Genomic DNA, 54,136 nt, shown 5'->3' on the forward strand with positions numbered 1-54,136 from the left:
TTGGTGTCAGAGGAGAACGGGCAGACTGGTTCCAGATCACAGAAAGGCAGAATCCCATCTCTGGGAATCCCAACGCACATCATGTCGAACCGTGAAGCAGATGGGCTACGGCAGCAGAAGACCCCACTGGGTGCCGCTCCTGTCAGCTAAGAACAGGAAAGCATGGATCCATATGGCATTGTATCAGCGGGTCAGGCTGCTGGTGGTGGCGTAATGGCGTGGGGGACATTTTCTTGGCACACTTTGGGCCCCCTTAGTACCAATTGAGCAACATTTAAATGCGATGTGCAGCCGACAAATCTGCAGCAACTGTGTGATGCCATCATGTCCATATGGAGCAAAATCTCTGAGGAATGTTTCCAGCACCTTGTAGAAAGTCTGCCACGAAGAATGAAGGCAAAAGAGGGTCCAACTCGGTACTAGCAAAGTGTACCTAATAAAGGGGCCTGTGAGTGTATAGATATAGATATATATAGATATATATTTTAATTCGGATATCTCACGCATCCAGTATCAAAATCTTGAGTGGTGGCAGGCTATCTGGGGTGATACAGGTGGAATTTGGGGGTTAGTTCGGTATAATTTATGCCTTGTTAAGGAGTGAAGTTAGTAAATCCAGAGGCCTGGTGCTATTAACCCCTTCATGCTTATCCCCTCCACACCGTCGGGGCTTTGCAAGTAGTCCTGACTGTGACAATATAATATTAGGAATATAACGGGTTTTAAGGACGGGATTAGTTATACAGGCTGGAGATCATATAATATGGGGAATATACAGGCTATAAGGACGGGATTAGTTAAACGGCCGGAGAGTATATAATATGAGGAATATACATGAATATCACGGGTTATAAGGATGGGATTAGTTATACGGGTCGGAGAGTATATCATGAGGAATATACGGGGATATAATGGGTTGTAAGGACGGGATTAGTTATATGGCCTCAGAGTATATCATATGAGGCATATACAGGGATATAACGGGTGGTAAGGATGGGATTAGTTATACGGCCGGAGAGTATATAAAATGATGAATATACAGGATATAATGGGTTATAAGGACGGGATTAGTTATGCAGGCGGGAGAGTAATATGTAATATGAGGAATATAACAGGTTATAAGGACGGGATTAGCTATACGGCTGGGGAGTATATAATATGAGGAATACACAGGAATATAACGGGTTATACAGGGAGGAGAGTATATAATATCAGGATTATAACCGGTTATAAGGACGGGATTAGTTATACGGCCAGAGAGTATATAATATGAGGAATGTACAGGGATATAACGGGTTATACGGGGAGGAGAAAATAAGAGGACTATACAGGGATATAACGGGTTATAAGGACGGGATTAGTTTTACAGGGCGGAGAGAATACAACATATAATATGAGCAATATACAGGGATATAACGGGTTATACGGGGAGGAGAGTATATAATAGGAGGGTTATAACGGGTTATAAGGACGGGATTAGTTATACGGCCGGAGAGTATATAATATGAGGAATGTACAGGGATATAACGGGTTATAAGGACGGGATTAGTTATACGGGGCGGAGAGTATATAATATGAGGAATATACAGAATATAACGAATTATAAGGACGGGATTAGTAATACGGCTGGAGAGTAATATGAGGGATATAACAGGTTATAAAGACGGGATTAGTTATACGGGGTGGAGAGTATATAACATATAATATGAGCAATATACAGGGATATAACGGGTTATAAGGACGTGATTAGGTATATGGGCCAGAGAGTATATAATATGAGGAATATACAGAATATAACGAGTTATAAGGACAGGATTAGTTATACGGCCGGAGAGTATATAATACATAATATGAGGAATATACAGGATATAACGGGTTATAAGGACGGGCAGGGGAGGGCTGGCAGCCTAAGGCCTGGGGGGCAAGTCAAGTCAAGTGGCCCTTTGCACCACCGAATCAGCCCACCATACATGTCCATCTTTTCCTGATTTTCTAACGCATATTGATGTAATAAAGCAAGACAAATGTGGTTTAACATATTTAAATTTAACACTCAAGCTACCTACAACACTAGGCCACCAAATAAATAACCAAATTAGACAGTGTTTTTCATAGTTAAACTGCATTCGAAAATTTTAATACTTAGATCACACATGTGAAGTATAAAAATAAAGCTTTTAATAAATCTTGAAGTATTAAATAGAAACAATAAATGCAATCAATGCAACTAAAACATACAACAAACCCATAAAAAAGGGGGAGATAGACATTGATGGTGGTATAACTCCCATCATTACATTGTGAGCAAGACACTGACTTGTGTACAGTATAACTCCCACCATTATAGACTGAGCCAGAGACACATGGTGGTACAGCATAATTCCCATCATCATTATACCGTGAGCCAAACACTGACAGTACAGCATAACTCCTATCATTATAGACTGAGTCAGACACAAACAGTAGTACAGCATAAATATCTAGTGAGCCAGACAAATGCAGTAGGGTTGTGCAGTGTAACTTCCAATACATACTGCTGCAATGGACTGCACTCCATAATGCAAAGCCAGCATCATGAAAGACTTGGCTGGCTGGGCATAATAAGGTCTGCAGTCAATACCAGATGAACATGGTGACTTCAAGTCCCGTTATACTCAGGCAGGAAAGTCTCCCATTATGCCAGATGAGCATCATGGGAAGTGTGGTCAAATAGCAGTAGGAAGGTATTTACTTTTTTTTAAAAATCAGCCATAAGTAATAACATAGCAATAACATAGCACAGCTGCCATCGCTATACAGAGTATAGGCCTCCCCATCACTATACATACACAGCAATGTGGACTACACTCCCCAAGATGCTCAGCCAGCATTATTGGTGAATGTTCATCATGGGAGATGTAGGTCACAGCTAACATTCACAGCTGTCACATTCCAAATATAAATTCCCTGGAAGGGCTGACTGGGGACAGAGGTGACACTGGAGAGCTGAATGTGGACAGTAATGACATGGGGGGCTGAACGGTGACAGTAATGACAAGGGGGCTGGATGGGGACAGAGGTGACATGGAGGGGCTGATTGGGGACAGAGGTGGCACTGGATAGCTGAATGGGGACAGTAATGACATGTAGGGGGTGATTGGGGACAGAGGTGGCACTGGAGAGCTGATTGGGGACAGTAATGACATGGGGGCTGAATGGGGACAGAGGTGACACTGGAGAGCTGAATGGGGACAGTAATGACATGGAGGGGGTGATTGGGGACAGAGGTGACACTGGAGAGCTGAATGTGGACAGTAATGACATGGGGGGCTGAATGGTGACAGTAATGACAAGGGGGCTGAATGGGGACAGAGGTGACATGGAGGGGCTGATTGGGGACAGAGGTGGCACTGGATAGCTGAATGGGGACAGTAATGACGCTGCTAGCCTGCTCCCATCACTATGCGGCCAATCTAATCTAAACGGCCGATGCGTGCTGCTGATGCCGCCGGGCGGAGCCAATCCGGCTTGCCATATTAAATAAAAAAAAAAATAAAGTATCGCCGGCCGGCGGCATCAGCAGCACGCATCGGCCGTTTAGATTGGATTGGCCGCATAGTGATGGGAGCAAGCTAGCAGCGTCAGGGGTGAAAGCTCCGTGCGAGGGGGCGGAGCTTTCACCCCTCATGCTGGCACTGCTCCCATCCCACTAGGCGGCCATCGCACACGGCCGGTGGGTGCTGATTCTGCCAGCCGGCCGGCGCTGCTTTCATACTTTTTTTTAAATGTAAGTAAAAAAAAAAGTATGATAGTAGCGCCGGCCGGCGGCATCAGCACCCAGCGGCCGTTTAGAATAGATTTCGGGCGGCCTGGGGGGCAATTGCCCCCCTGCCCCCGGCCCAGCCCGCCCCTGAGGACGGGATTAGTTATAACGCCGGAGAGTATATAATACATAATATGAGGAATATACAGGGATATAACAGGTTATAAGGACAGGATTAGTTATACGGGTCGGAGAGTATATAATATATAATATGAGGAATATACAGGATATAACGGGTTATAAGGACGGGATTAGTTATACGGCCGGAGAGTATATAATATGAGGAATATACAGGATATAACGGGTTATAAGGACGGGATTAGTTATACGGGGGAGAGTATATAATATATAATATGAGGAATATACAGGGATATAACGGGTTATAAGGACGGGATTAGTTATACGGGGGAGAGTATATAATACATAATATGAGGAATATACAGGGATATAACGGGTTATAAGGACAGGATTAGTTATACGGGTCGGAGAGTATATAACATATAATATGAGGGATATACAGAATGTAACAGATTTTCCCCTTTTTAAGGCATAGTTAGAAATTGCTTGGATTTGTTTTTTTTTGCTTCTTCTGGAGCAGGATTTGCTGAGTTATAATCCAATAGTAAACTCTGCGTTAACCAATCGGGTTCTGAGGGCTGTCTTTCATGGCAACACTTTAACCCCTTCAATCCCTTATGGACGTACCAGTACGTCCAGCCCTTCTTGCAGCGTCAGGAGCCCTTCTTGCCGCTGCACGGGAGATCAGGCTGTCGTTTAACAGCCTGAACTCCCCCTGACAGCAGAAGCCGGCATCGCCGGCATTCTGCTGTCTGATCTGATGTAACAGCTTCCGGCATGTAAGACGGAAAGCTGTTACATTTTAAAATGCCCGCTCATGCAATCGGACATTTCCTTCCAGGTTGCGTCACTGCTGGGGATATCCTGTCCTCCGATGAGGCACAGACGCTGCGATCTCTATAAGAAATACAAAATAAAATAAAAAAAATATATAAAAAAGATAATAAAAAAAAAAAAAACCTTACATCCCATTGCCCTAGCATAAAATCTACCCAGTATAACCCTCCTGTCCCCGTTCACAACACCCAAACCCGTTAAGCCATAAGCATAAAAATTCTACAAAAAATGTACACATTATAGTATGCTCCCTGGTGCTGGGAAAGTATGGAAAATCTATATAAATTAGGTATTTCTGAAATCAGGACACCTGAATTGATAAACTTGGAGGGGATTTTCCATCACTTTACCTAATTTTGTGAGGATTCAGAGGGAAACTTTACTCTAGCGCAAAAATGAGGTACCAAAAACCCCTGGGATTGAAGGGATTAAGAGGGAATTTCTTTGCAACGTTTTGTATATTTCTTTGTTATCAGAGAGTGATAAATAAGAAATTGTTTTTAAAACCCCTATAAATAGCATTGTAATAATTTACCTCTCACACGCACGTAACATTCATCCACAGAAAACACCGGAACCACAGAAAACATCAAAATCACCAAAAAAAAAACATCAAAAGCACAGAAAACACCCAAACCAAAGAAACCTCCAAAAACACAGAAAATACCAAAAGTACCAAATACATCAGAATTACAAAAAAAACGTCAAAAGCACTGAAAACATCCAAACCACAGAAAAACCTAAAAAAAACAAAAAACTATCGAAAGCACCAAATGTGTGCTCTATATGTAAATGAGGTGCATTTAAAAAGTAATTCAGTATATTTTGGGATATACAGCGCTGTACAATATGTGTTATTATTATTTATATATCGCCATCATACTCCGCAGCGCTGTACAATGTGTGTTATTATTATATATCGCCGTCATACTCCGCAGCGATGTACAATGTGTTATTATTATTATTTATATATCGCCATAATACTCCGCAGCGCTGTACAATGTGTTATTATTATTTATATATCGCCGTCATACTCCGCAGCGCTGTACAATGTGTTATTATTATTTATATATCGCCGTCATACTCCGCAGCGCTGTACAATGTGTGTTATTATTATTTATATATCGCCGTCATACTCCGCAGCGCTGTACAGTGTGTTATTATTATTTATATATCGCCGTCATACTCCGCAGCGCTGTACAGTGTGTGTTATTATTATTTATATATCGCCATCATACTCCGCAGCGCTGTACAATATGTGTTATTATTATTATTTATATATCGCGTCATACTCCGCAGCGCTGTACAATGTGTGTTATTATTATTATTTATATATCGCCGTCATACTCCGCAGCGCTGTACAATGTGTGTTATTATTATTTATATATCGCCGTCATACTCCGCAGCGCTGTACAATGTGTTATTGTTATTATTTACATATCGCCGTCATACTCCGCAGCGCTGTACAATGTGTGTTATTATTATTATTTATATATCGCTGTCATACTCCGCAGCGCTGTACAATGTGTATTATTATTATTTATATATCGCCGTCATACTCCGCAGCGCTGTACAATGTGTGTTATTATTTATATATCGCCATCATACTCCGCAGCGCTGTACAATGTGTGTTATTATTATTTATATATCGCCGTCATACTCCGCAGCGCTGTACAATGTGTTATTATTATTTATATATCGCCGTCATACTCCGCAGCGCTGTACAATGTTATTATTTATATATCGCCGTCATACTCCGCAGCGCTGTACAATGTGTGTTATTATTATTTATATATCGCCGTCATACTCCGCAGCGCTGTACAATGTGTGTTATTATTATTTATATATCGCCGTCATACTCCGCAGCGCTGTACAATGTGTTTTGTTATTATTATTATTTATATATCGCCATCATACTCCGCAGCGCTGTGCAATGTGTGTTATTATTATTTATATATCGCCGTCATACTCTGCAGCGCTGTACAATGTGTGTTATTATTATTTATATATCGCCGTCATACTCCGCAGCGCTGTACAATGTGTTATTATTATTATTTATATATCGCCGTCATACTCCGCAGCGCTGTACAATGTGTTATTATTATTATTTATATATCGCTGTCATACTCCGCAGCGCTGTACAATGTGTGTTATTATTATTTATATATCGCCGTCATACTCCGCAGCGCTGTACAATGTGTGTTATTATTATTTATATATCGCTGTCATACTCCGCAGCGCTGTACAATGTGTGTTATTATTATTATTTATATATTGCCGTCATACTCCGCAGCGCTGTACAATGCGTGTTATTATTATTATTTATATATCGCCGTCATACTCCGCAGCGCTGTACAATGTGTGTTATTATTATTTATATATCACCGTCATACTCCGCAGCGCTGTACAATGTGTTATTATTATTATTTATATATCGCCGTCATACTCCGCAGCGCTGTACAATGTGTTATTATTATTTATATATCGCCGTCATACTCCGCAGTGCTGTACAATGTGTGTTATTATTATTATTTATATATCGCCGACATACTCCGCAGCGCTGTACAATGTGTGTTATTATTATTATTTATATATCGCCGTCATACTCCACAGCGCTGTACAATGTGTGTTATTATTATTTATATATCGCCGTCATACTCCACAGCGCTGTACAATGTGTGTTATTATTATTTATATATCGCCCTCATACTCCACAGCGCTGTACAATGTGTGTTATTATTATTATTTATATATCACCGTCATACTCTGCAGCGCTGTACAATGTGTGTTATTATTTATATATCGCCGTCATACTCCGCAGCGCTGTACAATGTGTGTTATTATTATTTATATATCACCATCATACTCCGCAGCGCTGTACAATGTGTGTTATTATTATTTATATATCGCCGTCATACTCCGCAGCGATGTACAATGTGTTATTATCATTTATATATCGCCATCATACTCCGCAGCGCTGTATAATGTGTGTTATTATTATTTATATATCGCCGACATACTCCGCAGCGCTGTACAATGTGTTATTATTATTATTTATATATCGCCGTCATACTCCGCAGCGCTGTATAATGTGTGTTATTATTATTATTTATATATCGCTGTCATACTCCGCAGCGCTGTACAATGTGTGTTATTATTATTTATATATCGCCGTCATACTCCGCAGCGCTGTACAATGTGTAGATAGTGAGAATGGGGGAGAGGTAGATAGTAAGAAAGGGGGTAGTAAGAATATTGAAATAAATAAAGAGTGAGAATGAGTGAGAGAATGAATTAATGTGTGGATGAATTGTGTGGATGAGTGAGATAATTAATTTGTGAGAATGCATGAATGAGTATATGTGAATGATTTGTGTGAAAGAGTGAGATAATAAATGATTATGTGAATGAAAGTGTGAATTAGTGAGTCACTGTAAAAGTGGTTGTGTGCATGTGTAATGGATTTGTGGAAAGGCAAAGATGGCATAAGCAGGGTGTTTGAACCTTGGGGACCAAGATGGCACGGGCAGGGTGTTTATGGGACAAAGATGGCATAGGACAGGCTGTTTGGGGACAAAGTTGACTATGCTGGGCTGTTTGGGGACAAAGATGGCAAATCCTATGTGTGTTATCTGGATGCTGCCCAGGTTCTATGTGGGCAGTGTGGATGCCATGGCTGGCTTTGGGTTGTGCAACCAGTGATCTATGCCTGTAATTTAGTTTTTTTTCCATACCTTTAATGCTGAGTTTTTATATAATTTCAAAATTGATCTATATCTGCAAAGCTGGGTTTATGTGTTAATGTGTTTATCTATATATGCTATGCTATGTTTCCATGCATTGTGTGCAGTGTGGCAAATATTTTTTTTGATGTGGGAGTGGGGGGGAGTGATTGTATGCTAGGGAGCGGGAAATGCTTGCGTAGGGTCCAATATTTTTAATATAAAATATATTGTCAGCAGGATGTAATATTTAGATATATTGTCAGCAGGATCTAATATTAATATATATCAGCAGCAGGGGCTAATATTACTATATATCGGCAGCAGTGTGTAATATTAATATATATCAGCAGCAGGGGCTAATATTACTATATATCGGCAGCAGGGCTAATATTAATATATTAATAAATTATATACGGTCTTTACTTCAAAGTACATATTATGTAGTTAAAAATGCATGTCTAACACACACACACACACACACATATATATATACACATATCCAGTATGTCACAGAGGTGAGTCCACCCCTCACATTGTTGTAAATATGTTATTATATCTCTCATGTGATAACGCTGAAGAAATGATCTCTGCTACAATGTAACGCAGCGAGTGTACAGCCTGTATAACAGAGTAACTTTACTGCCCCTCAAATATACCCCAACACACAGCCATTAACCCCTCAAATATAACTCAACACACCGCAATTAACCCCTCAAATATAACTCAACACACAGCCATTAACCCCTCAAATATAACTCAACACACCGCAATTAATGTCTTAACACCTTGGCAACAAACATGAGTACTGCCTCTGGAAATGCATTTTAACCCCCTATATGCCACTCTGTCTCCAGAAACTACTTATACCCCCCCCTATATGCTACTCTGTCCCATGATATGCCTTTTAACCCCTATATGCCAGAGTGGCATATAGGGGTATACAGCATTTCTGGAGGCAGAGTGGCATATAGGGGGTTAAATGGCATATAATGGTGCAGAGTGGCATATAGGAGGGTGTAAGGCATATCAGGGAGGCAGAGTGGCATATAGGGGGTATAAGGCATTTTTGGGGGCAGAGTGGCAAGCCTGGGGGCAGATGTGCATAACTGGGGGGGGGCAGTTTGGCAAATAAAAACCAACATGTCTCAATCATAGCTTTTATTAAATATGAAAAAATTGTTTACATGAATGAATAAAGAAATAAAAGTTTCTTACAAGAATATCGTGAAGAATAATGTGATCGCTGTTTTGTTCCACTGAATAAAATGGAACTTTTTCATCTAAAAATGTTCGCAGTAGTGAATGTTTTGATTCCGTTCTGTGTAATGTATTTCATTTATTGGGGCCGTTTAACACTTGTGCTTTCTGGCATTTTAATACAAATAATGCGATAAAAGAATGTTTTATAGTTATTTGTGTGGTAAATCGTGTGACGCGGGTGTGTATAAGGGGTGCGTGTGGGTATAAGAGCTCGACCGCGAGATAAACTATATGGGGCCGCTCTCCAAATGTTTCCAGGGCTGCTTTTCAGTCCCAGTCTGGCCCTGCCCACCTGAATCACTGAGCGAGCGTTTGCTGCCGCAGTCAGTGTCAGTCAAGTGCCGCTAGCTCGCCACCCAGCTCCTATACCAATGCTGATCCCAGAGTGTCAGTGTCGCTCCATTTTGCCCGCCACCTGGTGCTGCTCCCCAAAAAAGTATCTGTGAGTACTTGACAAAAAATATCGGTACTTGTACTATGTCTCAAAAAAATGGTATCGGTGCAACCAGGAGAGGAGTACAAAGACAAGTGTGTCTTACCTACAGTCAGGCATGGTGGTGGGAACAGTAGCGTACCTAGCGGGGGGCGGGGGGGGCGGTCCGCACCGGGTGCCGCTCATCAGGGGGGTGCCAACCTGCCGGCACCCGGCACCCCTCCAGAGATGGACAGTAATGTCCGCCGCTGGAGGAGCAGGCTCACAAGGGAGCGGTATCGGAGGTCTTTAACAGACCACCGGCTCCCTTGAGTGATTTTAAGCCGGTTCAAGGATCTCCCTTGAACCCGGCTTAAAATCACTCAAGGGAGCCGGAGGTCTGTTAAAGACCACCGATACCGCTCCCTTGCGATCCGCGCGGCAACAGCTGTTGTGCGCCGGGGTTTGTTGTCAGATCCCGGCGCACAACACTGAAGCCGCGCCCACCACTGTTCGTGCCCTCTGAACCCCGTGCCCTCGGAAGAAGACAGAAGAACTGAAGAAGAAGAGGAGCGAAGAGCAGGAAAAGGAGCTGTAAGGAGAAAAGAGGAAAGGTAGGAAAGCATACAGTGAGAGTGGATTGGTGTATGTGTGTGGATTGGTGTATGTGTGTGGATTGGTATGTGTGTGTGGATTGGTGTATGTGTGTGGATTGATGTATGTGTGTGGATTGGTGTATGTGTGTGGATTGGTATGTGTGTGGATTGGTATGTGTGTGTGGATTGGTATGTGTGTGTGGATTGGTATATATGTGTGTGGATTGGTGTATATGTGTGGATTGGTGTATATGTGTGGATTGGTATATATGTGTGGATTGGTATATATGTGTGTGGATTGGTGTATATGTGTGGATTGGTATATATGTGTGGATTGGTATATATGTGTGTGGATTGGTGTATATGTGTGGATTGGTATATATGTTTGGATTGGTATATGTGTGTGGATTGGTATATGTGTGTGGATTGGTATATATGTGTGGATTGGTATATATGTGTGGATTGGTGTATGTGTGTGGATTGGTATGTGTGTGGATTGGTATATATGTGTGGATTGGTGTATGTGTGTGGATTGGTATGTGTGTGGATTGGTATGTGTGTGGATTGGTATATGTGTGGATTGGTGTATGTGTGTGGATTGGTATATGTGTGTGGATTGGTATATGTGTGTGGATTGGTATGTGTGTGGATTGGTATATATGTGTGGATTGGTATATGTGTGTGGATTGGTATGTGTGTGGATTGGTATATGTGTGTGGATTGGTATATATGTGTGGATTGGTATGTGTGTGGATTGGTGTATGTGTGTGGATTGGTATGTGTGTGGATTGGTATGTGTGTGGATTGGTATGTGTGTGGATTGGTATATGTGTGTGGATTGGTATATGTGTGTGGATTGGTATGTGTGTGGATTGGTATGTGTGTGGATTGGTATGTGTGTGTGGATTGGTGTATGTGTGTGGATTGATGTATATGTGTGGATTGGTATATGTGTGGATTGGTATGTGTGTGGATTGGTATGTGTGTGGATTAGTATATGTGTGTGGATTGGTGTATATGTGTGGATTGGTGTATGTGTGTGGATTGGTATATGTGTGGATTGGTATATGTGTGTGGATTGGTATATGTGTGGATTGGTATATGTGTGTGGATTGGTGTATGTGTGTGGATTGGTATGTGTGTGGATTGGTATGTGTGTGTGGATTGGTGTATGTGTGTGTGGATTGGTATATGTGTGTGGATTGGTATGTGTGTGGATTAGTATATGTGTGTGGATTGGTGTATGAGTGTGGATTGGTGTATGTGTGTGGATTGGTATGTGTGTGGATTGGTATGTGTGTGTGGATTGGTGTATGTGTGTGTGGATTGGTATATGTGTGTGGATTGGTATGTGTGTGGATTAGTATATGTGTGTGGATTGGTGTATATGTGTGGATTGGTGTATGTGTGTGGATTGGTATGTGTGTGGATTGGTATGTGTGTGGATTGGTATATATGTGTGGATTGGTGAATGTGTGTGGATTGGTGAATGTGTGTGGATTGGTATGCGTGTGGATTGGTATGCGTGTGGATTGGTATGTGTGTGGATTGTTATGTGTGGATTGGTAAATGTGTGAGAGTGATGGGTGTTATGCTGTACCATTTCCAATGTATTTTTCATGAAATAATTATGCTCTAAAGTACATCATAACTCCCATCACTCTCACACATTTACCAATCCACACTTACCATGCTGTTCCATACAGTGGCAGAGCTGGGAGACAGAGGCCTTGCACCCCCACCGCAGGACTCCTGAAAGGTAAGTGAACTTCAAAGAGGGAGAGGGTAGATAGTTAGGAGGGGTAGATAGGGAGAAGGGAGTGAGAAGGGGTAGATAGGGCAGAAGGGAGTGAGAAGGGGTAGACAGGGCAATCATACTCCTATCATGCCAAGTCTACGAGTGCCTTCTGGAATCTGGGTATGCCTGGGCATGATAGGAATGTGATTGCTGTTAACAATTATATATATATATATATTGCTATTTAATTGTTTTGTCCTATTTTGGTGTGTTACTTACTTTAAATAAAAGTGTTAGATCTTTTTATGGTGTGTGTGGGGGGGTCATATTCAGTTTCGGCCAGGTAGTTTTAAAGTGTGTGTGTGTGTGTGGGGTGCCACATACAGGATCCGCCCCGGTTGCCAAATACTCTAGGTACGCCCCTGGGTGGGAGTGTCATGGTCTGGGCCTGCAAGAGTGCTGCCGGCACTGGGGACCTCCAGTTCATTGAGGGAACCATGAATGCCAACATGTACCGTGACATACTGAAACAGAGCATGATCCTCTCCCTTCGGAGACTGGGCCGCAGGGCAGTATTCCAACATAACGACCCAAACACACCACTAAGACGACCACTGCCTCGCTAAAGAAGCTGAGGGTAAAGGTCATGGACCGGCCAAGCATCTCTCCAGACCTAAACCCTATTGAGCATCTGTGGGGCTTCCTCAACCGGAAGGTGGGGAGCGCAAGGTCTCTGACATCCACCAGCTCTGTGATGTCTTCATGGAGGAGTGAAGAGGACTCCAGTGGCAACCTGTGAAGCTCTGGTGAACTCCATGCCCAAGAGGGTTAAGGCAGTGCTGGAGAATAATGGTGGACAGACAAAACTTTGACACTTTGGACATTTCCACTTAGGGGTGTACTCACTTTTGTTGCCAAGGTGTTAGACATTAATGGCTGTGTGTTGAGTTATATTTGAGGGGTTAATGGCTGTGTGTTGAGTTATATTTGAGGGGTTAATGGCTGTGTGTTGAGTTATATTGAGGGGTTAATGGCTGTGTGTTAGGTTATATTTGAGGGGTTAATGGCTGTGTGTTGGGGTATATTTGAGGGGCAGTAAAGTTACTCTGTTATACAGGCTGTACACTCGCTGCGTTACATTGTAGCAGAGATCATTTCTTCAGCGTTATCACATGAGAGATATAATAACATATTTACAACAATGTGAGGGGTGGACTCACCTCTGTGACATACTGGATATGTGTATATATATACATATGTGTGTGTGTGTGTATATATATATGTGTGTGTGTGTGTGTCTATATATATGTGTGTGTGTGTGTGTGTATATATACCGTATTGGCTCGGATATAGGCCGCCCCCGTATATAGGCCGCACCCTAAAAGTTTGGTGCTTTTTTAAAGAAAAAGTTTTTTTTCTTTAAAAAAGCACCAAAAAAAACATGCTACCACTGTCCTCCCCCCCGAGATACGCTGCCACTGTCCTCCCTCCCCGAGATACGCTGCCACTGTCCTCCCTCCCCGAGATACGCTGCCACTGTCCTCCCTCCCCGCGATACGCTGCCGCTGTCCTCCCTCCCCGCGATACGCTGCCGGTGTCCTCCCTCCCCGCGATACGCTGCCGCTGTCCTCCCTCCCCGCGATCCGCTGCCCTCCCTCCCCGAGATCCGCTGCCCTCCCTCCCCGAGATCCGCTGCCCTCCCTCCCCGAGATCCGCTGCCCTCCCTCCCCGAGATCCGCTGCCCTCCCTCCCCGAGATCCGCTGCCCTCCCTCCCCGCGATCCGCTGCCGCTGTCCTCCCTCCCCGCGATACGCTGCCGCTGTCCTCCTCTGCCCCCCCTCCTCGACTTACCGGAGCAGACTCCCGGGTGTCTTCAGGGCCGGCGAGGGACATCTACGCAATACGCGTATGCAACTTCCGGTACCGTTACCGGAAGTTGCATTTGCGTATTGCGTAAAAGTCTCCCGCCGGCCCCGCAAGACACCCGGGAGTCTGCTCCGGTAAGTCGGGGGTGGGCAGAGGTAAAACGCTTAGATAACCTCCTGTGCCGGCACCCCCCCCCCCGTGGGAAGTGCTGGCAGGGGAGGCTGTCTGAGCGTATCGGGGAGAAGGATGCAGGTCCCCTGCACCGCTGCGGGGGATCTGTATCTTAACCCCGCTGCCTGCCCGGCGCCCGGGACTGCATGTCCCGGGCGTCGGGCGCTAGACCCCGAATATAGGCCGCACCCCCACTTTAAAAACTTAAAGTGGGGGAAAAAAGTGCGGCCTATATTCGAGCCAATACGGTATATATATGTGTGTGTGTGTGTATATATATATATATGTGTGTGTGTGTGTGTGTGTGTGTGTATATATGTGTGTGTGTATATATATATATATGTGTGTGTGTGTGTATATATATATATATGTGTGTGTGTGTGTATATATATATATATGTGTGTGTGTGTGTGTATATATATATATATGTGTGTGTGTGTGTATATATATATATGTGTGTGTGTGTGTGTGTGTATATATGTGTGTGTGTGTGTGTGTGTGTGTGTGTGTGTGTGTGTGTGTGTATGTGATCTCATGCGCTTCATAGTGTGTCCTTGAATGGCAGAAATAAAATGTGGTCACCCTAGGGCTCACTGATTTATCTATACATTACACAGGGACCGGCCCACTGATTTATCTATACATTACACAGGGGGCCGCCTCGCTGATTTATCTATACATTATACAGGGGGCTGGCTCACTGATTTAACTATACATTATACAGGGGGCCGCCTCGCTGATTTATCTATACATTATACAGGGGGCCGGTCACTGATTTATCTATACATTATACAGGGGGCCGGCTCACTGATTTAACTATACATTACACAGGGGGCCGCCTCACTGATTTATCTGTACATTATACAGGGGGCTGGCTCACTGATTTAACTATACATTACACAGGGGGCCGGCTCACTGAGCTAAGTACACATTATTAAATGGAAGTGTATTAAGTATACATTGTACAGGGGCTGGCACCTCACTGATTTAACTATACATTTTACAGGGGGGCCAGCTCACTGATTCAACTATGCATTATACAGGGGGCCGGCTCGCTGATTTATCTATACATTATACAGCGGCCAGTCGCTGATTTAACTATACATTATACAGGGGCCGGTCACTGATTTATCTATACATTATACAGGGGCCGGTCACTGATTTATCTATACATTATACAGGGGGCCGGACACTGATTTATCTATACATTATACAGGGGGGCCGGTCACTGATTTATCTATACATTATACAGGGGGCCGGTCACTGATTTATCTATACATTATACAGGGGCCGGTCACTGATTTATCTATACATTATACAGGGGCCGGTCACTGATTTATCTATACATTATACGGGGGCCGGATCACTGATTTATCTATACATTATACAGGGGGCCGGTCACTGATTTATCTATACATTATACAGCGGCCAGTCACTGATTTATCTATACATTATACAGGGGGCCGGTCACTGATTTAACTATACATTATACAGGAGGCCGGTCACTGATTTATCTATACATTATACAGGGGCCGGACACTGATTTATCTATACATTATACAGGGGCCAGTCACTGATTTATCTATACATTATACAGTATCTCACACACTGATTTATCTGTATATGATACAGGGGGCGGCTCGCTGATTTATCTATACATTATACAGGGCCCCCGTATGTATGATGTAAGGAGGCTTCTTTGCGGCTCACGTGGAGCCTGAACACACTGAAGCTTGCAGCCCACCTCCTCCGCCACGTAACATGGGAAATCTGTGTGTCGTAGAATGACCCCCAGGGGCAGGACCGGCCACGTGGCTCTCACTGGAGCGGCAGACGGATGCTGTGCGTCGCACCACTGGCGGGAAAAACAAAAATGGTGTCATCGGGCCTTAAAGTGCCAGAACCACCATCGCCGGCCCAGGGGAATTTGGGTTGTAAACACTGATGCTGATGAGAGGTGCGATGAGAGTGATGGGAGTTATACTCCACACAGAAGTGATGTCACTTAACACTGGCCAATGCATTGTTAGCTTTTCCTAAGTGGGTGGAACTTAATGCCTTTAAAAGTCACATGGTGCGGCCACGCCTGCTGTAAAGGGAGATTTTTTGCGTTGTGTTTGGCCGGAGGCTGTGGTCGCGCACAGCTGGGAAATTCACGCTCAGGTACCCGCGGGGCCCCGTCCTCTGCGGAGCCACACGTGTGTCTGGGGCGGATGCGGCCTTCGTGGTGTATTGTTGGATATTTCTGTAACTGTGAACACTTGGCGTTATGTAAGACGTGGGACACTTGGCATGTGTGGGCTCAGAGAACGATCCCAGCCCAACCTGGGGAAAACAGATGGTTCCCATTTAGCGTTTTGCCGTCACCCCCCTGCCTCCCCAGTGTCCCTGTTTAGTTTGGAAAGACCCCCTTTGGCTCCCAAATCCCTGCTGCCCCCGCCCTCTCTCCCCTTCCCTGCTGCCCCCGCCCTCTCTCCCCTGATGCCCTCTTTTCTAGGAGGTTAGAATGTTTGCTGGGTATGAGGGTATCACAGGGTTCTACAGCCCTAAAAGCCCCCATAATGTGTATAGAAACAGCCGGCTTTATAAACAAAGATTTATTAACTCTGCAGATTTGAAGAGGAAGTGAAATAAATTCTTCTCGCTGAGATGCGGAAGGACCACGGGCTCTCGCGCCACTCCTCTCCCCACTCCACTTGCCCCTGATCCCACTCTACCCACACCCCAAAGCAAAAGTGAAAAGCTGGGAGTTGTGGATTCTAGACATGTTGGTTGGCTGAGTGTGATAAGAGTTAATGGCCGCTGTAAATGATTATACGTGTAACAAGCTGTCTGTGCTGCTTCCTGCTCGTTAACCTAATGGCGCGTTTCCCCAGCAGACGGCATGTCGTCCCCAGGCCCCACCAAAGGGGATTCTGAGGCCACGACTGACAGGTAAGAGCCCCCGTCCTGTGAGTGTGAGTGGAGTCCCTGTCCTGTGAGTGTGAGTGGAGTCCCCGTCCCAGTTTTCTTATCTAACTTCTCTCGCTGTAGTTTTGTGAATATCTCTGAGTACGAAGACAGCAAAGATCAACATCAAGAGGCCTCGTATGAGGACAGCAAGAAGTCCAACAGCCTGGAGACCATAGAGCAGCATCAGGGGCCCCCAGGGCAGGAGAGGGAAAAACAATCAAATGAGGCCGAGGGCCAGGAGAGTAGCGAACAGCCTCAGGGGGGTGAGACCCAGGAGACCACCAGCCGCGAGGGCATCCAGCAAACACAAGTGTCCATGGAGGAAGAGAAATCGGAGCAACCAGTGAAGCCTCAACACGCCATGGAATGCAAGGAGCAGCCTCAGGAGTCCGCGAGCCCGGCGGCTGAGGAACCGCCTCAGGAGTCCGCGAGCCCGGCGGCTGAGGAACCGCCTCAGGAGTCCGCGAGCCTGGCGGCTGAGGAACCGCCTCAGGAGTCCGCGAGCCCGGCGGCTGAGGAACCGCCTCAGGAGTCCGGGAGCCCGGCGGCTGCGGAACTGCCTCAGGAGTCCGGGAGCCCGGCGGCTGCGGAACTGCCTCAGGAGTCCGGGAGCCCGGCGGCTGCGGAACCGCCTCAGGAGTCCGGGAGCCCGGCGGCTGCGGAACCGCCTCAGGAGTCCGGGAGCCCGGCGGCTGCGGAACCGCCTCAGGAGTCCGGGAGCCCGGCGGCTGCGGAACCGCCTCAGGAGTCCGGGAGCCCGGCGGCTGCGGAACCACCTCAGGAGGAGACCCCGGAGGCTGCCGTGCCACAGTGTGCAGAGGAGGGCGAGGGCCAACAGGAGAGTGCAGAGCAGTTGCTGGTTACCCCAGTGGGGGAGTGGATACGAGACCCATCCTGTCTGTCCCACTCACGTTTCCAGCCCGTTTCAGGTTGGTCCTCCATCTTGGCGCCTGCTGACCGGCTGTGGACTGTTCACAGAGACGGGGCTGTCCGGCTGAGACTCGACGGGCCGGATCCGGCGTCCTTCTCTCCTCTCACCGTACCCCAGCTGTTTGCCCGCTCTGTGAGGGGCCGCGGGCAGCAGGTGGCACTGTGCGTGAAGAGGGCAGATGAGTGGAAGAAGATCACTTATCTCCAGTATGAACAACAGACCCTGATGGTGGCCAAAGCACTCCTGCGGGTGAGTGTCAGCTCTTTGGGCCAGACTGCCCATGCATGGTAATTGTGTAGGTGGAACCCATTATTTAAATGATTCTATACATACCACTATGGAGCTGGCCAATCAGAAACCTCCACCCCCAGTCTTCATCGAAGAGGTGTTGGTTGCCTTTCGTGGAGTCCATCACTAGGTGTAGAATGGGGAGCGACTGCCCCGGGCGCAGACAGCGATGATGTCATTGTGACTCAATGATTTAATTCCCCCAGGAATCTGGCCCCATCTTCCACGTCGTCATGGTGGGGACTTTGGGTCAGAAGTAATAAGGAAAAAGGACACTGTCTTTAGCCGAGACCTCAGCGGTCTCTTCGGATGGCTAGTTACTACTTGGTCCCGTGGTCGATGCTGGGAAGGTGCGGCAGGGTAAAGCGTCTTGGTGGCCGTGCTGCCCGCGTGTTAATGATGTCATGTATCTTACTGTGTTCTCTAGCTGGGGTTGCAGCGTTTCCACGGCGTTCTGATTCTGGGGTCTAACGCTCCCGAATGGTTCATGGCAGAAATTGGCTCCATTCTGGCGGGGTAAGTGTCACAGGAGCCCGGTAACACCTGGGGGTCCCGATACGGCATTGGGGTGGCGCATGCCTTTAATGACCTCCCGAAATACTCTAAATCCAGACTCTCCTCTCCCTCCCCTCTAGTCTAATTACCCTTCCATCTACGTAGCGTGGGGTTACCTGCCCCTGCGACTTGTAATATTCCTATGGTATTGTGCCCAAAGCAGATAAATGGACGGTGTGGTGCGTGGCGCGCATGCTCGGTCCCGGGTTACACGCCAGCACCTGTGTAATGAAGAGCCGGTAGTAACACGTGTGTCCCGGGTTACACGCCAGCACCTGTGTAATGTAGAGCCGCTAGTAACACGTGTGTCCCGCGTCGCAGGGGTCTGGCTGTTGGCGTCGACCCGTCCTGCACTGCAGCTTTCTGCCAGAAGGTGGCGCAGAGCTGCGCGGCTCACGCGGTGTTTGTCCAGGATCACCGGCAGCTGCGGAAGATCCTCCAGGTGAGCGGCAGGGAAGGAGACGCTCTCCCCCGTCCAGCCCGCCGTCCTCATCGCTCCTGCCTCCGCGGATGCCTTGAGCTGCCCCATAACGGCTTTTATCTCACTCAACAACTCACTCAACAGACGGGCGGTGATTGTCATTTGACTGAGAGGGTGGTGGATGCATGGAGCAGCCTCCCAGCAGAAGCGGTAGAGGGTAATACAGTGAGGGGATTAAGCGTGCATGAGATAGACATACGGCTCCTGAAGACGAGACAGACGACTGATTAAGGTTTTGTGGCAGTGCAGGCTGAATAGTGTCATCCGTTCCCAGAAAGCCAACCAGTGCTGCGCCATCATCTACCCCGGAGCCCCCACAGATACTCCCAGAGGAGTCATGCTGAGCCACGACAATGTGAGGCCGCATTGAGATGGAACAGACGGCTCTTACCCACCGCCAGCTTCTAGATTCTTCTTTGTTTTCAGGTGCAGAAGGAACTACCCCAGTTGAAGGCAATAATTCAGTGGGATGGAGTCATTGATGCCCCACATCCTGGTCTCTACATGGTAAGTGGGGGGGGGCTTCCCGCACCTACCCCTTAACCACGTTCCTTCTGCTGCCTCTAATTGGCTTCTCTTCTGCTTGTCACAGTGGTCGGAGTTCATGACCCTGGGGTCAGAGGTCACTCAGTGCAGGCTGAATAGTGTCATCCATTCCCAGAAAGCCAACCAGTGCTGCGCCATCATCTACCCCGGAGCCCCCACAGATACTCCCAGAGGAGTCATGCTGAGCCACGACAATGTGAGGCCGCATTGAGAATACCGGGTGGGGGGCTCTATCGTGAGGGGGGGTGTTTGCAGTAACGCTAAGGGGGGTCCATAGACTTGCGCAGTGGGGTTGATATTTACTCCTATGTACAGCCCCTGTGCCCCAGTTGGATGCCCCGGTGTAGGTGGCCTGTGCTGGGGGCTGCCAGTTGCCCCATATCCAGATGATTGGGCCTCTTGCTGTCCCTTATGGTCTGGCAATGTATCTAAAGGTGACGGCAGTCATGGGGGGCATGCAGTGCACTGGGTCAGAGCTGTAGGGTGGTAGTAATGCCCAGTGGGGGTCCTGCCAGCTGCCCCTGGCCCCCAGTACACCACGGCTGGTGCTTTCTAGCAGCCACTCTGGAAATTTCACCCAGTTTAACGTAGAAGAAAACCTGTTTTTTGTTCCAATAAACTCCCTTTATCTGCAGACCTGGAGCCCCCGTCGCTGTCAGTCATGTGATATTTTGGGTGACTTTCCCGGCTCAAACCCCACACTGAGCTAACGCTTTATGGCGATGCTAATGAAGTCCCTTCCTCCACAGAAGGTGTCGGCAGCTGTCCAGTCTGCCCAATTTCTCAATACAATATCCTATATCTACGAGATCGTTCTGCCCACCCCGTACATGCTTTAACACCTTCACTAATTTAAGACTCTGCCCTCTTGTTGCGGTAGTTTTTTTTCTCTCCTCCTTTATCGTGTCGGTTCTCTTTGTGTTGAAATGTTTCTCTCATTCCCCCCCCCAGTCTATATATGTTACGATCCTTTAACCCTTCCTGGTAAGTTTTATCCGGCGATCCGTGAAGCCGTTTAGTAGCCCGTCTCTGAACTCTCTCCACAGTGTCTGTATCCTTGTAGATCCGCTCTCTAGTGCTGTACACAATACTCCGAGTGAGGTCTCGGCAGTCCTCTGCACAACGGCGCAAGTGCTTCCCTCGCTCTACTCCTAATACCTCTCCCTATACAGCCCGATATTCTGCGACGTCTCCTGCTGCTCTATTACCTCATCTACCTGCCCTTAATCCTCTGAGATAATTACCCCTAACCCCCCTCCTCAGATGGCTGGGTGATTAAGACCGAGCCATTCTATTGCTCCCCACAGGCAGTATGATAAGGAGTCGGGGGGTTTAGTAGATCGGGGGGTCAGATATCAGAGCGAGAATCATACAAATGGCTGATACGCAGCTGCCTGAAAGCGGTGTGAAGATTTCCTGGCGACTTCGCCCCGCGGGAGCTCTCGTGACCTCATCACGTTATGGGGTAATGATGACAGCCGGGATCTCTGTGATGCCGTCTTCGGGGAGCGAGGTCACGGGCGGCCGCTTTTGACGCGGTTTCACGTTTTTCGTCTGCAGGTCACTTGGATGGCCCGTTCCTTCTGTGAGACGCTTCGCTTGGGTTCTGAAGACGTTGTCGTCAGCTACCTGCCCCTGAGTAACATTTCAACACAGATGTCCGACCTATGGGCGCCGCTCTGCTGCGGGGGAGCCACGTACTTCACGGAGCCAGATGCCCTGAAGGTAAAAGGGGCTTCACTGGGGCAATGGTCGCCGGAGCCCAAATGCGGCTCCAGTAAAAAGTCCATCTGTCCTCAGGGATCTCTGCTGCCCACCCTTCGTCTCGCTCGTCCCACCCGCTTCCTGGGGTTTCCGCTGCTGTGGGAGAAGATTCAGCGGAGGTGGCAATCGCTGGAGAAAGTGGCCAGCCCTCTGCACAGGAGGATCCTACGCTGGGCCCGGGGCATAGGACTGCGGACCTGTTACCAGGACAAGTATGTGTGGCAGGCAGTAACGCGGCCGGCGAGTGTCACTCGGGTGTTACTGGGCTCCGTTTCTGTTGGACACCATATTGGGGGTGGCGTCTTTATTTGCCCCGGTGGTTGCTCGTATTTGCTCCCCTGGTACTATAGATTCCTCTTGGCTGGCATTCTGTCTCCTCTCCCTGCAGGACGTGGAGTCTTCCTCTGAGTCGCATCCTTGCTGAGCACTTGGTGTTTCGACCGGCACGAGTGGCCCTCGGATTGGATCGGTGCACTCGCTGCTATATGGGAGAAACTCCCATCACTCGCGATACTGCAGAGTACTTCCAGAGTTTGGGGCTGAACTTGCTGCCCTGGTACGGCGTGAATGAGAGCTGCGGGGCACACAGCCTGGCACAGCCCAAGACATGGCACAGCTGGAACAGGTGAGACTCGGTGGCACAGATTGCGGGGTGGATCTGTGGCTGCTGCATCTCCAGAGGCCCTCCTGGGTGGGATTTATGCAAAGCAGGAGCTGCTATTAGCCCCGCCTCCTTCTGACCCCCTTCCTTGGCCAAAAGATTTTTTGTCAGTTTATCCGATTTGTTATAATGTATAGCTAAACCAGTGAGCCGGCCCGTGTATAATGTATAGATAAATCAGTGACCGGCCCCTGTATAATGTATAGATAAATCAGTGACCGGCCCCCTGTATAATGTATAGATAAATCAGTGAGCCGGTCCCTGTATAATGTATAGATAAATCAGTGAGCCGGCCCCCTGTGTAATGTATGGTTAAATCGGTGAGCCGGCCCCCTGTATAATGTATAGATAAATTGGTGAGTATACATTCTACAGGGCTGTAGGGTGTTTGTTGCCCCGATGGGGGTGAGAACGAGCTCCTTGTGCAGATGTGACTGTTTTCTCTCTCGTAGTTTTGGCCGAGAGATCCCCGGCTGCAGGTCTCGTGTAGACCGTTCTCCAGGACAGGGATCGGGGGGTCTCAGGCTGTGGGGGCGCCACGTCTTTATGGGGTATCTGGGCATGAAGGAGGAGACAGAGGAAGCTCTGGATGAAGATGGCTGGCTGCGTTCTGGTGACTGGGGGAGGCTGGATGTAGACGGACTCCTTTACGTCGCGCAGAGAGGAGAGGCAGCGTTCTCAGAAAACCAGTGAGTGGGGAGGACTGGGAGAGCTGGGGAGAGCTTGGGGGTTCCATATAACGAACTGGAAGGGATCAACTGAAGACTGACTACAACTCCCCTCCCCCCCAGGAGCGTCCCAACAGCCGTGTGACCGTGAACCTCGCACATGGAGGCCCATAGGCCTTATTTCTGTGTGTAGAGCGGCCCTGGATGACCCTTTTATTGGATCCCAAGACGAGGAGGCTCTGTAACGCTCCGAGAAGCTTTGTGTCGAGCCGAACGGCTTCCGTGTGTTTGCCGTTTTTGGCTTTTCAAATAAAATGATTTCCCAGAAAGATTGTCGCCTCTTACTCACAGAACCTGCGGCACTCACCGGGTCAGAAACCCAGAACCCACCGGCAGACTCTAACCTTAATGAGTCATCTCCAGCGCCGTGTGTCTATCCCATGCATGTTTAAATTCCCTTACTGTATTACCCTCTACCACTTCTGCTGGGAAGCTGTTCCACTTATCTACCCACTGTCTTAGTAAAGTAACTTCCTTCCATTCCATCTCAGCCTCGGACTCTCTAGTGTTAGATTCCGGTCTCTTGTAGATTTTCTTCTCCTTTCAAATAAACTTCCCTCCTGCCGTTTAATTAAACCCCTTCATGTCTTTAGATGTCTCCCCCCATTCCCTCTCTTCCCACTCCCTCCAAAAGTGACAGAAAAAATGTACTAAACCCGTTATATTCCTGTATATTCCCCATATTATATATCATATACTCTCCGGCCGTATAACTAATCCCGTCCTTATAACCCGTTATATCCTGTATATTCCTCATATTATATATTATATACTCTCCGGCCGTATAACTAATCCCGTCCTTATAGCCCGTTATATCCCTGTATATTCCTCACATTATATATAATATACTCTCCGGCCGTATAACTAATCCCGTCCTTATAACCCGTTATATCCTGTATATTCCTCATATTATATATTATATACTCTCTCCGGCCGTATAACTAATCCCGTCCTTATAACCCATTATATCCTGTATATTCCTCATATTATCTACTCTCCCGCTGTATAACTAACCCCGTCCTTATAACCCGTTATATCCCTGTATATTCCTCATATTATATATTATATACTCTCCCCCGTATAACTAACCCCGTCCTTATAACCCGTTATATCCTGTATATTCCTCATATTATATATTATATACTCTCCCCCGTATAACTAATCCCGTCCTTATAACCCGTTATATACTGTATATTCCTCATATTATATATTATATACTCTCCCCCGTATAACTAACCCCGTCCTTATAACCCGTTATATCCTGTATATTCCTCATATTATATATTATATACTCTCCGGCCGTATAACTAACCCCATCCTTATAACCCGTTATATCCTGTATATTCCTCATATTATATATTATAAACTCTCCGGCCGTATAACTAATCCCGTCCTTATAACCCGTTATATCCTGTATATTCCTCATATTATATATTATATACTCTCCGCCCGTATTACTAATCCCGTCCTTATAACCCGTTATATCCCTGTATATTCCTCATATTATGTATTATATACTCTCCGGCCGTATAACTAATCCCGTCCTTATAACCCGTTATATCCCTGTATATTCCTCATATTATATATTATATACTCTCCGGCCGTATAACTAATCCCGTCCTTATAACCCGTTATATCCTGTATATTCCTCATATTATATATTATATACTCTCCCCCGTCTAACTAATCCCGTCCTTATAACCCGTTATATCCTGTATATTCCTCATATTATATATTATATACTCTCCGGCCGTATAACTAATCCCGTCCTTATAACCCGTTATATCCCTGTATATTCCTCATATTATATATTATATACTCTCCGGCCGTATAACTAATCCCGTCCTTATAACCCGTTATATCCTGTATATTCCTCATATTATATATTATATACTCTCCCCAGTATAACTAATCCCGTCCTTATAACCCGTTATATCCCTGTATATTCCTCATATTATATATTATATACTCTCCGGCCGTATAACTAATCCCGTCCTTATAACCCGTTATATCCTGTATATTCCTCATATTATATATTATATACTCTCCCCCCGTATAACTAATCCCTTCCTTATAACCCGTTATATCCCTGTATATTCCTCATATTATATATTATATACTCTCCGGCCGTAGAACTAATCCCGTCCTTATAACCCGTTATATCCCTGTATATTCCTCATATTATATATTATATACTCTCCGGCCGTATAACTAATCCCGTCCTTATAACCCGTTATATCCTGTATATTCCTCATATTATATATTATATACTCTCCCCCGTCTAACTAATCCCGTCCTTATAACCCGTTATATCCTGTATATTCCTCATATTATATATTATATACTCTCCGGCCGTATAACTAATCCCGTCCTTATAACCCGTTATATCCCTGTATATTCCTCATATTATATATTATATACTCTCCGGCCGTATAACTAATCCCGTCCTTATAACCCGTTATATCCTGTATATTCCTCATATTATATATTATATACTCTCCCCAGTATAACTAATCCCGTCCTTATAACCCGTTATATCCCTGTATATTCCTCATATTATATATTATATACTCTCCGGCCGTATAACTAATCCCGTCCTTATAACCCGTTATATCCTGTATATTCCTCATATTATATATTATATACTCTCCCCCCGTATAACTAATCCCTTCCTTATAACCCGTTATATCCCTGTATATTCCTCATATTATATATTATATACTCTCCGGCCGTAGAACTAATCCCGTCCTTATAACCCGTTATATCCCTGTATATTCCTCATATTATATATTATATACTCTCCGGCCGTATAACTAATCCCGTCCTTATAACCCGTTATATCCTGTATATTCCTCATATTATATATTATATACTCTCCCCCCATATAACTAATCCCGTCCTTATAACCCGTTATATCCTGTATATTCCTCATATTATATATTCTCCCCCCAGTATAACTAATCCCGTTCTTATAACCCGTTATATCCCTGTATATTCCTCATATTATATATTATATACTCTCCCCCCCATATAACTAATCCCGTCCTTATAACCCTTTATATCCTGTATATTCCACATATTATATATTATATACTCTCTGGCCGTATAACTAATCCCCTCCTTATAACCCGTTATATCCCTGTATATTCCTCATATTATATATTATACGCTCTCCGGCCGTATAACTAATCCCGTCCTTATAATCCGTTATATCCTGTATATTCCTCATATTATATATTATATACTCTACGGCCGTATAACTAACCCCGTCCTTATAACCCGTTATATCCCTGTATATTCCTCATATTGTATATTATATAATCTCCCACTTGGTCTCTCTGTCTACCACTCTGACATTTTATATATATACATTATACAGGACATTGATTTAACTCTTTCTGCAGGACATGTTCCCTGGGTTGGCCCTCATGCCACAGAAACCCCTGGTCTGTGTTGTTGCCCAGCTGCAGTCCCTCCCTCTGCCAGTAGGCGGCGCCCTGCCCCCACACATCACGCTCCAACCTCATGGAAGTATTTGCTCAGCGACTCCTAAGAATAACCTGGCAGTGGCCGGGGCTTCAGCACAAAGAGGGTACACATAGTCTAAAAATACTTCCCCCACCTGGGAGCATTAACCCCCCCCCCGGAAACATTAACCCTGTGTCCTCTGCTTGCCAGCAGCTCAAACACCAATGTGTTATTATTATTTATATATCGCCGTCATACTCCGCAGCGCTGTACAATGTGTTATTATTTATATATCGCCATCATACTCCGCAGCGCTGTACAATGTGTTATTATTTATATATCGCCGTCATACTCCGCAGCACTGTACAATGTGTGTTATTATTATTTATATATCGCCGTCATACTCCGCATCGCTGTACAATGTGTGTTATTATTTATATATCGCCGTCATACTCTGCAGCGCTGTACAATGTGTGTTATTATTATTATTTATATATCGCTGTCATACTCCACAGCGATGTACAATGTGTGTTATTATTATATATCACCGTCATACTCCGCAGCGATGTACAATGTGTGTTATTATTATTTATATATCACCATCATACTCCGCAGCGCTGTACAATGTGTGCTATTATTATTTATATATCGCCGTCATACTCCGCAGCGCTGTACAATGTGTGTTATTATTATTTATATATCGCCGTCATACTCCGCAGCGCTGTACAATGTGTGTTATTATTATTTATATATCGCCGTCATACTCGGCAGCGCTGTACAATGTGTGTTATTATTATTATTTATATATCGCCGTCATACTCCGCAGCGCTGTACAATGTGTGTTATTATTATTTATATATCGCTGTCATACTCCGCAGCGCTGTACAATGTGTGTTATTATTATATATCACCGTCATACTCCGCAGCGATGTACAGTGAGTGTTACTGGACTGGTTCTGCTCACAGGAGCTGACAATCTACAAACCACACTCTCTGGTACCAAATACTCCGCCGGGGGGTATTATTAGCTCTTACCTGTTGCCCCCCCCCCGCCGGGGGTATTATTAGCTCTTACCTGTTGTCCCCCCCCCGCCGGGGGTATTATTAGCTCTTGCCTGTTGCCCCCCCCCCCGGGGGTATCACCCAATCTATGAAAATCCCTCCCTGTGGATATTCTAAACTGCCCCGCTTGCCAGCATTAACCCCTAGTACCCCAGCCTGGGAAGCACCGCGCGGTATACGGTGACACTGAGTACTGAGCGATATGAGGGCGGAGCCGCCCATGAGACTCTCTCTCCTATTGGCTGCGAGCTAAGATCCGCCCTTAGTTACTAATGTTTCTGTAGCAGCCGGAGGTTGGGCCTAAACCCGAAGGAACCGGACACGGAGCAGGTAACTTGACCCCCGAAATATACCCCTACCGCGATACAGACCCCCGAAAAATACCCTCACCCCCCGATAGAGACCCCCGATATATACCATCAACCCCCCCAACCTCGATACAGACCCCTGAAATATACCCCCACCCCCCGATACAGACCCCCGATATATAGCCTCACCCCCCTACCCCGATACAGACCCCCGAAATATGCCCTCAAACCCCCCTACCCCGATACAGACTCCCGAAATATACCCTCACCCCCCCTACCTCGATACAGACCCTCCAAATATACCCTCACCCCCCGATACAGACCTCCGAAATATAAACTCAACCCCCCCTACCCCGATACAGACCCCCAAATATACCCTCAACCCCCCTACCCTGATACAGACCCCCAAAATATACCCCCACCCCCCGATACAGACTCCCGAAATATAAACTCAACCCCCCTTACCCCGATACAGACCCCCCAAATATACCCTCAACCCCCCTACCCTGATACAGACCCCCAAAATATACCCCCACCCCCCCGATACAGACCTCCGAAATATAAACTCAACCCCCCCTACCCCGATACAGACCCCCCCAAATATACCCTCAACCGCCCTACCCTGATACAGACCCCCAAAATATACCCCCACCCCCCGATACAGACTCCCGAAATATAAACTCAACCCCCCCTACCCCCATACAGACCCCGAAATATACTCTCAATCCCCTACCCTGATACAGACCCCCGAAATATACCCTCAACCCCCCCTACCCTGATACAGACCCCCGTAATATATCCTCAACCCCCCTACCCCGATACATACCCCCGTAATATATCCCCATACAGACCCCCGAAATATACCCCCACCGCCCAATACAGGCCCCCGAAATATACCCTCACCCCCCTCCCCCGATACAGACCCCCAAAATATAACCTCAACCCTCCACCCCGATACAGACCCCTGAAATATACCCCCACCCCCCAAAATCTCCTACCCCCTATACCGACCCTCCGCTTAATGCATTAGACGTTTGGGAAGAATCTGCCCCGTCCTCTGGGGGCCGCACTGCCCGGGGGGTCCGTCTGGGTTCAGGCAGCAGAGCGTTTGATTTCTCGCTCTTGTTCAGAATGACCGACACAGAAAAGACGGAGACGGCACAGACCCCCGATCCACCGAGCTCTGAGCCACGGACCCCCAAGCCACCGAGCTCCAAGCCACAGACCACCAAGCCACCGAGCCCCTGCCTGCGGCACAACTGGGTGGAAGAGGTGAGTGTCGGCCCTGGGGTGGGAGGGAGTACGCTACCGGCACCGGGGTGGGAGGGAGTACGCTACCGGCACCGGGGTGGGAGGGAGTACGCTACCGGCACCGGGGTGGGAGGGAGTTCGCTACCGGCACCGGGGTGGGAGGGGTTGGCGGTGAGATTCGTGGTCGGTGGTGGGAAGCATCACCACAAGATAAACGGCTGTGTGATAGGAAAGACAGCTTTATCACCACATCTGGTAATACCCCTGGTGGGTGGGTAGAGTTTGGTAACAAAGCCGCTAATGGGTGGGCGGGGTTTGGTGGTAATGTCCCAGCTGGAAGGTGGGGTTTGGTGGTAACGTACCTGGTGGGTAGGGTTTTGGTAACAAAGCAGATGACGGGTGGGTGGGGTTTGGTAGTAATGCACCAGTTGGCGGGTGGGGTTTGGTGGTAGTGCCCCCGTTGGTGGGAACGCCCCTGGCGGGTGGGGTTTGGTGGTAAGTGAAGCTCTCAGGAGGGTTATCTTCAGACAGATGGGGTTTCGCTGTCATCTTCTGATCTCTCGATATCTAATTCTCAGAGGGCCGTGGCGTCCCTGGAGGGGGCGTGTCCAGAGAGTGACGCTGTGGGAGGGGCATATGTCTATAAACATGGTCACAGCGGGATCCTGAGCACCCAAATGGAGGCACAGATTGCAGATTCCACGACCAACCTGGACTCCTACAAGATGCCCAACACCAGCCGCGTGCGGGAGATTGGTAATACAGGCATGAACTGGTTAATTAGTGGGGTGTGATGGGCTCCCATTATAGTATGTGGCCCGTAGTGGTGTGTGATGGGTTCCCAGTAAGGGATGTGGCCGGTAGTGAGGTGTGATTGGCTACCAGTTAGGTATGTGGCCTGTAGTGAGGTGTGATTGGCTACCAGTTAGGTATGTAGCGCGTAGTGGGGTGAGATGGGCTCCCAGTAAGGTATGTGGCCCATAGCGGGAAGATATTTTTTCGGCCCCTCGAAGCTGCTCCCCCCCAGCCACATGCAGCCCCCCAAAACACAGAAGGTTCCAGGCCCTGATATTAACCCTGTCCCGCCCACCCCCGCCCATTATAATGATTGCTATTATTATTAAATAATTACCCCTCCCCCTGCAGGTCAACGAGAAGAAATGCTCAAGAAATTCCTCTATCAGAAGTTCAGGTAAACAGGTTTATACAGAGATATTACACCCCCCCCCACGCAATGTAACATATCCCCCCCCGCGGCCCGCCACGCAATGTAACATACCCCACCCCCCCCGCGGCCTGCCACGCAATGTAACATACCCCACCCCCCCGCGGCCCGCCACGCAATGTAACATACCCCCCTCCCCCGCGGCCTGCCACGCAATGTAACATTACCCCACCCCCCCGCGGCCTGCCACGCAATGTAACATACCCCACCCCCCCGCGGCCTGCCACGCAATGTAACATACCCCACCCCACCGCGCAATGTAACATACCCCCCCGCGCGGCCCGCCACGCAATGTAACATACCCCACCCTCCCCGCGGCCTGCCACGCAATGTAACATACCCCACCCCCCGCGGCCCGCCACGCAATGTAACATACCCCCCCGCGGCCTGCCACGCAATGTAACATACCCCACCCCACCGCGCAATGTAACATACCCCCCCCGCGGCCCGCCACGCAATGTAACATACCCCACCCTCCCCGCGGCCTGCCACGCAATGTAACATACCCCACCCCCCGCGGCCCGCCACGCAATGTAACATACCCCACCCCACCGCGGCCCGCCACGCAATGTAACATACCCCCCCCGCGGCCTGCCACGCAATGTAACATACCCCACCCCACCGCGCAATGTAACATACCCCCCCGTGGCCTGCCACGCAATGCAACATACCCCACCCCCCCGCGGCCTCCCACTCAATGTAACATACCCCACCCCCCCTGCGGCCCGCCACGCAATGTAACATACCCCACCCCCCCGCGGCCTGCCACGCAATGTAACATACCCCACCCCCCCGCGGCCCGCCACGCAATGTAACATACCCCACCCCCCCGCGGCCTGCCACGCAATGTAACAAACCCCACCCCCCCGCGGCCTGCCACGCAATGTAACAACCCCCCCCCGCAGCCTGCCACGCAATGTAACATACCCCACCCCCCCGCGGCCTGCCACGCAATGTAACATACCCCACCCCCCCGCGGCCTCCCACGCAATGTAACATACCCCACCCCCCCGCGGCCCGCCACGCAATGTAACATACCCCCCCGCGGCCCGCCACGCAATGCAACATACCCCACCCCCCGCGGCCCGCCACGCAATGTAAAATACCCCACCCCCCCGCGGCCTGCCACGCAATGTAACATACCCCACCCCCCCGCGGCCCGCCACGCAATGCAACATAGCGGACGCGGCCACGCCATGTAACATATAAGCCCCCCCCCGGCACTCGGTGTAACTAATCCATCGACCTGTCCTATCATCTCTCCAGTGAGGAGATTATGCAGCCGCCGACCTCCCCCTCTGAAGATCGAGTCACGGAGTCGACTACAAAGAGAGATTATCGGGTGGAAGGATTTGTACCAAAACTGTCGGCCCCCAGCAAGGTACGTCGCGGAGACCCCTCGCTGTAACCGTTTGCTGCACGCCCCGCGTTTCAATGAATCCGTTGTGTAATAATTGTGTTACTTTGTGTTGTTGACAGAGTCACGACTATCGCACGGAACAGCCGGCTACCTTCTGGTCTGAACACTTCCACCAAATCCCCGTAAGTGTCATTGGTGCTTGTGCGCAGGGCCGAGGAGGCGTTAGTGAGCGGCCGCTGGGGCAAAGCGCGGTCGCCGTGCGGGCGCCGGGGCGAAGCGTCGTAGGTCCGCGGCATCGTTAGTGCGTGGCCGCCGGGCGAGGAGCCGTTAGGAGCTTCCTCAGCCAATCTCCTCTCTCCTGTTTCAGGGGGTGTCGGCCGTCAGGACCCGAGATACTCCGTTCAAGAAAAATTCGGCGTTCACCGCACCAATATCCGAATACCTCGACCAGTCTTTACCCTGCGGCCTGGAGAATTACCCCAATCTGTAACGACCCCTGCACAGAACTACCCCACACCCTCCTATCTCATCAAATGGAACTCACCTGGTGCAAGTGAATGCCCCGACTATAGAAATGCCCCCATAGACAAGTACCCCGCAGCCTCCCCAAAGATTCCACTGTTTAACCACTTGGAGCTGGAATTGCCCCGATATACACCAGCAGGCGGGGGAGCTGCCCCCATAAGCCCCCTGTAAATACACCCCACAAACTCCACAGCGTTCCCCATAATGCCCTTGGTCTTGTTCTGTTTGTGGACTGGAAAGTCATTGCTGGTGAGACGAGCTTATCCATTTCGAAAAGCCGCCCCCTGCCGCAGATGCCCCAGCCCCTCAGATACCCCAAGTTTCCACCCTATGTGGCTCAGAACGGAGTTCACGTTAAACTTTAATCCAAACCCAGCTGATGAGATCCAGGCCATTAGCTTCACGACCTCTAATCAATACGGGTAATTAGCGTGCACCCCCCCCCCGCATGAACTAAAACCCCCGACCCCGTGACCCTCCCCACTTCATCTAATTACCTCCACCATCCGTCTCCAGTAGGACCGGCCCTGTGGGCTTTCCTGATTTGGGATAATGGACGATGCGATCAATACATGTGCTGATACCACACAGGGCTCAGCTACATACATGTGTATGTGTACAGTATGTGTACAGTATGTGCCAGAATATACCAGTATGTACCAGTAAGTGGAATAAAGGTCTCTGCAGAGAGTGTGCGGCGCGTGTGCGCATGTTTGACGTGCGCAGTGTGCCGTGGTGAGCAGTGTAACGTTTTGCACGCGTGTTAGAGCAGACGTGATCCGTGTCACAGGAGCACAGAGCCCGCGCAGCGCTGTTATCAGGCTTTCCCACCCACAATGTATTTACCTCCATTATTTGCTCACACACTCACTCTAACCTCTCCAACACACTCACTCTAACATCTCAGACACACTCACTCTAACCTCTCCAACACACACACTCTAACCTCTCCAACACACTCACTCTAACCTCTCCAACACACTCACTCTAACCTCTCCAACACACTCACTCTAACCTCTCCGACACACTCACTCTAACCTCTCCGACACACTGTAACCTCTCCAACACACTCACTGTAACCTCTCCAACACACTCACTCTAACCTCTCCGACACACTGTAACCTCTCCAACACACTCACTGTAACCTCTCCAACACACTCACTCTAACCTCTCCAAAACACTCACTCTAACATCTCAGACACACTCACTCTAACCTCTCCAACACACACACTCTAACCTCTCCAACACACTCACTCTAACCTCTCCAACACACTCACTCTAACCTCTCCAACACACTCACTCTAACCTCTCCGACACACTGTAACCTCTCCAACACACTCACTGTAACCTCTCCAACACACTCACTCTAACCTCTCCGACACACTGTAACCTCTCCGACACACTGTAACCTCTCCAACACACTCACTGTAACCTCTCCGACACACTCACTCTAACCTCTCCAACACACTCACTCTAACCTCTCCGACACACTGTAACCTCTCCAACACACTCACTGTAACCTCTCCAACACACTCACTCTAACCTCTCCGACACACTCTAACCTCTCCGACACACTCACTCTAACCTCTCCAACACACTCACTCTAACATCTCAGACACACTCACTCTAACCTCTCCAACACACACACTCTAACCTCTCCAACACACTCACTCTAACCTCTCCAACACACTCACTCTAACCTCTCCGACACACTGTAACCTCTCCAACACACTCACTGTAACCTCTCCGACACACCCACTCAAACCATCTCCGACACACTCACTCTAACCTCTCCGACACACACACTGTAACCTCTCCGACACACTCACTCTAACCTCTCCGACACACTCACTCTAACCTCTCCGACACACTCACTCTAACCTCTCCGACACACTCACTCTAACCTCTCCGACACACTCACTCTAACCTCTCCGACACACACACTCTAACCTCTCCGACACACTCACTCTAACCTCTCAGACACACACACTCTAACCTCTCCGACACACTCACTCTAACCTCTCCGACACACTCACTGTAACCTCTCCAACACACTCACTCTAACCTCTCCGACACACACACTCTAACCTCTCAGACACACACACTCTAACCTCTCCGACACACTCACTGTAACCTCTCCGACACACTCACTGTAACCTCTCCGACACACACACTCTAACCTCTCCGACACACTCACTCTAACCTCTCCGACACACTGTAACCTCTCCAACACACTCACTGTAACCTCTCCAACACACTCACTGTAACCTCTCCGACACACTCACTGTAACCTCTCCGACACACTCACTCTAACCTCTCCGACACACTCACTCTAACCTCTCCGACACACACACTGTAACCTCTCCGACACACTCACTCTAACCTCTCCGACACACTCACTCTAACATCTCCGACACACTCACTCTAACCTCTCCGACACACTCACTGTAACCTCTCCGACACACTCACTCTAACCTCTCCGACACACACACTCTAACCTCTCCGACACACTCACTCTAACCTCTCCGACACACACACTCTAACCTCTCCGACACACTCACTCTAACCTCTCCGACACACTCACTGTAACCTCTCCGACACACACACTCTAACCTCTCCGACACACACACTGTAACCTCTCCGACACACTCACTGTAACCTCTCCGACACACACACTCTAACCTCTCCGACACACTCACTCTAACCTCTCCGACACACTCACTGTAACCTCTCCGACACACACACTCTTACCTCTCCGACACACACACTCTTACCTCTCCGACACACACACTCTTACCTCTCCGACACACACACTCTAACCTCTCCGACACACTGTAACCTCTCCAACACACTCACTCTAACCTCTTCGACACACTCACTGTAACCTCTCCGACACACTGTAACCTCTCCGACACACACACTCTAACCTCTCCGACACACTCACTCTAACCTCTCCGACACACACACTCTAACCTCTCCGACACACTCACTCTAACCTCTCCGACACACTGTAACCTCTCCAACACACTCACTCTAACCTCTCCGACACACACACTCTAACCTCTCCGACACACTCACTGTAACCTCTCCGACACACACACTCTAACCTCTCCGACACACTCACTGTAACCTCTCCGACACACACACTCTAACCTCTCCGACACACACACTCTAACCTCTCCGACACACTCACTGTAACCTCTCCGACACACACACTCTAACCTCTCCGACACACTCACTCTAACCTCTCCGACACACTCACTGTAACCTCTCCAAAACACTCACTCTAACCTCTCCGACACACTCACTCTAACCTCTCCGACACACTCACTCTAACCTCTCCGACACACTGTAACCTCTCCGACACACTCACTGTAACCTCTCCGACACACTCACTGTAACCTCTCCGACACACTCACTGTAACCTCTCCGACACACACACTCTAACCTCTCCGACACACTCACTCTAACCTCTCCAACACACTCACTGTAACCTCTCCGACACACTCACTGTAACCTCTCCGACACACTCACTCTAACCTCTCCGACACACTCACTCTAACCTCTCCGACACACACACTCTAACCTCTCCGACACACACACTCTAACCTCTCCGACACACTCACTGTAACCTCTCCGACACACTGTAACCTCTCCGACACACACACTCTAACCTCTCCGACACACTCACTGTAACCTCTCCTACACACTGTAACCTCTCCGACACACACACTGTAACCTCTCCGACACACTCACTCTAACCTCTCCAACACACTCACTGTAACCTCTCCAACACACTCACTCTAACACTATACATACTAATGGATGAAAAGACTCTAATCCCATCCTCAATACTGCCCTCATCCTCTTGTGAGCTGCTGCTTTACTACCACCGGGGGGGGTGGCGTCGTGGGCAAGAGGTCTCCGGACCACCTCTCTGTGAATTCTGTGATGCTCCAGAGATGCAGGAACGCAGTGGGGTCATGTGACGCGATGTTAAACGCAGGACCCCTCACACGCAACACAGAAAGAAGAGGGAGTGAGTGTGTGCGTTACTGTGTGGGTGTCAGCGTGCGGTAATGTGTGTGTGTCAGCGTGCGATAATGTGCGTCAGCGTGCGGTAATGTGTGCGTGTCAGCGTGCGGTAATGTGTGCGTGTCAGCGTGCGGTAATGTGTGCGTCAGCGTGCGGTAATGTGTGCGTGTCAGCGTGCGGTAATGTGTGCGTGTCAGCGTGCGGTAATGTGTGCGTGTCAGCGTGGGGTAATGTGTGTGTGTCAGCGTGGGGTAATGTGTGTGTGTCAGCGTGCGGTAATGTGTGTGTGTCAGCGTGCGGTAATGTGTGTGCGTGTCAGCGTGCGGTAATGTGTGTGCGTGTCAGCGTGGGGTAATGTGTGAGTGTCAGCGTGCGGTAATGTGTGCGTGTCAGCGTGCGGTAATGTGTGTGCGTGTCAGCGTGGGGTAATGTGTGGGTGTCAGCGTGCGGTAATGTGTGCGTGTCAGCGTGGGGTAATGTGTGCGTGTCAGCCTGCGGTAATGTGTGCGTGTCAGCGTGCGGTAATGTGTGCGTGTCAGCGTGCGGTAATGTGTGCGTGTCAGTGTGCGTGTTAGCATGCGGTAATGTGTGTGTAACTATGTGAGTTACCAGGAGTTGGGAACACGGGATTGATGGGGCCACTTGGCTTTACCTGCTCCCAGGGCTAGAAGGTACCAGCCCTCACCTGGCCACCATGGGGTCATATAACGCATGTTACATGACCCCACGGCACGCGCCTTAGCATGATCCCCACGGCACTCGTCTTAGCATGACCCCCGTGGCACTCGTCTTAGCATGACCCCCGTGGCACTCGTCTTAGCATGACCCCCACGACACTTGCCTTAGCATGACCCCCACGGCACTCGTCTTAGCATGACCCCCACGGCACTCGTCTTAGCATGACCCCCACGGCACTCGCCTTAGCATGATCCCCACGGCACTCACCTTAGCATGACCCCCACGGCACTTGCCTTAGCATGACCCCCACGGCACTTGCCTTAGCATGACCCCCACGGCACTCGTCTTAGCATGACCCCCACGGCACTCGTCTTAGCATGACGAGTGAGTGCAGCCACTCCGGGGCCCTCACGCCGGGTATCAGAGCGAGTGCAGCGACTCTGGGGCCCTCGCATCGGGTATCAGAGCGAGTGCAGCGACCCCAGGGCCCTCACGTCGAGTATCATAGCGAGTGCAGCCACTCCGGGGCCTTCACATCAGGTCTCAGAGCGAGTGCCGCGACCCTCACGTCGGGTATCAGAGCGAGTGCAGCGACTCCGGGGCCCTCACATCAGGTATCAGAGCGAGTGCAGCCACTCCGGGGCCCTCGCATCGGGTATCAGAGCGAGTGCAGCTACTCCGGGGCCCTCACATCGGGTATCAGAGCGAGTGCAGCCACTCCGGGGCCCTCACATCGGGTATCAGAGCGAGTGCAGCCACCCCGGGGCCGGCTCCCGGTCAGGGGCCCTGGGCACACGAGCGGCGGATTCGGGGAGCGAGTGCAGCGACTCCGGGGCCCTCACATCAGGCATCAGAGCGAGTGCCGCCACTCTGGGGCCCTCACATCAGGTAGCAGAGCGAGTGCAGCTACTCCGGGGCCCTCACATCAGGTATCAGAGCGAGTGCAGCTACTCCAGGGCCCTCACATCGGGCATCAGAGCGAGTGCAGCCACTCCGGGGCCCTCGCATCGGGTATCAGAGCGAGTGCAGCTACTCCGGGGCCCTCACATCGGGTATCAGAGCGAGTGCAGCCACCCCGGGGCCGGCTCCCGGTCAGGGGCCCCGGGCACACGAGCGGCGGATTCGGGGAGCGAGTGCAGCGACTCCGGGGCCCTCACATCAGGCATCAGAGCGAGTGCCGCCACTCTGGGGCCCTCACATCAGGTAGCAGAGCGAGTGCAGCTACTCCGGGGCCCTCGCATCGGGCATCAGAGCGAGTGCCGCCACTCCGGGGCCCTCACATCAGGTAGCAGAGCGAGTGCAGCCACTCCGGGGCCCTCGCATCGGGTATCAGAGCGAGTGCAGCCACTCCGGGGCCCTCACATCGGGTATCAGAGCGAATGCAGCCACTCTGGGGCCCTCGCATTGGGTATCAGAGCGAGTGCAGCCACCCCGGGGCCGGCTCCCGGTCAGGGGCCCCGGGCACACGAGCGGCGGATTCGGGGAGAAGGAAACAAAACACCGGCTCAGAGTTTGATTAAAAAAATACATTATATTCCGCAGTGTCGGCCGATTCCGGTCACTTTTACCAAGATCCTTGGCCTCCGGTCCCAGGGCCGTATACATCAAAGCTGCTTATATACCGGCACCGCCTACACATGGGATAGAACACGCATGTTTCATGAATAGCACAGGCTGGACGGATAGCGGAGTTCTCCGTGCAGGAATGGATGGTGGTGGAGTCTGTACAGGGATGGATGGTGGTGGTGGAGTTGTCTGTACAGGGATGGATGGTGGTGGTGGAGTCTGTACAGGGATGGATGGTGGTGGTGGAGTTGTCTGTACAGGGATGGATGGATGGTGGTGGTGGAGTCTGTACAGGGATGGATGGTGGTGGTGGTGGAGTTGTCTGTACAGGGATGGATGGTGGTGGAGTTGTCTGTACAGGGATGGATGGTGGTGGAGTTGTCTGTACAGGGATGGATGGTGGTGGTGGAGTCTGTACAGGGATGGATGGTGGTGGTGGAGTCTGTACAGGGATGGATGGATGGTGGTGGTGGAGTCTGTACAGGGATGGATGGTGGTGGTGGTGGAGTTGTCTGTACAGGGATGGATGGATGGTGGTGGTGGAGTCTGTACAGGGATGGATGGATGGATGGATGGTGGTGGTGGAGTCTGTACAGGGATGGATGGATGGTGGTGGTGGAGTCTGTACAAGGATGGATGGTGGTGGTGGAGTTGTCTGTACAGGGATGGATGGATGGTGGTGGTGGAGTCTGTACAGGGATGGATGGATGGATGGATGGTGGTGGAGTTGTGTGTACAGGGATGGATGGTGGTGGAGTTGTCTGTACAGGGATGGGTGGTGGTGGTGGAGTTGTCTGTACAGGGATGGATGGATGGTGGTGGAGTCTGTACAGGGATGGATGGATGGTGGTGGAGTCTGTACAGGGATGGATGGATGGTGGTGGAGTCTGTACAGGGATGGATGGTGGTGGAGTCTGTACAGGGATGGATGGTGGTGGTGGAGTTGTCTGTACAGGGATGGATGGATGGTGGTAGAGTCTGTACAGGGATGGATGGTGGTGGTGGAGTCCATACAGGGATGGATGGGTGGTGGTGGCGGTTTGCTGGAGTGACGTTCTCTGCTTCTTTGGTCGGGGCGCCCGGCAGTAACCGGCAGATGGCTGGGGTAATTGTACACGGTGTACTCCTCAAGACAGCTCCCTACCCTGCAGGCTAAATGGCGCCTCGTGCTTATCCTACTGCGCTGGGAGCCTCTGCGGTGCGCCGCTCGTCTTCCGTCTGCTCCGCGCAGGTCGCAGAGCTTTGTTCTCTTTGGTACCGGATGAAATATCTGGGGTCTGACCCCCTCTTACAAAGTAGTGGACGCTGTGACTGGATCGGCCAGAGGGCTTTCACGGCACGTTGGGGCGCGGGATGTCTTGACCGGCCAGTTGGGGCATTAATGTGGCGGGTTCGATGCCCAACTTGTTCCCAGTAATGGGGATCTGATGAGAGAGAGAGAGAGGTCTCCTCAGCTCCAGCCACGCAAGGATCCATAATGAATGAGCTGGAGGAACGCTGGCTGTGGGGGGTTCTGGATCCCGCGGCTGTTAAAGGGTCTGGATCCCGCCGGCTGTAGGGGGTTCTGGATCCCGCCGGCTGTGGGGGGTTCTGGATCCCGCCGGCTGTGGGGGGGGGGGTCTGGATCCTGCCGGCTGTTGGGGGGTCTGGATCCCGCCGGCTGTGGGGGGGGTCTGGATCCCGCCGGCTGTGGGGGGTTCTGGATCCCGCCGGCTGTGGGGGGTCTGGATCCCGCCTGCTGTTAAAGGGTCTGGATCCTGCTGGCTGTGGGGGGTTCTGGATCCCGCTGGCTGTGGAGGGGGGGTCTGGATCCCACCAGCTGTTAAAGAGTCTGGATCCCGCCGGCTGTGGGGGGGTCTGGATCCCGCCGGCTGTTAAAGGGTCTGGATCCTGCTGGCTGTGGGGGGTTCTGGATCCCGCTGGCTGTGGAGGGGGGGTCTGGATCCCACCAGCTGTTAAAGAGTCTGGATCCCACCACCAAGGCCAGTCTATTGAGCAGCTATGGCTGGTGTGATTTGGAGCAGGACGGGGAGAAGGTGCTTCAGATAACGTCATCCTCTGAACGTTCCCCAAGCAGCCAGAAGGTCCTCACCTTCCCTTTCCCCTAAAAGACAGAAGCAGAAAAGTGACAGCGAGAGACGGCAACGACCCGGAAAGAGACGATCCGTTCATACAGAGAGCGACAACAAAAAAGAGACTTCTGCTGCCGGCAGCAAAAGGAAGACAACGAGCAGCGAGTCTGAGAGACACCAAGGAGGAGAACGTCACCCGCGGTTACTCTGTCATAGAGTGTCTACCCTGTAATACCAGCGCTACCCCCTCCCGGGGTATCCTGTAATACCAGCGCTACCCCCTCCCGGGGTATTCTGTAATACCAGCGCTACCCACTCCCGGGGTATCCTATAATACTAGCGTTACCTCCTCCCGGGGTATTCTGTAATACCAGTGTTACCCCTCCCGGGGTATCCTGTAATACCAGCGCTACCCCCTCCCGGGGTATCCTGTAATGCTAGCGTTACCCCCTCCCGGGGTATCCTGTAATACCAGCGCTACCCCCTCCCGGGGTATCCTGTAATACCAGCGCTACCCCCTCCCGGGGTATCCTGTAATACTAGCGTTACCCCCTCCCGGGGTATCCTGTAATACTAGCGTTACCCCCTCCCGGGGTATCCTGTAATACTAGCGCTACCCACTCCCGGGGTATCCTGTAATACTAGCGTTACCCACTCCCGGGGTATCCTGTAATACTAGCGTTACCCCCTCCCGGGGTATCCAGTAATACTAGCGTTACCTTCATCTCGATGTCTCCGCGAAGCTCCAGCTGGAAGCAGCCAAACTCGTCCAGAACCTCTTTAGTGGCCGACGAAATGTGGATCCTGAGGGCTGGAGGAAGACATTGCAGATTATATCACCCCAGGGGGGTAGGGCTGCAGATTATATCATATCGGGGGGGGACTGCAGATTATATCATACCGGGGGGGGGCTGCAGATTATATCACCCCGGGGGGTAGGACTGCAGATTATATATTATCCCGGGGGCTAGGGCTGCAGATTATATCACCCCGGGGGCTAGGACTGCAGATTATATCACCCGGGGGGGGGGCTGCAGATTATATCACACCGGGGGGGGGGGCTGCAGATTATATCACACGGGAGGGTAGGACTGAAGATTATATCACCCGGGGGGGGACTGCAGATTATATCACCCGGGGGCGGTGTTACTGCAGATTATATCACACCGGGGGGGGGCTGCAGATTATATCACACGGGGGGGGGAGGACCACGGATTATATCACCGGGGGGGGCTGCAGATTATATCACCCGGGGGGGGGTGTTACTGCAGATTATATCACACCTGGGGGGGGGATTTGAAGATTATATCACCCTGGGAGGGGAGGACTGCAGATTATATCACCCCGGGGGTAGGACTGCAGATTATATCACCCCGGGGGGGTAGGACTGCAGATTATATCACCCCGGGAGGGGAGGACTGCAGATTATATCACCCCGGGGGGGGGTAGGACTGCAGATTATATCACCCCGAGAGGGGAGGACTGCAGATTATATCACCCCGGGGGTAGGACTGCAGATTATATCACCCCGGGGGGAGGACTGCAGATTACATCACCCCGTGGGGGTAGGACTGCAGATTATATCACCCCGGGGGGGGACTGCAGATTATATCACCCCAGGGGGGGGCTCCAGATTATATAACTGCCTCCTGTTTAATGTGACAATGGAGTTTATAGATATACTGTGTCTGAGTTTCTGTGCAGAGTCCAGGGGCAGATAATGCCAGGGGCATAGTTAAAGGGTGAAGGGTATATTAATGACTAGGGTTACTCCCCAGGGGTTTCCTGAAGGTCTCTCAATACCTGGTCTGTCTCATTTGGGGGAAATACTCCTATGGAGTAAAATTCAGGTTTAGGGATGTGCCCTCAGCCCCCCCGCGCATCGCCCCCAGTGCCCCACGCCCCCCACATATCGCCCCCCCCCCGTGTTGTACAGAATGGGCTCTTATTGGGGTTCTGCACCAAATTTGTCTTTTACCCCCCAACAAAAAAGGACAAATTCACAAAAATCTTTTAAGAACGCGGCCCTTTGGACAGTCAGCGCAGGGACCGTCTCTAGCCAAGCTGAGTATCTGGGGGCCGTGGACCCGCAGTCTGGGGGCCGCGAGGATCCCCACACTCTCCCCGCCCAGAATCTCCACCAATCACCTTCTCCGTTGGACTCCATTCGCGAGGCTGTGTTCACCGTGTCCCCGAACAGACAGTAACGCGGCATCTTCAGTCCCACGACCCCCGCGCACACCGGCCCTGAAACACACGGGAGAGTCAGGGGCCCGCAAAAAGGGGCCAACGCGTGCCTGGGGGGTACTTCCCCCGAGCAGCTTACGCTACTGAGTGCGCATCACTGGCAACGGGTCACCTCTGTCCTCTGTACAACCCACTCATCCCCTCCCACCTCAATAACCCCCCGTCCCTGCTAACCCCATCCCCCCTTCCCCTGCTAACCCCATCCCCCCCCTTACCCCATCCCCCCCTTCCCCCGCTAACCCCATCCCCTCCCTCCCCACTAACCCCATCCCCTCCCTCCCCGCTAACCCCATCCCCTCCCCGCTAACCCCATCCTCCCTGCTAACCCCCACGTCCCCCTCCCTGCTAACCCCATCCTCCCCTCCCCGCTAACCCCATCCTCCCCTCCCCGCTAACCCCATCCCCTCCCTCCGCGCTAACCCCATCCTCCCATCCAGCCCAAACGTTTTATCGCTTCCCTGTAGGACTCCCCATTTAGTCGATGTGGTCCTTCATTTTATGAGAAATGGCAGACCCCTGGCCTGCTCTCTCCCCTCTTAAGGAGTTTGTGTCGGGGACTCGAGGGAGACGGAATCCAGCGCTCAGCAGGAGCGGGCTTTTCCTAAAAAGGAGGAAAAATGGAGCAGCTCTCGCCGATGTCATGCGGGTCGGGGTGTTAAAGGGTTAAATGAGGAATGATGGCATCAGAGAGCTTCGAATATCCGCGGCGCTCCCCAAATTAGGAAGAGACAGACAAATCCTGCTAATCCTCCGAGCATCAATGCGGAGTAGTGGATACAGGGATCCGTCCTTGGGAACACTGGCTCTATTCACCCTTTGCCACTTGTCTCTCGACCACACATCTCTCTAACCCTCTCCACGCGCTCCCTCAGCCACTCACCACTCAGCAGCTCATCCTCTAACTCATCTCTCTAACCCTCTCCACGCGCTCCCTCAGCCACTCACCACTCAGCAGCTCATCCTCTAACTCATCTCTCTAACCCTCTCCACGCGCTCCCTCGCCCACTCACCACTCAGCAGCTCATCCCCTAACTCATCTCTCATACCCTCTCCAAGCGCTCCCTCGCCCACTCACCAGCTCATCCCCTAACTCATCTCTCTAACCCTCTCCACGCGCTCCCTCGGCCACTCACCTTAACTCATCTATTGGGCACTCACCCTACCCACCCCTCTCTCATACTCCCACCCCACCCCCCTCACCTGTTCCCCGCGTGACACATACGTGTTACCTGTATGAATGCCGATGCGCAGCCTCAGCTGAGTGTTGGGTCGATGTCGGATTTTGAAGGTTTTCACGGCTTCCAGCAGCGCCAGCGCCATCCTGCCGACCTCCCGCGCATGAAGCTTCCCGTTCCGCACCGGCAGCCCGGACACCACCATGTAGGCGTCTCCGATGGTTTCCACCTGCCGGAGAACACGGGAGCGCCGTCAGCCGCAGCGTCGGGTACTGTGTGCTCGGCCAGAGACGTGCACTGAAGCGGGCGGTGCAGGCACCCATAAGGGGCCAGATCACCAAGTCTGCCGGCAGGGGCCACAAAACGTCTATCACATGACCCCCCCATAGTACAGAGGCCGCGGTGGAGGAACTTCACAATGAAACGCGGTCTGAGGTCGGTATTTAGCGGTTAGTGCCTTGTGAAACGCGTGGAGAATCTGCGGTCGGTATTTAGCGGTTAGTGCCCTGTGAAACGCGTGGAGAATCTGCGGTCAGTATTTAGCGGTTAGTGTCCTGTGAAACGCGTGGGGTATCTGCGGTCGGTATTTAGCGGTTAGTGCCCTGTGAAACGCGTGGAGAATCTGCGGTCGGTATTTAGCGGTTAGTGCCCTGTGAGACGCGTGGAGTATCTGCGGTGGGTATTTAGCGGTTAGTGCCCTTTGAAACGCGTGGAGTATCTGCGGTCGGTATTAAGCGGTTAGTGCCCTGTGAAATGCGTGGGGTATCTGCGGTCGGTATTTAGCGGTTAGTGCCCTGTGAAACGCGTGGAGAATCTGCGGTCGGTATTTAGCGGTTAGTGCCCTGTGAGACGCGTGGAGTATCTGCGGTCGGTATTTAGCGGTTAGTGCCCTGTGAGACGCGTGGAGTATCTGCGGTCGGTATTTAGCGGTTAGTGCCCTGTGAGACGCGTGGAGTATCTGCGGTCGGTATTTAGCGGTTAGTGCCCTGTGAGACGCGTGGAGTATCTGCGGTCGGTATTTAGCGGTTAGTGCCCTGTGAGACGCGTGGAGTATCTGCGGTCGGTATTTAGCGGTTAGTGCCCTGTGAAACGCGTGGAGTATCTGCGGTCGGTATTTAGCGGTTAGTGCCCTGTGAAACGCGTGGAGTATCTGCGGTTGGTATTTAGCGGTTAGTGCCCTGTGAAACGCGTGGAGTATCTGCGGTCGGTATTTAGCGGTTAGTGCCCTGTGAGACGCGTGGAGTATCTGCGGTCGGTATTTAGCGGTTAGTGCCCTGTGAAACGCGTGGAGTATCTGCGGTCGGTATTTAGCGGTTAGTGCCCTGTGAGACGCGTGGAGTATCTGCGGCCGGTATTTAGCGGTTAGTGCCCTGTGAAACACGTGGAGTATCTGCGGTCGGTATTTAGCGGTTAGTGCCCTGTGAGACGCGTGGAGTATCTGCGGTCGGTATTTAGCGGTTAGTGCCCTGTGAGACGCGTGGAGTATCTGCGGTCGGTATTTAGCGGTTAGTGCCCTGTGAGACGCGTGGAGTATCTGAGGTCGGTATTTAGCGGTTAGTGCCCTGTGAGACGCGTGGAGTATCTGAGGACGGTATTTAGCGGTTAGTGCCCTGTGAAACGCGTGGGGTATCTGCGGTCGGTATTTAGCGGTAAGTGCCCTGTGAGACGCGTGGGGTATCTGCGGTCGGTATTTAGCGGTTAGTGCCCTGTGAAACGCGTGGGGTATCTGCGGTCGGTATTTAGCGGTAAGTGCCCTGTGAGACGCGTGGGGTATCTGCGGTCGGTATTTAGCGGTTAGTGCCCTGTGAAACACGTGGAGTATCTGCGGTCGGTATTTAGCGGTTAGTGCCCTGTGAGACGCGTGGAGTATCTGCGGTCGGTATTTAGCGGTTAGTGCCCTGTGAGACGCGTGGAGTATCTGCGGTCGGTATTTAGCGGTTAGTGCCCTGTGAGACGCGTGGAGTATCTGAGGACGGTATTTAGCGGTTAGTGCCCTGTGAAACGCGTGGGGTATCTGCGGTCGGTATTTAGCGGTAAGTGCCCTGTGAGACGCGTGGGGTATCTGCGGTCGGTATTTAGCGGTTAGTGCCCTGTGAGACGCGTGGGGTATCTGCGGTCGGTATTTAGCGGTTAGTGCCCTGTGAGACGCGTGGAGTATCTGCGGTCGGTATTTAGCGGTTAGTGCCCTGTGAGACGCGTGGAGTATCTGCGGTCGGTATTTAGCGGTTAGTGCCCTGTGAGACGCGTGGAGTATCTGAGGACGGTATTTAGCGGTTAGTGCCCTGTGAGACGCGTGGAGTATCTGCGGTCGGTATTTAGCGGTTAGTGCCCTGTGAAACGCGTGGAGAATCTGCGGTCGGTATTTAGCGGTTAGTGCCCTATGAGACGCGTGGAGTATCTGCGGCCGGTATTTAGCGGTTAGTGCCCTGTGAAACACGTGGAGTATCGGCTCGTTGCAGACGTTTAACCTTCACCTCATTAAAGTGTTTGTGATGATATCCGTCACGTCTCAATCTATACAAACCGTCACGCCAACGACACGGAAACATGCAACTGACTCAATGTAAACACACAGCTTAACGTGACATGAAACAGATGCCCAGAGCGCAGAATACCCCGTGACCCCCCCGAGACATTATATATTATACATTATACAGGGGCCCTCATATCAAATCTCTTCCTCTGTCAGCCCGTCAAGGGTCCTGTACATTATACAGGGGGCCGGTCACTGATTTATCTATACATTATACAGGGGGCCGGTCACTGATTTATCTATACATTATACAGGGGGCCGGTCACTGATTTATCTATACATTATACAGGGGGCCGGTCACTGATTTATCTATACATTATACAGGAGGCCGGTCACGGATTTATCTATACATTATACAGGGGCCGGTCGCTGATTTATCTATACATTATACAGGGGCCGGTCACTGATTTATCTATACATTATACAGGGGCCGGTCACTGAAATAACTATACATTATACAGGGGGCCGGTCACTGATTTATCTATACATTATACAGGGGGCCGGTCACTGATTTATCTATACATTATACAGGAGGCCGGTCACTGATTTATCTATACATTATACAGGAGGCCGGTCACTGATTTATCTATACATTATACAGGGGCCGGTCGCTGATTTATCTATACATTATACAGGGGCCGGTCACTGATTTATCTATACATTATACAGGGGGGCCGGTCACTGATTTATCTATACATTATACAGGGGGCCGGCTCACTGATTTATCTATACATTATACAGGGGGCCGGCTCGCTGATTTATCTATAGATTATACAGGGGCCGGTCACTGATTTATCTATACATTATACAGGGGCCGGTCACTGATTTATCTATACATTATACAGGGGCCAGTCACTGATCTATACATTATACAGGGGGCGGCTCGCTGATTTATCTATACATTATACAGGGGGCCGGTCACTGATTTATCTATACATTATACAGGGGGCCGGCTCGCTGATTTATCTATACATTATACAGGGGGCCGGTCACTGATTTATCTATACATTATACAGGAGGCCGGTCACTGATTTATCTATACATTATACAGGGGGCCGGTCACTGATTTATCTATACATTATACAGGGGGCCGGTCACTGATTTATCTATACATTATACAGGGGCCGGTCACTGATTTATCTATACATTATACAGGGGCCGGTCACTGATTTATCTATACATTATACAGGGGGCCGGTCACTGATTTATCTATACATTGTACAGGGGGCCGGTCACTGATTTATCTATACATTATACAGGGGGGCCGGTCACTGATTTATCTATACATTATACAGGGGGCCGGTCACTGATTTATCTATACATTATACAGGGGGCCGGTCACTGATTTTTCTATACATTATACAGGGGCTGGTCACTGATTTATCTATACATTATACAGGGGACCGGTCACTGATTTATCTATACATTATACAGGGGGCCAGTCACTGATTTATCTATACATTATACAGGGGGCCGGTCACTGATTTATCTATACATTATACAGGGGGGCCGGTCACTGATTTATCTATACATTATACAGGGGGCCGGTCACTGATTTATCTATACATTATACAGGGGGCCGGTCACTGATTTATCTATACATTATACAGGAGCCAGTCACTGATTTATCTATACATTATACAGGGGACCGGTCACTGATTTATCTATACATTATACAGGGGGCCAGTCACTGATTTATCTATACATTATACAGGGGGGGCGGTCACGGATTTATCTATACATTATACAGGGGCCGGTCACTGATTTATCTATACATTATACAGGGGGCCGGTCACTGATTTATCTATACATTATACAGGGGGCCGGTCACTGATTTATCTATACATTATACAGGGGGTCGGTCACTGATTTATCTATACATTGTACAGGGGGCCGGTCACTGATTTATCTATACATTATACAGGGGGGCCGGTCACTGATTTATCTATACATTATACAGGGGGCCGGTCACTGATTTATCTATACATTATACAGGGGGCCGGTCACTGATTTATCTATACATTATACAGGGGCCGGTCACTGATTTATCTATACATTATACAGGGGCCGGTCACTGATTTATCTATACATTATACAGGGGGGCCGGTCACTGATTTATCTATACATTATACAGGGGGCCGGTCACTGATTTATCTATACATTATACAGGGGGCTGGTCACTGATTTATCTATACATTATACAGGGGCCGGTCACTGAAATAACTATACATTATACAGGGGGCCGGTCACTGATTTATCTATACATTATACAGGGGGCCGGTCACTGATTTATCTATACATTATACAGGAGGCCGGTCACTGATTTATCTATACATTATACAGGAGGCCGGTCACTGATTTATCTATACATTATACAGGGGCCGGTCGCTGATTTATCTATACATTATACAGGGGCCGGTCACTGATTTATCTATACATTATACAGGGGGGCCGGTCACTGATTTATCTATACATTATACAGGGGGCCGGCTCACTGATTTATCTATACATTATACAGGGGGCCGGCTCGCTGATTTATCTATAGATTATACAGGGGCCGGTCACTGATTTATCTATACATTATACAGGGGCCGGTCACTGATTTATCTATACATTATACAGGGGCCAGTCACTGATCTATACATTATACAGGGGGCGGCTCGCTGATTTATCTATACATTATACAGGGGGCCGGTCACTGATTTATCTATACATTATACAGGGGGCCGGCTCGCTGATTTATCTATACATTATACAGGGGGCCGGTCACTGATTTATCTATACATTATACAGGAGGCCGGTCACTGATTTATCTATACATTATACAGGGGGCCGGTCACTGATTTATCTATACATTATACAGGGGGCCGGTCACTGATTTATCTATACATTATACAGGGGCCGGTCACTGATTTATCTATACATTATACAGGGGCCGGTCACTGATTTATCTATACATTATACAGGGGGCCGGTCACTGATTTATCTATACATTGTACAGGGGGCCGGTCACTGATTTATCTATACATTATACAGGGGGGCCGGTCACTGATTTATCTATACATTATACAGGGGGCCGGTCACTGATTTATCTATACATTATACAGGGGGCCGGTCACTGATTTTTCTATACATTATACAGGGGCCGGTCACTGATTTATCTATACATTATACAGGGGACCGGTCACTGATTTATCTATACATTATACAGGGGGCCAGTCACTGATTTATCTATACATTATACAGGGGGCCGGTCACTGATTTATCTATACATTATACAGGGGGGCCGGTCACTGATTTATCTATACATTATACAGGGGGCCGGTCACTGATTTATCTATACATTATACAGGGGGCCGGTCACTGATTTATCTATACATTATACAGGAGCCAGTCACTGATTTATCTATACATTATACAGGGGACCGGTCACTGATTTATCTATACATTATACAGGGGGCCAGTCACTGATTTATCTATACATTATACAGGGGGGGCGGTCACGGATTTATCTATACATTATACAGGGGCCGGTCACTGATTTATCTATACATTATACAGGGGGCCGGTCACTGATTTATCTATACATTATACAGGGGGCCGGTCACTGATTTATCTATACATTATACAGGGGGTCGGTCACTGATTTATCTATACATTGTACAGGGGGCCGGTCACTGATTTATCTATACATTATACAGGGGGGCCGGTCACTGATTTATCTATACATTATACAGGGGGCCGGTCACTGATTTATCTATACATTATACAGGGGGCCGGTCACTGATTTATCTATACATTATACAGGGGCCGGTCACTGATTTATCTATACATTATACAGGGGCCGGTCACTGATTTATCTATACATTATACAGGGGGGCCGGTCACTGATTTATCTATACATTATACAGGGGGCCGGTCACTGATTTATCTATACATTATACAGGGGGCTGGTCACTGATTTATCTATACATTATACAGGGGCCGGTCACTGATTTATCTATACATTATACAGGGGCCGGTCACTGATTTATCTATACATTATACAGGGCCCTGCGGTACACCCTGGCATGCAATCTGTGTAAAGTAAACTCGGCTCAGTCTGTCTCTTACCTTGTAGACATCGAAGTTATCTATGATGGCGTCGAAGCAGGTATACAGGTCGTTGAGCAGCGTCACCACCTGAGAGAGACAGAGAGAGAGAGCGCGTCAGAGCGCGTTAGAGAGAGAGCGCGTCAGAGCGCGTTAGAGCGTCAGAGATTCTGTTCACTGATAGCGCGTGGTCCGCGTATGGAATGTATAGAACCAGCTGATAGGAGCAGTTTTGGGATTTTTCCCCCTCTACCCCCGGACTTTTTCGAGTTGGAGCGCCGGTTATTTCCGCGACGCTGACTGCCGGGAGATTCCGCACCTTTGGTCCTTTCTATTTTATTCCATTTCAGAGCTTTTTATTCTGAAGAGCCTCTTATGGCAGCTGTGTTTGTGAGCGCATCCACATCACATTTACATTATATTATTTTTCTTACGTTATCACACTATTGCTTTTTATTTTTTCCCCCATGTGCATGCGCGCCTGTACCCGCTGTATCTGATGCTGAGCACTGAGAGGAGTGAATATATCCATCTATCACTTATTTATTGATTTATTTTGAGACCGGTGTTTATCCTTTACCTTTGGCTTTCTATGGAAATTGGATGAGCTGTAAACGCTGAGACGCCGCTAGGCATCGTCTCCAGACGGCGAGAACTCAGCAGAGCGCGCCGGGTCTGTGAGAGGCTCTGCAGAGCGCGCCGGGTCTGTGAGAGGCTTTGCAGAGTGTTGGGGTACCTGCATTGGGGTGCAGCGGAGTGTTGGGGTACCTGCATTGGGGTGCAGCGGAGTTTTGGGGTACCTGCACTGGGGTGCGGCGGAGTGTTGGGGTACCTGCATTGGGGTGCGGCAGAGTTTTGGGGTACCTGCACTGGGGTGCTGCGGAGTGTTGGGGTACCTGCATTGGGGTGCAGCAGAGTTTTGGGGTACCTGTATTGGGGTGCAGCAGAGTTTTGGGGTACCTGCATTGGGGTGCAGAAGAGTTTTGGGGTACCTGCATTGGGGTGCTCTCTGCAGACATTGAGGTGAAACCCACGATGTCACTGAAGTAAATAGTGACGCTGTCAAACGCCTCTGCCTGGACGGTCTCTCCCCGCTTCAACTGATCAGCGACAGAACTAAAAAAAAAGTAGTAGAAAGGATAATAAAATATGCCCCGTGCCCTGTGTGTAGAAATGCCCCGGCGTGTACACCTATTACCCCAGTATACCCAGTGACCCCAGTACGCACAGGTCATCCACCCCTATTACCCCAGTATACCCAGTGACCCCAGTACGCACTGGTCATCCACCCCTATTACCCCAGTATACCCAGTGACCCCATTACGCACAGGTCATCCACCCCTATTACCCCAGTATACCCAGTGACCCCAGTACGCACAGGTCATCCACCCCTATTACCCCAGTATACCCAGTGACCCCAGTACGCACTGGTCATCCACCCCTATTACCCCAGTATACCCAGTGACCCCATTACGCACAGGTCATCCACCCCTATTACCCCAGTATACCCAGTGACCCCAGTACGCACAGGTCATCCACCCCTATTACCCCAGTATACCCAGTGACCCCATAACGCACAGGTCATTCACCCCTATTACCCCAGTATACCCAGCGACCCCATTAGGCACTGGTCATCCACCCCTACTACCCCAGTATACCCAGTGACCCCATTACGCACAGGTCATCCACCCCTATTACCCCAGTATACCCAGTGACCCCATTACGCACAGGTCATCCACCCCTATTACCCCAGTATACCCAGTGACCCCATTACGCACAGGTCATTCACCCCTATTACCCCAGTATACCCAGTGACCCCATTACGCACAGGTCATCCACCCCTGTTACCCCAGTATACCCAGTGACCCCATTACGCACAGGTCATCCACCCCTATTACCCCAGTATACCCAGTGACCCCATTACGCACACAGGTCATCCACCCCTATTACCCCAGTATACCCAGTGACCCCATTACGCACAGGTCATCCACCCCTGTTACCCCAGTATACCCAGTGACCCCATTACGCACAGGTCATCCACCCCTATTACCCCAGTATACCCAGTGACCCCATTACGCACACAGGTCATCCACCCCTATTACCCCAGTATACCCAGTGACCCCATTACGCACAGGTCATCCACCCCTGTTACCCCAGTATACCCAGTGACCCCATTACGCACAGGTCATCCACCCGTTACCCCAGTATAACCAGTGACCCCATTACGCACAGGTCATCCACCCCTATTACCCCAGTATACCCAGTGACCCCATTACGCACAGGTCATCCACCCCTATTACCCCAGTAACCCCATTACACACAGGTCATCCACCCCCAGAGCCGGCCTTAGGTGTTCTGGCGCCCTGTGCGGACTACTCCTCTGGCGCCCCCCCATCCCAAAAAAAGAAAGGAATAAAAACTTGTAACAAAACTTGTAACAAAACCCCAATCACTATATACTACGCCAAACATCGATGTGGTGTAGGCCTACCACTTCATTGTCTGGCTTAGTAGTAGGGATGCACCGAAACGAATTCTGGACTGAAACCAAAAGTGCAGCATTTACCTGGCCAAAACCGAATATGACCCCCCCACACCATAAAGAAATCTAACACTTTTATTTAAAGTAAGTAACACACCAAAATAGGACAAAACAATTAAATAACAATATTATATATATATATATATATATATATATATATATATATATATATATGATTAACAGCAATCACATTCCTATCATGCCCATGCATACCCAGATTCCAGGATGTACTCGCAGATCTACCCCCTTTCCCCTGTCTCACTCCCTTCTCCCTATCTACCCCCTCCTAACTATCTACCCTTTCCCTCTTTGAAGTTCACTTACCTTTCAGGAGTCCTGCGGTGAGGGTGCAAGGCCTCTGCCTCCCAGCTCTGCCACTGTATGGAACAGTATAGAGTGATGGGAGTTATGATGTACTTTTAGAGCATGAAAAAGACATTGGAAATGGTACAGCATAACACCCATCACTCTCACACACTTACCAATCCACACGTATACACCAATCCACACGTATATACCAATCCACACATATACACCAATCCACACACATACCAATCCACACACATACACCAATCCACACATATACTAATCCACACATATATACCA

The 54,136-nt window shown here is 49.7% G+C and overlaps 3 protein-coding genes and 2 long non-coding RNA genes across 6 annotated transcripts in view; 4 read left to right on the top strand and 1 right to left on the bottom strand.

Annotated features, from left to right (window-relative positions):
* The first annotated feature begins 213 nt into the window (after positions 1 to 213).
* LOC128467376 (uncharacterized) lies at positions 214 to 5,407 on the top strand. The gene is made up of 2 exons (XR_008345712.1): positions 214 to 448; positions 5,283 to 5,407. It is a non-coding gene; the product is annotated as an uncharacterized LOC128467376 (long non-coding RNA).
* An 11,962-nt stretch (positions 5,408 to 17,369) lies between these two features.
* LOC128472911 (long-chain-fatty-acid--CoA ligase ACSBG2-like) lies at positions 17,370 to 23,640 on the top strand. The gene is made up of 11 exons (XM_053454897.1): positions 17,370 to 17,419; positions 17,519 to 18,617; positions 19,084 to 19,172; positions 19,533 to 19,653; positions 20,119 to 20,199; positions 20,285 to 20,434; positions 21,799 to 21,963; positions 22,039 to 22,214; positions 22,391 to 22,627; positions 23,116 to 23,352; positions 23,455 to 23,640. Exons 1-11 carry the CDS (start codon positions 17,370 to 17,372, stop codon positions 23,474 to 23,476), a joined length of 2,427 nt encoding a protein of 808 aa, XP_053310872.1. The 3' UTR covers positions 23,477 to 23,640.
* A 4,563-nt stretch (positions 23,641 to 28,203) lies between these two features.
* Positions 28,204 to 32,679, top strand: SPAG8 (sperm associated antigen 8). Its single transcript, XM_053448959.1, has 7 exons — positions 28,204 to 28,251; positions 29,360 to 29,501; positions 30,059 to 30,236; positions 30,627 to 30,672; positions 31,972 to 32,086; positions 32,185 to 32,247; positions 32,433 to 32,679. The coding sequence occupies exons 2-7, from the start codon at positions 29,361 to 29,363 to the stop codon at positions 32,553 to 32,555; spliced, it is 666 nt and encodes a 221-aa protein (XP_053304934.1). The 5' UTR covers positions 28,204 to 28,251; position 29,360; the 3' UTR covers positions 32,556 to 32,679.
* A 380-nt stretch (positions 32,680 to 33,059) lies between these two features.
* LOC128467383 (uncharacterized) lies at positions 33,060 to 33,283 on the top strand. The gene is made up of 2 exons (XR_008345713.1): positions 33,060 to 33,222; positions 33,254 to 33,283. It is a non-coding gene; the product is annotated as an uncharacterized LOC128467383 (long non-coding RNA).
* Positions 33,284 to 40,540: 7,257 nt separating this feature from the next.
* The window catches only part of NPR2 (natriuretic peptide receptor 2), a 59,490-nt gene continuing 45,894 nt past the window's right edge, over positions 40,541 to 54,136 (bottom strand). Inside the window, exons 17-23 of one of the 2 annotated variants that reach the window (XR_008345702.1) lie at positions 51,981 to 52,104; positions 51,010 to 51,078; positions 44,418 to 44,592; positions 43,090 to 43,188; positions 41,661 to 41,752; positions 40,819 to 40,973; positions 40,541 to 40,604 (exon numbers count right to left, since the gene is read on the bottom strand). Coding sequence is in view for 1 of the 2 variants with exons in the window: in XM_053448849.1 (XP_053304824.1) it covers positions 40,911 to 40,973; positions 41,661 to 41,752; positions 43,090 to 43,188; positions 44,418 to 44,592; positions 51,010 to 51,078; positions 51,981 to 52,104 (622 nt within the window). In the remaining variant the exon portion in view is untranslated. Of the gene's footprint in view, positions 40,605 to 40,736; positions 40,974 to 41,660; positions 41,753 to 43,089; positions 43,189 to 44,417; positions 44,593 to 51,009; positions 51,079 to 51,980; positions 52,105 to 54,136 lie in introns of those variants that run through there. The other variant, XM_053448849.1, reaches the window with a different exon arrangement.

Source organism: Spea bombifrons, chromosome 1 (genome assembly GCF_027358695.1).
Source record: "Spea bombifrons isolate aSpeBom1 chromosome 1, aSpeBom1.2.pri, whole genome shotgun sequence".
Lineage (NCBI taxonomy): Eukaryota > Metazoa > Chordata > Amphibia > Anura > Pelobatidae > Spea > Spea bombifrons.

What these genes read in the sequence shown, in the direction of transcription:
- LOC128472911 (XM_053454897.1), top strand. Translation starts at nt 17,370, where the DNA reads ATGTCGTCCCCAGGCCCCACCAAAGGGGATTCTGAGGCCACGACTGAC. An exon ending in AGCTGCGGAAGATCCTCCAG is followed by an intron (nt 19,654 to 20,118) that starts GTGAGCGGCAGG and finishes CTTTGTTTTCAG; the next exon opens with GTGCAGAAGGAACTACCCCA. An exon ending in CGGACCTGTTACCAGGACAA is followed by an intron (nt 22,215 to 22,390) that starts GTATGTGTGGCA and finishes CTCTCCCTGCAG; the next exon opens with GACGTGGAGTCTTCCTCTGA.
- SPAG8 (XM_053448959.1), top strand. Translation starts at nt 29,361, where the DNA reads ATGACCGACACAGAAAAGACGGAGACGGCACAGACCCCCGATCCACCG. An exon ending in TTCCTCTATCAGAAGTTCAG is followed by an intron (nt 30,673 to 31,971) that starts GTAAACAGGTTT and finishes TCATCTCTCCAG; the next exon opens with TGAGGAGATTATGCAGCCGC. An exon ending in AACTGTCGGCCCCCAGCAAG is followed by an intron (nt 32,087 to 32,184) that starts GTACGTCGCGGA and finishes TGTTGTTGACAG; the next exon opens with AGTCACGACTATCGCACGGA.